The sequence below is a fragment of the Erithacus rubecula genome, assembly GCF_903797595.1.
Source record: "Erithacus rubecula genome assembly, chromosome: 2".
NCBI classification, from domain to species: domain Eukaryota; kingdom Metazoa; phylum Chordata; class Aves; order Passeriformes; family Muscicapidae; genus Erithacus; species Erithacus rubecula.
The window spans coordinates 55,373,883-55,445,971 of NC_136685.1; the positions used below are offsets into that span (position 1 = coordinate 55,373,883).

General features: G+C 40.1%; 1 protein-coding gene and 2 long non-coding RNA genes across 3 annotated transcripts; all 3 read left to right on the forward strand.

The window, feature by feature from the left end:
- Positions 1-5,559: 5,559 nt before the first annotated feature.
- Positions 5,560-17,864, forward strand: IYD (iodotyrosine deiodinase). The gene is made up of 5 exons (XM_079297572.1): positions 5,560-5,828; positions 11,932-12,126; positions 14,110-14,269; positions 15,479-15,635; positions 17,295-17,864. Exons 1-5 carry the CDS (start codon positions 5,648-5,650, stop codon positions 17,475-17,477), a joined length of 876 nt encoding a protein of 291 aa, XP_079153698.1. The 5' UTR covers positions 5,560-5,647; the 3' UTR covers positions 17,478-17,864.
- A 2,598-nt stretch (positions 17,865-20,462) lies between these two features.
- Positions 20,463-26,593, forward strand: LOC306798907. Its single transcript, XR_013773506.1, has 2 exons — positions 20,463-20,628; positions 26,264-26,593. It is a non-coding gene; the product is annotated as an uncharacterized lncRNA (long non-coding RNA).
- Positions 26,594-52,134: 25,541 nt separating this feature from the next.
- Positions 52,135-69,976, forward strand: LOC306798905. Its single transcript, XR_013773503.1, has 11 exons — positions 52,135-52,447; positions 56,248-56,410; positions 56,509-56,549; positions 57,280-57,459; positions 59,937-60,319; positions 60,904-60,929; positions 64,209-64,390; positions 66,293-66,431; positions 67,206-67,282; positions 67,399-67,544; positions 68,350-69,976. It is a non-coding gene; the product is annotated as an uncharacterized lncRNA (long non-coding RNA).
- Positions 69,977-72,089: the final 2,113 nt, after the last annotated feature.

Below are 72,089 nucleotides of genomic sequence, written 5' to 3' on the forward strand. Positions count from 1 at the left end.
CATGCTGCCATTCAGCTGTCCTGTCATAGCAGTATGGAAGGAAAGACAGTTTTTCCTCTCTGTGAGCATACAAAAAGAAGGATGTATTAATAATTGGAAATAAAAATCCACCTCTAAAAAATAGGGGAGTAATTTTTTTCCTCTTTTGCCTTTTACTTTATATTTTTATTCTATTTTTCTTCTCCCTGTATTTCTTCTCAGCACCAAAAAGACAATAGCAATGTTTCTCTCATCAGCTACAAAGGACATCCAGTTACCATTTCTCTACTGCTGTTACCTCACTTGACATCATGATCTGAAAAGTCTGATCATGTGGGGCATGACTATAAACTTGCTATGAGAACTTGTTCTCCTGCACTGTGAGCTGGCAGGGAAGAGAGATAGATCTGGGATGATGCCTGTGCTGCAGTCAGCAGCCCAGGCAGGGCAGGCATGGGCCCTGTGACCCTGGGGATGGAGCTGGGGAGCTGCAGCTGCAGGAGTGTCAGAGTCTTTGTCCAGGCTCTGGGTAAGCCTTTGGCATGGTGATAACTGTGCTGGCTCTGATAATGGAGCTGGTTTAGATCTACCTATGCACGTACTTCAGCCCCCACCTTGGGCAGTGTGGTCATACAGAATCTGCCTTTTGGATCTCTGCCTCTGCATTCTGCCCCTCTTTGGCCCAATATGCAGAAAATGTATGCTGAGATCTGAAAGAGGCTATTCCCAGCCTGCTGGCCATTTGGAGGAGAACATTGCTACCCCCCCTCCTGTACCCTAAATACTGTTCTGAAGAGGTATTAACAGTCTCTATTAGGCTGTGTGTTCCCATGGGGCTATTCAGAAATGGTCTTTACTTTTCCCCACCAGCTGGTATCAAAGGTAACTCGCAGAATAAAACAGATTTAAACATAGCCTATTATGAGTCTGTGCCTAAAAGGGATTGTGGAAAAATAATATTTTGTCTTTATTATTCCCCAATTTGGGGCAAATATCTTTCAAGGTCTGTGTTATCTGCAGTTATCTGTGTTATCCATGGTGATTTCCATTTAAGTTCAGTGATGTTTTTGGGATCTTTGTTTAGAGTTTTAGTGAGTTTCTGAAAACTCAGCCATGCAGCTTTACTTCAGTGAGTAGCATTACTAATGTCCACCACATTCCTGCTGTGTGGAAATTCACTCTTACAGCTTCATGGTGGTAACATTGGTACAGCAACAGCAAATTCCTCATTCTGCTATGAATCTGGGGGCAAATTAGTCTCTGGGTTAAATTTAAGTAATTTTCTGAAATCAGAAATATTTTGGGGAGCATTAATTGTCCTGTTGAGCACAACTGATGGTTCATCTGATAAGACAGATCCTAATAAATGGATTGTTCTATTTAGAAAGATGCTAGTGAGTCGTGTCTATGGTAAGGTGATTGCTTCTGCCTGTAATACATAAACACAGGGAGTTTGCAAGTGAAGGGCCCTATACTGGGGACAAATGGAAAGAATTGCTCTGTTGCATTGTGCTCTGTTTTCTTGTGCCTTTGTTGCTATGGGATGTAATTCTATTACCCACTGTACTGTTAGATTTCAAAAGGGTAGTTCATAAGCACTAATAACATTTGTGGCAATCTGAGCTAAGTTAATGAAAAAGATAATCAAATCTAATGCTCCAGGGCAAGATATATGATATCTCCAGGGGTCATAAAGAGATCATACAGTGTCTGGGGGCAAGGGGTGTTGTATGTGTGAGTGCAAGAAGAGGCAAGAGGCAGCAGAAAAGTGAGGGTCACCTTGCTCAGAAGCACTGTGTGCTGGTCACTGACAGGAGGGGATTGCTAGATATGCCACAGAGATGGAGACACTTATTAAGCTAATTATATTTTTAGTAATGCCAATACCTAACAGATAAGTTTCAGCTGATCCCAGATATTTGTCTCAATGTGTTGATTGGGAAATTGGATTAAGTAGTTCATGCATGGTTCTGCCTTGCCCACAGCAGGCATATACTGAGCTGGGAGCTGACAAGGATGGCATTAAAACAGCTTTTGGAATTTCTTTTTGGTAAACACAAGCTTCATTGTGAAACTCACTTCTGAAACAAATGTAGTATTTGTCCTGGGTGTTACTCTATACCATGCACTTCATGGGAGAGGCAGAAGTAAGGGATTCTCACATCCAAGGAGAATGATGTAGCTTATTGATGATGGCAATGTGCTTTTCTCCACTCCTCTGGCAGCAGAGTGCAGGCCTCAGTTTGCTTTCACCTGGAGGGGTGTGCAGTACACCTGGAATTGACCTGGAATTGACAGTCCCACCATCTGCCATGGACTGATCCAGGCTGCACTGGAAAAGGGTGAGGCTCCAGAACACCTGCAGTTCTTTGGTGACACCACCATATGGGGCAACATGGCAGGAGAAGTTTTTGAGAAAGGGGAGAAGATAACCCAGATCCTCCTGAAGGCCAATTCTGCATAAAACAGAGTAAGATTAAAGGACCTGCCTGGGAAATCCAGGTTTTTGGAGTAAAATGGCAAGATGAATGTTGTCACATTCTCATGGACACAGTCAAAACTACCAGCAAAATACCAAAGGTGTTCCCACTGACAGGCAAGAATGAAACACAGTTTTCTTATCTCGTTGCTGTTTCCAGTAAATTTTTCTTATCTCAGCTAAGGATATCTACCCTTTGTTTCACTGGAGACAGAAATTTATTCTGTAGAACAGAATAAATAATTGTAATAAATTTTCTTGAATTTGTCATGATAATATTAATTACAATTCTATAAAGTTTGGATTGAAAAAAAAAAGCTTACAGAAAACCTGACTGAAATCTACTGTACAAAAATTAACTGCTTCCACCCACCCTTTCCCAGAATTCCTCAAGACATCACCATGTTTCTGTTCTAAATATCTCCAGTATAGAATTATTTAAACTGATTCAGGTTTTAATTAAACAAGGTAGGCTGGGGTTTCTGTGAGGTTGAAGTTCAACTGCACAATTTACAATATGTAACACCAAATAGATTTAACCTAATATAATACCAAAGGGACTTTTATTTAACTTTCTTCCTTTCTCTGTTCTACAAAATAAAAATTAATATCACCTCCAAGGAAGTCAAAGTTATTCTGGAGCATTTAGCTATTACAAAGTTTCCAGCATTACAAATAGAGGTAGTTATTTTAAACAACATCATTCACCCTTCTATATTGCTTCTCTCTTTCAGTACAGACCTGTCTCTTCATGGGATAGATTCTCAGCTGCAAAGCATCCAGATTTTAATTTATGGTGTATGTGAATAATCAAGGTTAACATATTCCCTGTGGGAGAAACAGTCAGTGCCATTCAGACCACAATCTGTTTTCCTCCCTTGCCACAGAGTAGGCTGTTGAAAATGTGTCTGATAAAACTGCAGGATCTTTCTCTAGTCTCATGAATTAATTTAATGTTTCTAATTGGGATTAGGTAAAGTACCTCTTCCCAAGGCTGGACAGCCAGCAGGTGGGAACAAATGAGTTTAAATATGTACTGTAAATCAAGGAGGGAGAGGATACATTTATCTATTTTCTTTTTTCCCCCCATGAGATAGTTGTTTCTATTCCTATAGAGTGTACAGGTTTGGGATTTTTATACATGCAACCCAAATCAATGATCTAAGCACATGTCCCAGGTCACAAATTGACTGGAGAGTAGGAAAGACAAGATCCATGGATTGGATTTTCAAGCAAATTATCCTCTTAGTCAGAGGTAGGTGGAAGTTTATTTCCAACTTTACTGGATTAGATTAGATTAGGAATTTAAACACAACTTTTGCATGTCCTCTTTATTACATCTTAGGTGGATTTGTGCAGTCCTTTGGCTGGCTCTGGGGCCATCCTTCTTACACAGATCCCAAATATTGCCTATAAGGACTGCTACCTACAGGAACTGAGGGCCTTTGTGTTGGAGTAGGATGCAGTGTAACAGAAGTAAAGTATTCATTCTGTATCTGAGCTGGGCAGCTGAGAAAGCCCAGCCTGGGTAAAGCTTTGAGGCAGTTTCATTTGTCTCTATGCATGTTTGGACAATATGTGCACAGCTGTGCAACACGCTTGACCTTGCCCTTTTAACACAAGATGCTTGTATTAAAAGAGGATACACGTCTGGACTGTCAGCCAGATTTCCATTGTGTGTGGCCAACCAGTGTGGGCACACATTCCTCTTCTTGCCTGGCCATTAACCTGTGCTTCCCAACACACAGACCAATCCTCAAGCCACTAACTGCTGGAGCACTGGAAGGTGGGGAGCCCTTGGAGTGACAGTCAAAAGGGACCAGTAATGGTGTGCCCAGTGCTGCAAAACTGGTGGGGTGAGAGGCATGAGTGGCAGAGTATGGACTGACAACCTGTCAGGATGGAACCTGTGAAAGCTCCAACTTCCCTCTCCCCTGTGTGTTCTGGTTTTCATGTTGAGGAAACCAGGGGTGCCCTAGGCAGGGAATGCCATGAGCCCCTGCAGCTGCCAGCTGAAATGCTGATGTGCCTTGGGACTTACTCACCATCTCCTGGTATGGTTACACTCACAACTCTCACTTATCCTGGGGGGAGGGACTTATCGAAAATGCAGGTTATCTTGCCATGGATGCCAGGACATCAGAAATGGCCCAGTATGGCACAAGACAAGGCTTGGCAAGGTTGGTGTTCAGCAGGTGCTAAGAAGAGCTGATGGGCACTGGTGACTGCATGCAGAGAGCTCCTGCACCCTGCTCTCCAGCACAGCCCTCAGCACCCTCTGCCACCTGACATTTCATTATCAGTGTGTCCAACAGCCCCAGATAAAGACAGCAAATCAGTGCTGCTGTGTCAGTTCAGTCCCCAGGCAGCTGGCTGAGGTAAAATGGGTTAAGTATTTAGACATTGACCATTATTGCATTATACCAGGATCCTATCAGTTTGATAAGATGCTGAAACATGGCTTTAAAATTCACTGCAGCCCTCACGAGTCCTTGATTGATTCCTTGAATTCTTCTTGTCAGTTCACCCAGAATGACCAAGATGAATACAGGGCTCTGTGAATTGCCTCACTCATGCTTTACACAGAGGCAATGCTGCCCCTTTACTTATCTGTTCTATTGACCTGTTGACATAGCTGAAGGTGGTGCTGCAAACTGATTTGCTATTGGTGATATTCTGAATAATGAAATGCTACTTTTATGAGTTGAACATTGAAGAGATACCATTAGTTTTTAAAAGTCATATTCCCACTTGGCTCTTCTCATAACCACTATTACAAGAAAGATTACTGAGATAACCATAACAATTAAAACTAGAAGGGAGAAGTCTTTTGCCTGAGTCTGGAGTTTGAAAAAAACCTTGGGGTTTTAAAATTTATTTTGCACTGGATAGCATTTATGTGCATGCTCAATGCCTCTGCTTGCTGTTTATAAGATGTTTCTACTCAGAAAATATATACTCCTTGGTCTGGAGTTTTTTTTAACTGCAGGAGCTGTTCATTAACAGCAGGAGCCCATCACAGAGGAGATTGTGAGGGCGGTGTCTGAAAAGTAGAAGCAAGATAGGGTGGAGGACTGAACCTTGAGTCCACCCCTTTTTGCTTACTGCTTTGCTGCTCTTTGCCCTTCAGCCTCTCCTTTTCATGAGAAACTACTGAACTTGGAAGAAAGGCTCCACATTTCCACAGTCATGGCACTCTTCTCTTCCCTCACACCAGTATTTATAGCTATTATATGTGTTCTGATTGGGGTAATAATGAAGAAGACGAATGGAGAGAAGGAAAAACGTGACACTAAAAGCAAGCATCCATCTCGCCCATGGGTGGATGAAGACTTAAAAGATGGCACTGACCATCCCTTAGAAGAAGAAGGTAAGAAAAATCTTATTCCAAACTTCTGTTGTTTGAATTTTATCTGCTGATACAGTAAAGGAGGTGCAATCTTTTGGACTTCACCACAGTACAACAGTGCTCAGCACAATACTGCTGCTGTGCCCTGAGCTTGTCAGCTCCATGGAAGGAGGCAGTCCTCATGTCATATCTCTTTTGGTGTAAATCTCTGTTCCCTCCAGACCCTACAGATCAGAGTGAAAAAAAAAATAATTATATATATATATATATATATATATATATATATATATAATACATACATATTATGTATATTATATATTATTATATATACACACACACACATATATATATATTTATTTTCCTCCTCTCATCAGATCCCAGATCTATGGGGGACTCTATGAGAGTAAGGAAAGAGAGGAGATCCTGCTGAATTCCCCACAGTCTCCTCCCATGCCTTATTAGGGAAGGCAAGACCTGAGCAGAGTGTTTCTATCTGCAAGTCATCCCACTTTATCACTCAGTGCCACATATTCGGTCTCAGCACAGTTAAAAAAGTTGGAAATGTGTTTATTACTGTTTTGACAGAGGTCTTCCATTTTTGCTTCTGAGAATGTCAATGACAGCTTTATTGGGAGCTGTGTTGATCAAATATTTAAGAACAAAATGTGGTGGTGGTGATAAACTGTTCACTCAGCTGCATATTTGAACCCATACAGAATTCCCTTTATTTTCATTAGCGTTTTCTGAATCACAGCTTGGACAAAAGTCTAAGCACAAAATGTACTCTTCCTTTTTCTTACTTCCTAACTATCCTCCATAAACTCACTTTATTTCTTTGTGAAATAAAAACTCTACCAAGTTCTGTTCCTATCAATTTTTTAAAGTTGTAGTTAATGCAGATCTTTTAATTTTCTTTTTTTCTCCCTCAAGCTGGTTTCAAAGGCTTTTTGAGGGTCAGTCTGGGTTATTTTTTCCCCATAATGACATGTTCCCTCAGTCTGCTTGTAGGAATCTTAAACCTTACAGTGTTCTTCTGCACATAGACTTAAGAACCACTCTTTTTTTCAATGTTCAGTGTTTTTTGTTTTAGTGTTGTTTATCAGTTTCTGAAAATAGTTGATACCAGGAAAGGTTTAAACTCTGTTGACTATTTTCCAAATTGATACAATTTCTTTACAAATCAGTTCATGTGTAGTATCCTCCTTGGTTCAATGCAAAATAGATTCTGTATAAAATTATCCCATAATTTCTTTGTTACTAATGGCTTGCTAGTTCAGTTAAATTGCTGTAAATTAGAATTCCTGTGGGTAGTTCAAATTATAAGCTATGAATTATCATCTTGGACTATAGCTGTTTCTGTAAGTTAAAAAATTTAGATCCTCTGCATAAACAAACCTATTAGCTCTTATCAAGAAGCCTCACTGCCACAGCTCTACCTAAAAAATTTTAGTCTTTTATGTGTTAGTTGCTTTCCCTGTAATTCAGTGCTAAATTCAAAGCTGTACTAGTCTAAAATTACTTGCAAATTTTTTTGACAGATAGACATGTTGGTACTGTTGCTAAGTTTTATTTGCTTTTAAGTAAAACCCTTCTCAATATACCATGTCATCCAATATTATGTTTTCCTGCTATTTTGCTTTTAGTAACAAATAATGATCTTTCCCTTAATGCTGTGTGATTGAAGCTAATTTATTTGTAAATCATTAGTGTCTTTTATCTCTAGAAATGTTAAAATATTTTCGTCATTCATAGGGAAATTTTTCTCCAGTAGTGAAAAGCCCAGCCTAGGTGAAAAGAGTAGCAATGAGAAGAGTTAGTAAGGATCTGCTACTTTGCTAAAGCCTTGATTAAGGATCAAAACATGTTAACCTTCTTGTCAGTGTTAAAATTTTCACTGATGGCACTAGATGCTGAAATGGAAATACGGATGTAAAAAGAGATTTTTTAATAGTAACAAATATTTTACCTGCTGTGTAAATTCTGCTATTTTATTAATGTATCTTACTTTATTAGACAAGCTCCGTTGTACTTTAATGTCTCAGGCTGGCTTGTGCTTAAAGATTAAGTTCCTCTGAAGAGAATTTGAGTTAGGTAAAATGAAACATTCTGAAGGCCTTGTCCAAAGGTAGAATCTAGGGCTACCCCATGTGAACAAGCTGAATTTTCAGCACCCCTCTGAAGGGGAAGCTGAAGACCAAGCACTTTGATTCATGTCCCTTACCAAAGCAAGGTCTATTTGCTGAGAGAGTGAAGCACTCTACTAGAAAAACAGAAAAGCACCAACCTTACTTGTACCCCCACAAACCTTCCCTGAAGTGGAGCCCCCAGGGATGCTTCCCATGAGAAGGACACTCCTTTGAGCAGCAGAGCTTTCAGTGTAAGTAGCTGAACTGCTTGGGCAGGCTCAGTAGGGTCACTTATTGGCATTGAAGGGTAGAACTGTGAGGGCCAAGTGCTCCTTGAGCTCCTAGAGCTTGTCTGTGTTGTGCTTTCCATAGTTGAAGAGATGGATGGCTCTTGCAGCAGCCAGAAACCCCGGGTCTTTTGTTAAGTGCAAAGCATTCAGTCCATTTGTTTAATGCTTTAATTGGCAGTACTTCAGATTTGTTTGCATGCCCATCTATCCTGTAACATTTTTCTTAATTTACAAGATCCAGAATGAGAGATTGTTGTGCTGTGGATTGGCAAGGACACTGATGATGCACTCCACTTAAGGACTACAAAGCAATGCAAAAAGTCCCAAATGTTCCATGTCTTCTGAAAATGCACTGCTGGTTGCTTGTGATACTCCTTATAATAGACCTGTTCCACTTAAAAGCATTTCTCCTCTCCCCAGTTTTAAAGACTTCCCATACCTCAATAATGCTACTACTGACATGGATGAGACAGTTGTAATTTAAACTTCCTTTTCAATGACAGTTCATGTTTTGCATCACTTAGGACTACAGGACTTAGATGGACCCAATGCATTACCATGTGTGTATCTTCCTGCTGCTGCAAGTACATCCAGCCTTTGTCATCACCTGAATGAACATGAAAGCTGGACTTTTGTGACCCTTTTTCTCTAATCTTGCTGAAAGGCTTGTCCAGAATTTCTTACTATGGGTTAAAAACCCTCCTCTACCTTTCTGCCTGCCCAAACTTATTTAATACTACTGTATATGTATTTAATCTGTTCCATCCTCTTGATTTTAAAGGATTCTCTTCCAGCCCTAGTGTATATCCTCCTGTGGTAACTAGATTATTTCTCAGCTTTCCTTATAGTAGGTTTTTCCTATAGAAACAGCTCCTCTATTTCTTTTAAGATCATAAGAAACCTCCCGCAACTATATTCCAGTTGAGGTAATTTTCACAATATTTTCATGCTGAGGTCTTTCTTCCAGGGCCTGTGCCTCCCCAACTTGCCACTTCTTTTGCTTAAGATCCCTGACCCACTCTTGAGGTTTCCAGGATCAGCCTGCTAACCACTATTTATAACCCAGTAGCAGGGTAATCCATCTCTTTTAGTTCCCCATTAGTCACACTCAGTTCAGGGCTGGATTCACTACTGGGATTCCTGTCGTGGCCCATTTTGCAGCAGCCTGCCATTAATCAGACAAAGAACTCACAGGATAGGTCACCCAGCATTTAAGACCAAAGATGTTCTTTACATACATTGAATTTTTTTCCTATGTGTCATGTCTTTACACTGTAAAAGAGAATTAGAGAGTAACTGTAAGCTTAAGAAGCAATTCCCTAGAGAAGAAACTTGTTTGGAAAGCAAATGCAGTAATCTTGACTGGGATTTCTCAAGGAGCAGTCTCTATTGGTAATACTATCTCCTGGTCTTTGCATAAAACCAAGGAGCGTAAAAGTGAAATATCGTAATGACATACAAATGGAGGCCAGCAAGACAGAGAAGTGTCAGTGTAGGTAAAATAAGTGGCCAACAGAAGTGAAATGACAACTTATTGCTTCCAGTATGAGTATTTAATTAAGAACTCTTGCTTCAAACTGAGGCAAAATTTGTTACATGATTTGCAGGCTGATTATAACCTCCCATATGGACTGCTGGGAAGAACATAGTCTGTATCCTGAGAGGCATTTCTGATAGAGATAGACATATAGTACTTTAAAAATGAGATTCCATTTGGGATGTCTGAGCCAAACCATTCCAAATTTACTTAAAAAGCAGGAAGCTTGATGACTGCTGTAAAAGAGCAACAGAATTGATGGCAATCCTGAGAATGTGGCTAACAAAGTAATAGACTTGCTAGCAGGATGTCTGTTGTCCATCAAGAGGTGGAGTACAAAGAGAGATAAACAAGACACTTGGTGGTATTGTTTAACGTGACTGTACAAACAGGAGTACGTCTAAACACAGCAATTAGAGATATAGAGAGAGCATGCACTAAACAGATGGTGCTGATAATGATTTAAAGTCAGCATATGGATAATGTTAACTGCTAAGAAAGAATGGTAGACACATGGTGGAAGAGAATATATAATAAATTAATTTATTTAAAAAAAATAAATTTGCCAGGAGAGTTTTGGTTTTGTGTGTCAGTTCCTGCACTTCTAGGTTTTTCTGCTTCAGCTGGTATTCCTGTGTTAAGTATATTGAGATTTTCTATTCTCATTACCCATCTCACCTTTGTCTCATGTTCAAAGTCTTTGAAAGTACATTTATTTTTTTCACCTCATTATTAAGTTGAATTATCTTGACCAAACAGCAGCTTCACTTCTACTTACACAGGAAAACCTCTCCACAACACAAAACAAGCAAGCACTCATCACTATTTTACTGAGTGGAGACCATAAAGGGAACCTTATCAAGAGGCACCCTTTAACTTTTTGAGCAAGATGTTCACAAAAAAATTTTTACAAGGGCTCACTGCTTTCATTAACCTGGAGCCAGGTCCTTGCAGACTGTGACCAAGAGTGCTTAACATGAAATGCTAAACAAAACAAATTCTCAGGGTGAATTCTTTGTACACAAAATGAAATGTGTGCTGTTTGGGGACCAGAACCATTCCGTTTAGATTCAGTTTATGAAACTGGATTTATATCACCCCTTCACACAGGCTGAGCCACACTTGAATATTTCACTGCTTTTAAAATGAACAAAAAGCCAGCCTGGTCTCTAAGGCAACGGCATACTACTAAAACACAGAAGTAATTGCTGTTTGAATTTGTGCTGGAGATTGCTATGATTCAGGAATAATAGCCTAATAGCGACAGAAAAAGAACTGGAATATTTTTTCCTGACTCAGCTCTCTGTAGCAGATTGCTCAATACTATTGACTAGTCAAAATGTAGCATTTAAATGGCTTTAACTTCCACATTATAGCTGCAAAAAAATGCTATCCATGCTGATTCTAGGAATATGGGGGAGAAAGAGGCCTCAGAGACAACAAAAGATTCATTTTGTGATATAAACAGACAGATTTCAGTGAAATGGAGAATCATTTAGAGTTTTTAAATTAAAGCCAAGAAACACAATATCCTACATTTGATATGTTGTTATCCTAAGTATAGATGTCTGACATCCATTTCCTCTTATGCTGAAAGTATTGGGAAACCAAAGAGCTTTACCACAAAGTCACATTTCTGCAGAGCCAAAGCTTGCAATGCTTCTGCCTTGAAACATGAATATGGAAGAAGTTGACATTCAGCTCTTCAGAGGAGATTTTACACATATTGGTAGTTAAGATCTCTTCTTAACTTCAGTAATTTAATTGATTTTTTTTTCCTTATTAAACAGCTCAAGAAGGAACACACATGTTCACATTTATTTGCTGAGAAAAGTGGGCTGGAAGTCTGTCCACTTTTTTGGTGCTGTTTCAGTTTGTAACCCATTTATACAGGCAGGCTTGCAGGCAATGACTTCCTTGTGGATCACATTTGCTAGAGCCAGCCAGGACCCCCCTGCCTCTTGGTATTTGAACAAGGTGTTTATTCAGTAGCTGGAGCTGGGGATCAATGAGTTGTGTCAACTGTAACCTCAGACTTCACCTCACCAGTGGTGTAGAAGTGCAGGACAAGGTGTATTACTGTGTGAATGCCAAGGATATCTACAGCATTCTCCAGAAAAAAAAAAAATAAAATAAAAAAAAAATCCCTAACCACCTGTATTTTCTTGCAGAGGGTGAGGAAGAGTGGCAAGGACTTGAAGAAAATGTTGCCCATGTCCCCTTCACTGGCGAGCGCTACTCTGAGGCTGAAATGATCGAGAGGTCACGGATGTTCTATGAGCTGCTGAATAAGAGGAGGTCTGTCAGGTTTCTCAGTGATGAGCCAGTCCCCAGGGAGGTGATCGATAATGTCATCAGAACAGCAGGTAGGCACTGAGTGCTTCAAGGTCTGGGGAGAAAAAAAGGATCAGCATTGCTGTTCAACTGTCTAACTGTGAAAAGGTGGTGTGGAAAAGCCAAGGGAACTGGAATTTTGCTTATGGTTTTCCTAGATTCACCTGTAGCTGGAATTAATTAGCACAATTGATTGATTAGAAATTACTCGGCTTGAACAACTGCTGTCGGAGACTGGTCTGGAGTTCTCCCAGTTCCTTTGTATTTGCACTTTACCCATAAGGGAAGAGCATTTCAACAGCATGAAACAAACTTCATTTTCAACCTCTAAAAGATGTTACTGAAAATTAAATCTATGTATGCTTTATCAAGGCATCTTTTAAATAGAAATATTGAAGATTTTTCTCAAAAATGTCAAGCCATGTGTACTTTACATGCTTTGAAATTTAATGCATTATAAAGATAATTATCATGTGTGGGCTTTGTTTTTTGGGGTCCCCCCACAAACAAATAGATTAAGTTTTCTCAGCCATGCAAAATATTTCAGTTGACATAAATGGTTGGTGGTTGATAAAGGGAAAGAATTTCAGTCTAGAACAGAAAAATGTTTCCAGTTCTTCCAATGGTAGTGTCAGACCCCTGTTGCATATGACTGAAGTGTTATGCTGAGGACCCTAATAGAGGTTATTTGACTGAATCTCAGAAATTGATTATTTTTGTTGTTGTTGTGAGAATTTATGTGTTTCAAATCATTACTCTCATGTCCTGGCCTGATCTCATCTCTTCTTTAGTAACATTGACTTCAGCCAGGAGTGGTTTTTACCCTCATTATTTCTCTTATTCTATGAGCCAGCTGCTGCTACTATAGAAAATATTCCCAAGCTGCCTTAGAGAAAAGTTCAGTAGCCTTTAACAGGGTTAATAATCTAAAGAATCTCCACATTTGAGGTGCATTATTTTCCCTTTAAAAACTGCAAGCAGCTTTGTTACTGCACTGCAACGAGTCTCCATCTCCCTCTAATTAACTAGGAGTCATTAAAACACTGAGCATGTTTTGGCAAATGCAGCAAAGCAAACAAGCCTGGCGTGCAGATGAAGTACTTAGTAACCCTGAAAGCTTTGGGCTATGAAGAGGAAAATAAAACAAAAGGAATCACAAATGCCATCAGTTTTTACCCAAACCTGAGGGAAGGCAAGGTTCACAATATAAAAACACTTTCATATATCAAAATAATTCAAACTGCTTATTTAGTGTTTCTTGAACTAGTATTGAACTTAGTATTGTTTGCATTCAAGTTCTTTAAATATTTTAAATGTATATGAGATATCAGAGAGATCTAAGCAGTCTTCTTAACCTATGTATCTGTGAACCTCCGTGCAAATACATATTCTTCACCTTGTGGCTTTTAACCTCTAGGCCATTAAAATATTTCTCCAGTGGTGTGAGCAAGTACAGATTTGATGTGTGCACAGCTATAAACACCAGCTGTCTTTGGGACAACAAATTCAAACCTGTACACTCTATGGCAGATATTTGTGCTGTACAGCTCCTTATCTTTGTCAGTGACAGGTTCCTGCAGGTGGTCACTTAACCTTGTTTTCCTGAAAGCCACTATTTTCACCCTTTAGCTAAAACCAGTGTCAGAGTTGGCTGTGTATTCAGACAGAGCTCTGCTTTTGGTACAACACTTTGTAATAACCTTATTGCATTCATATTATTGCACCATATCACTGCCTATAAAACCACCAAAAAAGGAATTTTTTACAAACTCTTACACTGGCTTCCTGTAAGATGGCAGTATGAAAGGACCAACCTCTGTTCTTCAATGGGACTTGACATTCTTTGAGAAGAAATGGACAGGATTGTCTGCCAGAACTTAGTGCTTTTCTTCCCATCTCATCCACTTGCTTTCCCATTGCTCAGTTGGTCTGCTGAAAGCTCTCAACGAAGAGCTGATACCTCTCACTGCCCACACTCCTTCCTGGGTTTTTACTTTTCCCTGTTTTGTATGAAGGTACTTCACCTAGTGGAGCACACACTGAGCCCTGGACCTTTGTGGTAGTGCAAGATCCGGATTTAAAACATAAGATTCGTGAAATTGTAGAAGAAGAAGAGGAAATCAACTACAAAAAAAGGATGGGAGACAGATGGGTTAATGACCTGAAAAGATTGAGGTATGAAAAGTCAATTACCTAAGAGGTGGGAAGAGAGATGTTGTTTCAGTGTAGGAAAGACTTCAATAATTTTCTATTTCTTCCTCCAGCTCACTTTTAAAATTCTTCTAAAATCCATGTTTGGAAACAAAAACTTATATGTGTAGAATTATGGCTTGGTAGCTGGTTCATAAAATTGCTTCCAGTAAAAGGGATTACAGGCTCTCTACTTTGAAAGTTTTCCAAGCACTTGGCTCCAAATTATTTTTTTTCCTATGTAACCTCTGTGGCTGAAACTCTTGTCCCAGATTTTTTTCTGTTGTTTGCCAAACAGTCAAGCTCCCAAAGTCACTGGAAGCTTTGCTACCAACTGAGGAAACCCCAAGGTCTGTCCCTATCCAAGTGCTGAATTATGCAGTATTTAATTGTTCCAAATGCCCCCGAAGTCTGACTGACTTGCTTAACTTCACACAATGGCAAGATGTCTGTTGAGTCTTGGCTTGTCAAATGGAGCATGTGCACAAAGCTTTGTAAGGTTCACTTGCCCTGCTTGTTTGATAACATTACTATTTTTCGGGTGCTTAGGTGCTATGGAAATTTATGTGCTATGCAAACAACTAAATGCCAGAGGTTCATGTGTTTTGAGTCAGAACAGTGGAAAGCACTCATTTTCTTGTCTAAATCCTGCTTCATGATTGTCATTTAAGAAATTGGGAACCAAATGAATTGTAACATTGAAATACCCAGGAACAGAAAAGCAATTTTTCCCATTGGAATATATTTAGGTTTAGACTTTAGACAAAAAAAAAAAAAGTTTAGAACTTTTCTGACAGCAGTCTTCCCTGCAATGGCAAAAAAAGTTGGCACTGCTGGTAACAGGCAAATCTGCAAAATTCCAGGAATTAAATAATCTCAAGGGCAAATGCACATGAGGTCAATTCATAGATAAGAGGTCAAGAACTATCTCTTATTTGTATGCAATTCAACTCTTCAGAGTGAGCACATCAATTCCTCAGCCAAATCTGTTAAAATAGAGAACTCTATTCAACCTCTTTTCCTGAAATGTTTCTATTTAAGCTGATAATACTTAATCCTTTGCAGTAAATGTTCTAAGGTTTAGTCTATTGCTATAATTGTCATGTACCTTTAGTGCCCCTTTGAAGACAGCAAATGTAATTTACAGGAAAGTGAAAAGGTTGCAAAATAAATGTCTTAAACATTCTTTCCCAGAACAAATTGGATCAAAGAGTACTTGGACACTGCTCCGTATTTGATCCTCATTTTCAAGCAGGTATATGGGCAGCTTCCAAACGGCAAAAAGAAGACCCACTACTACAATGAAATCAGTGTTTCCATTGCCTGTGGTATCCTGCTTGCTGCACTGCAGGTATGTTGACAGAACCAACATACTGTGAGTCAATGTATTAGTTTGGATTATGTACCAAGACTGTTCTGCCCAAATGAGGGTGGAACCCAGCTCAGATTTTAACATTTTCAGTCTCCTGGATTACTCCAATTCCTGGCAATATGTCTTAGTTTTGAATTCTACTCAGGTCTGCATCTGAAAAGGTGATTCCTATTCTCAGTACTGGTTAATAGAAAGAAAAATATAATGCAGCTTCCAGAGTTGTCACTCTTCTCTCGGCACAGGCTTCAGCCCCTGTGGTTTCTGCCTTATGCTAACAGGGCTGACAGGCTCTTCAGACCCAAGCACGACTATGTGGTGCCATACTGGCCCCTTCTTTTCAGTAATCCCTACAAAACAGCTTGACACCAAACCACTTTTAGTATACAATGCTGAAAAAAAAAATCAGGGACATATTCAACAGAACAGGCACTATTTCAATCAGTCCTTCTGAGGCATTTCTGAAAGTGAACTGATCTCTAAAGCTCAGCATGTTTGACACCAGCCAGTTAGATTTTCTCAGTGGTTTCTCAGTGCTCAGTTCTGCTTCTTCTATCTCTGATGCACTCACACAAGTGTTAAATAGAGAAGCTATTTTGATAGTTAACCTAGCCTGCCAGCAAGATAACAGCAAGGTGCCTCCTCTTATATCAGGACAATTTCCTACCAGGCACTGCCATTTCTCCTCCATTCTGTTTTGAATGACACTTTCTTTCGTGCATTGCTGCACCATTCAGCACCATCACTATTAGCTCTTCTCTGGAGCAAAGATTGTAGAGATTACTTGACATGACAGGTGCATTTCCTGGGCACCTCTCCCTGGCTGACTTGTATCTCAAAGCCTCCCAAAATGCTTGCATTGCATAGACAGAGAGACTGAAATGCACATGTGCAGCTCTCAGGAAGCGACTCAGCTGTGTGATCATACCTTGGATGATGTCAGCTCTTTATTGTTTGCCCAGATTTTTTAGGGTTTTGGTGAGATTTTGAATGACAGGAAGAGTGATGAATAGACTTATTTTGGGATTCTGATGTAATCCATAACAATGGCCACTGTGAGAGTTGCCAACAGAGTCCTGTGACAACTTTTGAGGCAAAGCCTGTGCCCCCTGTCTCTGAGAGGTACAGCTCTTGAGAAGGAGTACACAGAGCTGTAAGGAATCTTCCTGAAACAGTTCTCTATACAGCTAGATCATAGAACCATGGAATAGTTTGGTTTGGAATGGATGTTTCAAGGTTATCTAGTCCAACCACCAGCACCATGGGATGGCATTCCAATCATATCCCCACAACTGCCTCTCAACTTCCCTGTGGCCACAGATTGCCCATCACAGTGAGCAGAGCAGGCAGGCTGTGGCTCTCCAGACACACAGACAAGGCAGGAAAATGTGCTGTTGCTGTGCTGGAGAAATGCTCTACTGAGGTTGTCAGTAAATCAGGGGCTCTAAAGCCTGCAGCAGGTCTAACAAGGCAGCATTTCTGGACTGAAGGACGTGTGCAGTGTGGTGGGAAGAGCTGCTGCAGAGAAGGAGCACAGCCGTCTGTCTCACTGTGTCTGTCTGTCTCTCTGTGTCTATTTGTCTCACTGTGTCTGTCTCGCTGTGTCTGTCTGTCTCACTGTGTCTGTCTGTCTCGCTGCAGAACGCGGGGCTGTACACGGTGACCTCCACACCCCTGAACTGCGGCCCCCAGCTCCGGGTGCTGCTCCGGCGCCCAGCCAACGAGAAGCTCCTGCTGCTGCTCCCCGTGGGATATCCCAAGAAAGATGCCACCGTGCCCGCGCTGACCCGGAAACCGCTGGAAGACATCATGGTGCTCATGTGAGCCCAGTGCAGGGCGAAGGAGAGCATCCCTGCCGACAGCTGAAGCTGTCACTGCTGTTTCTGTGCATGGTGCCCCTATGCTGCCGTTGCTCTGGCTGTTTACACCTGTTTTTCTTTTAGTGCTGGTAATCTACAAACAGCAGTGAGCAGTCAAGCACTGTGCCTTGGACAGCTGCTGTTACCTATCTGACCAGGGCAGTGTTCCAGAGGATATGTACAGTGGCACTTAAATGACCTCATCACTTGATTTTTCTCATGCATTGTGGGGACGAATCTCTTCTTGAACTGGAATATGTATTTTCCTTATACTTTTGTGATTGCACTTTCACAGTTATTTTAACTTAAGAATTTCAATGAAGGATGTATTAAAAGACACAAAGTGGTCAAACTGAGCTGTCCTGTCTCGGTCAGTATGTGCTGTTTCAATGCCCCTTCCCCTTTACTGTGTTCAGCTGTGTGCTATTTTCCTCCTATATGGTAGGATTTCTCTACTTGATTGAGCTCAAAATCTTTCTCGATACCAGGCTTTCTTACACTATTTCAGCGCTGGAAGCGCTGGATGCCCGGGCGGGCAGAGCCCCCTCGTGGGGCCGCGGGTTCAGCAGCGAGAGGGGAAACGCTGGGAGAGACACGTCCTTCCTGCAGGGCCCTGCCTGGGAAACACTGCCCAGCCTCACCTCTGCTGCTTCCCGCGTCAGGCACATGCAGCCAAATGGCTTCAGCCGTCCTTCAGGGGTGAGAGGCTGGAGAGCAGTGCCATGGAAAGGGACCTGTGTAACCTGGTCCATAGCAAGCTGAACACGAGTCAGCAGTGCCCTGGAGCCAGGAGGGCCATCCCTGTCCTGGGGGATTCAGGGACAGCATCACAGCCAGGCAAGGGAGGGGATTGTCCTGCTCTGCTCTGAGCTGGGGCAGCCTCACCTCCACTGCTGGGGCAGGTTTGGGTAAAGCTGTTAGAGAGCGTCCAAAGGAGGATCAATGAAGATAGTGAAAGAAGGACCAAGGGAATGGTCTGAAGTTGTGTCAAGCAGGTTTAGGTTGGTATTAAAAAAGGGTTCTTCGTCCAGAGGGTGGCTGGGCACTGGAACAGGCTCCCCAGGGAAGTGGTCACAGCACCAAGCCTCCAAGAGTTCAGGAAGCATTTGGACAATGGTCTGGGACACTTGGTGTGACTCTTGGAGCTGGTGCTGTGCAGAGCAGAAGCAGGACTTGGTGTTCTTGGGGCTGCCTTCTAACTCAGGATATTCTGTGGTTGTGAGTTAACTTACTCCTTATATGAAGTCCAACTGGTCTAGTAGAAGGCTCAGCAAGGAGAATTGAAACTACAGGATCTTTAAGGTTCCCTCCAGTCCAAATCATCCTATGGTTCTACAAGTCAAATCCCATTTACCATCACTTGTCAGCTGAGCGAGTGGAGGGCAGAATGCTTTGCAGATGTACAGATTTTGGTTGCATCAATGCCTCTGTCACCCAGTGGGAAAATCTGTTTTCCTCTCTGACAGACCATTTTGCTGGTACAGCAGATATGGCAATGCCTTCATTTGTTGTACTAGCCTGTTTCACATTGTTAATGGTACAGCTATGGCAAGAAGCTTCTTATGCAGGCCTAGTATGAGACCAGCATTTGTAAGTATAAATAAAATCTAAAAAAAAAAAAAAAAGTCCTGGATCTACACACTTTAGAGGTCTTAAAACTAGGGATGAGCTGAACCAAGCCAAGAAGCCAAGGCTGATCAGCTGCAGGTGCCCAGTAATCAGGAATACATATTAAAGTCACTGTGGCAAGTTTTCTTCCTGTGTAGATGCTGCTCTGCCCCATCACGTCCCTTCACTTTGCACCTGCTGGTAGTACTATGTTTTAATTCAGAGTTCACATCAACAAAGGGAGGACTGAATAATTCCTGTCACATTGCAATCTTTCCTATGGAAATAAACTCTCAGCTACAGAAATAAATTGCTTCTGCCTGGTCTCAGTCTGCAAAATAGATAACACTCAGAGAAACTTTACTAAATAAATTCAGTTTCAAACAGCAGGAGCTTGCATATATAAGGTTATTTCTGGTGTGGTTTTGTAACTAAAAAACAAAGAACTGAAGCAGTTTTAAAAATACACAAAATTTTGTCACAATAACAAGCATTGCCATATACCAATATATCTCTTCACAACAAAGAAGATTAATGGTCTGTGTTTATTCTGGACATGAAGATATACATAGTAGTTTAAAAACTCAAGCCCTCACACCTACTAGATGGGAAAGATTCTACCCAAAAAACACTTCTGGAATCATGAAATGATTCCCTTAAAAAGGTTTATTCAAATCGAAATACTTCAGTAGTATTATTACTGATGATGATACTGCAGAGTCTCTTGTAAACCATGTTTGTACTCCTGTTGTGACAAGCCTACTTCGAATTGCCATGATTCTCTAATAAGCACACTGTCTTTACTTAAAACACAATTAAATAATAATTCATTTTGCCTTTCTATGCAGCACACTTGAATAAAACAAAGGTTAGCATTTAAATTATTTTACATTTAACCAGGGATACCTGAATGGCATTTGGTCAATTTTAAGTTTAAAAAATGTTTTTTCTGCTATCTATATGACTTTCCCATGTTTTCACTAGTGTCCATTGCCTGTTGGCCTGGTAGCACCCATCTCCAAGAGGTCTGACTTCATCTTCCCTGTATCTTTCCATCAGGTAGCTGCAGACAGCAACTGTCTCTCTCCATTTCAGGGATCCTTTTTCCTTGAACTGTGTTGACAAATTTGTGTGTATTCAGGGACTCTCACTGTCTGAAATTAGCCAGAAATCAGGTGCAACAGGGTGGGTTGCATTTTGCTCTTGAAATCAGGTGCAACAGGGTGGGTTGCATGACAATCCAGGTAATTAAAGGAATAAGTATTGCATTAATTGGAACCACAGCCACCTGCCCATCTTCTCCCACTGCATTGCTGACTGATCTGGCCTTGGTTTCAGTCTGCCCTTGAACACAGAGCTGGAAGATATTGCAGCTGGTGTTCCTTAGCAAGTCAGCTGGCCATGCCATGAGGCAGGGAAGCATTACTCCTGGAGCAGCACCACCTCACCCATTCCATCTTCTTCCTTTCAAGACAGGTGAGCCAGAGCCCAAATGATACTGCTAGAAAGTATTTTTTTTAATCTTAATGATTCAGAGTGTAAGGTCTGATGACTCTGTTATGTTACTCTCTGTACCCATCTCTTCCACAGCTATGTGATCAAGTTCAAGATTGCCATAAGTGAGCTGGGCTGTTGTAACCATCTCAGTGCTCTCTGCTTGATGGAAATAGCAGGGTGTCAGTATTTAGCTCCTTTTCAAGTAGTTTAAAGCTAAGTGCTGCTATCTTGAATTTGACAGAAATAACTATTCCCAGGCACAGTTACTGGGTCTGAGCTGGTCCACAGGACTGACTGTAATTTCTGACCTGTGTGTTTGAGCACTTCTTATCATACAAATTCACACTAGTACAATAAAACTAAAACAACTTCTGGGTGTGAGGAAGTATCCACTTGGTGCTGTGAACCCCAGATGAACAAAAAGCACACAAGCCCCTACCTCAGGTTGTGTTTTGCTCTGATTAAGGTGCAGCACTTCAAAGACATTTAAGCAAGTAGATGTGCAGTCAGCATCTGATTGATTTATTTCTTTAATTGCTACATAGATCTAATGGGCCCATGAAAAATCAATCTTGAGAAATAATCCAGCTTGCACTCCCAAGGCAGGATCAGCTATACTTGAATGCCAGGTACTGACAAAACATGAATCCACAGCACTAATAAACTGCTCCCAGCAAAAGACTTGAAAGTAATAAAAATGCAAATGTTAATTCTGCCAGCACATGCAAGTCCTAAGAAGTCTTTTTTCCAGAAAGGCTCAGCCTTGGCATCATGTATCACTGATGAGACCTCCATGGAGATCATTAGGAAGAGGTTGGGCTACTGTATTGTTTTTGAAGATTTCCACCCACCTGAGTTTAGGCAAAGAACAGACATTGTACTGGTGACTTAGAACTCTCAAGAAATTTAATTATCTTTTTGGCTAACATATATCAGGCATCTATGAGAGCCAAGCCTTTGCTCAGATAGCTAGAACTCTCCTGTGCTTGTGGAGTGTAAATAATGAGAACACTTAATTGCATGAGAGCTGGGCAGCAGTACCATTCAAATTTAAGATGGAAGAGAGTCACTGGAGCTTGAATCAGTGAAGCAGCAAGTTACCAGTTAAATAGCAGATCCTGTTCCAGTTTGTATATGTGTAATAATTTATCTGCAAGATTGGAACTGAGTTGAAGTAGTTCTGATAGAAACAACAAAGGCATTCCAAGACCCAGGTGACACAGTGTAAAACCCGGAAAAACAGTGCTGATAAGCAAGATGGATAATGACCATGACCCCAAGGCATCAGCTACCGAGTTTTTGAGACATAGGTTTGAGAGATTAAATATTTGAAGGATTTTTAAGAGAACTCTTGAGGTTTTTTTATGAGGAGCTTCCCTGTGCATGAGGGTAATTTCTTGTCTATTACTTGGGGATAGGATCTTGTAACTGAGATCACAAGTGACTCAGCTTGAAAGGGTGAGACCAGAGTCCAGCAGTTCTGCCCTACAATGTGACAGCATTGGTGAAGTTATCCTGAGGAGCACCTCTTGCAAATACCAAGTTCAAAGTGGGAATATTGGGAGTCAGACAGACAAAAGCACAGCTGTGGTGACCCACAACAGATATGATTCAAAGAGAGGATTTGCTTTAACAGGCTGCCTTTTATTTTTCAATGTATATGCAGTAGGGGCATGGGTCTGTAGATTAAGCACTAGATTTTAATGAAGCTTTTGTGTCATTGTTTTTGTAGTGCAAATGGTCCAAATGTTGGAAGGCTTTTAGCATCTTCAAACTATTCCTTTAGCTCACTCATAGGATAGCAATTATTCATTCAGCTTGCAGAAGGCTGTCACAGCCAGTTCTCTGTGGGACTAATGCCAAGGTACCACTCTTGGGTAAAAAGAAATGTGTTCCTAGAAGCTTGCTGTGAAAGATATCTCTATGCAAGTAGCAATATCAAGTGGAAGGGTTAATACCAACTTGCTGTTTTTACCTTCCTGGGGCAAATAAATATGAGATGTGATATAAATCCCCTCTTTTTCAGTCTGAAGATCTTAGTTTGCTTTCAGTACTAGTGTACCAGCAAACTTGTTATTTGTGATTTATGAAAAAAGAAAAAAGAAACAGAGCAAGACAAGCCACAATTACCAGGCAATGCTAAGTGTCCACACAAAGGGGTCAAAGAGCTGAGGAGAAAAAGAGCTTTCCTACACTGGCCATTCTGATTTTTCCTGCTTGTGAACTGGTATGCATTAAATTTAGATCTGACTAAATTTCAGAAGACTAAGTGACCCTTGAAAAATCTGTGTCACTCTTGGAATTGAGTGTTAAAAGCTACTAATGAGCAATGACTTAGCTGCTGTCAAGCAGGAGAGTTGTGGCACCACTCCTCTTTGGTTCAGGGCCTTTATTTCTCAGGGTACCTTTTAGACTTAATACAATACAGCACCTCATTCTTTAATACTGGTCTCAATTTCCCTTTTTCCTGGAAAATGGAGATGAGGAACATAACGGAGAAGAAAAATTTTAATATCAGTGAAATATATATATTGGCCAAAGCAAAAAGGGGGTTTAATCAATAAACAAAGTGATGGACATTCTATGTAGCTTTATAATTTATATGTTAAGTAATCACATATTTTACAGTTTTGCAAAATCGTATGAAGTAAGAACACCCAACTTTAAAGTAGGGTGAATTATCAATTAGCTGTAGTACTAGCAGCTGGTCCTCCAAAGGGAAGAAAAACTTCAAAATGAATACTTGAAATATTTATAAATAAGTTATCTCTTTAGAAATCAAAAGCTACTGAAAATACTGATTCACTTTCATTAATTTCCAAGAAGCATGAAAAGAACTGTGATTATTTTCTTTCACTGCTTTGGAGACCAAAGCAGCATATACAAGTATAATCACTTGAAAGAGATTTAGGATCTGTTTCATGCTGAACTGTATTTCAGACTGCTCTTGGAATGAGAAATTGTATTTCCAGAGTGTCTACAAACCAGGATGTCAAGGCAGCAACTGACAATCTCTAGGTAGGATTCCAGATTGCATTTCAGTAAGGCTGCACTGAACAGGGCATGGTGGCTCAGTGAGATCTGAGACAAATGTGATGCACAAACCTTGTGCCTCAAATGTCTCTGTTTGCTACAACAGCCTCGTAAATCAGATCTGGTTGATGGATGGTGCCTGACAGGCACTATTCTTGTTATGACCACTAACTCTGGTGTGTGCAAGTGTGTGTGAATGTCTGTGTACATATGTATATGTGTACATATAAAGCACAGATAAGGACTGTGGCACAGCAGAGCTGTTCTTGCCTCATGGGACACAGATTGGTGCTTCCTAACTGGCTGCAGTTTTAGCACTTTCCCAGGAAGGCAATCTTAGGCAAACACCAAATATTGCTCGTTTTGGAAGAAACAGAATTGAATCTTGAAAAAAAGCTCCAAGGCCAGAAAGACTCTTAAAAAGTGTCTTGGTTCTTAGCAGAAGATAGGAATGTTTTGTACAGGGTAACCTCTAACTGCTGCTTTTCCCTGATACCTGGTACAATTTGAGTGTATTCATGATGAATGAACAGCAGCAAAATATATGCTTCTTGTTTATCTATTTTTTAATGGTTTTGATCTCACTTTCTTTTCTGCCCTTCATTTCACATGTCACATCACAGTATATTTTTGTTATAGATACTTTTTGAGCTTTGAGCATGGTGATCCTGTTCTTTAATAGAACAAGCATGGGTACTATGCAAAGTGTGTTGAACTGGCAGAAGGGTCAGGAAAACAGCAAGCACAGGTCGATAGCAAGATCTCAATCTTTCTCTGCTTATTTTTACTGTGATTTTTTAAATCTATGTGGGTATAGTACCTGAACTCCATTAGATATGGAGCAAAAAGTGATTCTGACTCCAAAGATTGTCTTTCTTTTAGCTGGATTTGTTGTACTATCTGTTTATAATTAGATGGCAAATCACAAGTATGAATGAGGTAATAAACAAAGGCTAGAGCAAACTCCTATCAACTGTTGTCTGTTTTAGCTGCCAGGACAAATCTGGCAGGCACCTCCTTTCCTGCAAATCAAAGTGAATAAACACAATCTTTGAATATTAGCTTCCCATTTAATTTAGTAAATTATTGATGAACAAATTGCAAAGTTCAAGAATGTAATTATTTGGGATTAGTAGAGAATTTCTTTACCACGTAATTGATACTCTGTGGATCATTTGATTAGCAGCTGAAAATGGTTTGTAATTGATGCTGTAATTAGCCAGCACAGTGCTCCCTCCATATGAGACTGCAGTGTTATAAATTTGGGTAGATCCAGAGTACAGAGCAACACAGCTTGATTGCTAAATAACTTACAGTGAACAAATGTTTTGTAGGAGACTACATTTTCACCTGCAGAAATTGAATACAGAAGATTTGCAACCAGGTCTGCATCAAAAATTGCCTCAGAACTCACTTACCTTTAATTCTGTGCTGATGTCAGCTGTCTGTGGGTTCCCACTTTGTGGTTTTTTTTATCTCATTGCTGGTTCAGGGCAGATTGGGCTAAGTGTAACTGATTTCTGAAAATCTACATGGAGAGCAGCCAGGGATGGTGATGGATCCTCTGCATGAATGTCTACTATCTATGGGGTGTTCCCTCAGAGCATGAGAGCCACTCTTGACTGGAGGCTGTGTATTTTCACATACATAATCATGCAGCAGACTTGTATAGTGGGAGGAACATGTTTCCTTTCTGTCTCTTAGATGCAGGAGAGTTCTTCTGTGAGCAACTAAATGGGGAAATACTATTTTCTGTATGTATTATTCAGAGCCAACGGATGTAATAGGAAACAGTGTTGCCTGCAGGCCAATATTAAAATATCTTTTGTAAGAAAAACGTAAATTATGTTTTAAATAATCTTCCTCTCTCTTTTTTTTTTTTTTTTTCTTTTTTTTCTCCAGTTTGTTAATGAACTGCATAACTAACTTTGTGCTCCTGTTCTGCTCTCTAAGGGCTGGACACGTAAATGTAATTCTATTGTATTCATATGGAAGGAGCTTTGCCATGACCTTTTGTAGAAACAATCTTTTATTTATTCCCAGCTGCTCCTAGTTGGCAAGACAATATAGGAAGTGCTCCTTTACATTTGCTATCATTGCCTTTGTACCACTAGATGGCACGAGAACACCGTTTAGGAATAGACGACCTTAGCCTGGAAATAAGTCCTCTTATTCTGGCTGCCTTTTGCCACAGTCTATTACCCAAATCATAGATATAGGAATATGCATCTGAGAGATAAAAGCTGGATTTTTATCTGTGATCAAAAAAGGACTGCACACAAAGATTGAATTTGTTGTGTACTTCAATAGCTTAAGAGCTGACTGTAAATGCAGAGGGTGAAACTCATTTCATCCAAGCTCTGACAGGCTGCTATAGGTGAAGTTCTTTGCTGTAGAAAGGACCCAGTTTTATCCATTTACCTTGTCACATATTGACATATGCTTTGCAGTGATACAGATGCAAAGTTTCCCATTAATCATACAGAAGACTGTCAAGTTCACAGGTGTCTTTAAATAAGAATATAGTCACTAATTTTCAGCCACTTCCTTTAATTGATTTAATTCCCCATGTATTTCCCTTCCTCCCCTGTTGGTCTTCATGTTCTTCTCCAGACCTCTGCAATCCTGGCTGGCAGCTCTAAGGCATGACACACAGACACTTGTCTCTTGAGAAGCAGATCCAACTCCAGTCTGCCCAAAGGCTCTTGCTCATGAGAAACACAAGGCATGGCTGTCCTCTGAGTAAAGAGTGTAGACTTTTTTAGTTTCTGCTGTTTGCCTGAGAGAAAAAGGAGATCCTCCCTTCTTTCTTTCCCTTCAGATATGGATAAGTCATGAGGGAATTATGTAACCTAAGAATGAGAAAGCTGTGGAGAAAAAGCTTTCCCTCCCTCTTCTCCCATCTTATCTCTGAAATCAATCTTCATTTACTCTCTATTTAAAGGATTTTGGAACAAGCTGTGTATGAAAACTAGAACGCTATTTCCATGAGTGGTGGGAAAACTAAGCCTGGGATTTCAGATAACTTGCTAAGAGAGCAAAAGTCACCTTTTAATTCAGTGTGGTGACCTTAGAAGCCTAATGGGAGCAAGGAAGGGCAAAAAGGTCTGTGAGAAGAACACAGGTTTGAAGGCATGTCTGTAAGGCTGTGTTCAGGCTAGATCTGTTGTGTTACAACAAAAATTGTGTCCTGGAGAAAGGTAGGCTTGGATTTGCCTGCAGGTATAGAGGAAATACTGCCCAAGCAGTGAGCCAGTAGGATGCCAATATCAAGTGAAGGAACATTCTCCTTATGGAATATTCAGTCAAGTAGCTAAGACACAAGACTGGAACTCCTGTCCATGTAACACTGGATAAATCCCTTCCCATATTTTGTCTGTCACTGCATGAATGGTGGGATTTGTGCTAATAATATACAAAGGAAATTAAGGGGAAAATTATTAGAGCAGCCCATGATAATCTTGGTCTGATAATCTCAAATTTGCTGCTTACATCAGCTTTCCAGATTTCATATTCATCTTATCTGTGACTAAACCTTATCTGTACTTGATCATTAATCATAAATGTATTCTTCCTGTAATAGTTGTGGTTGCTGAAAGGGTATCAGGAAAATAGGAGACCAAGACAGATAAACACTGCAGAAATATTTTAACACTGGACAGGCTGGCAGCAATGAGCTCTGTGCACTTGAAGAAGAAAAGATAATATGCTTGAACATAAAATTTGTCTTGGATGCTGCTTTCAGCATTTCAATTACATCTGAGGAGGATTCCAGGTGTCTACTTGAAAATATAAAGTGTTCCCAGGCAGGGGTTTCTGTCTATATTCTGTGCTCCTGTACTCACAAAGAAGAAGAAAATTTCTTACAAGGGCAAGGAACTAGATTCATGCAGTTCAAGAAAGCCTCTTTACTATGTTCATATAATGATGATTTAGATATGACTGAATTTTCTCCAATTAATGTGATTATTTTGTGGTTCCTTGCTGTGTACCCTAATGTACATTGCTTTGCATTTTTTCACTAGAGGCAATACAGAGGTGTTGATGGAGAAACTGACTTTGACAAAATACCTTTAATTTTTACCTTGATAGAGTTGTTAAAAGGAAAAATTGAATCAGAGGGAGCACTGAGAACCAAACAATGAATTATGAATTCATGGCATGTGTGGTAGAAAGTGGTTACTGCTTTGCAGAACTTCACAGCAATTTTACCAGCTATTCTTTGGTGTTTTCATAAATCACAGCAATAGGAAATTATTAGCTGTACATGCCCTTGGCAGCCTCCCTGCATACATCCCCTTACTGACTGCACCTGGAGCTGAGGAGCAAGCCTGCCTTGGGTAGTGTGGTTGTGCCTGATGTGGTTAGAACTAAGGAGCAGAAATGAGAGTGATGCTGAGGACTGCAGAGCTGACCACCACCTTACCCAGACTAGCCCGTGCTCTTGCTGAGCTTGCATGTGCTGGGTACTGGGCTTCTATCAGAGCCTGTGGTGGTGCAAGGCAGAAGGAACAAGTTCTCCCATGTGAAGAAAGAAAAGTGTGTGGCTGAAGGAGGAAATAAAGCACTGATCCCACAGTCTTTAAAGATAAACTCCTATGCAAGACTGAAGCGTTGTTATTATTTTTTAGTGGAGGAGAGCCTAAGGGGAGGGCTTGTCAAAGAGATTAAACCATTGTAAGGAGCAGAGCAGGATTCTCCTGCAGCACTTTCCTTTCCATCACACCTGCATCCTGATGTGAAATAAAAAGCATGTGCATGGTGGGGGGAGGAATGTGGAGGAGGGGAAAGCTGCACTTGGGAGAGCTGAAGTGGTAGCAGTTAGTGATGGAATCATTATTTCCTGTCACCACTTCTACCCTATTAGCTTCTCTTATGCTGATTTCTTTGTGTTAATCCCCTGGACAGCCTCTGAGAATTGTTTATCATCCCAGGGCAAAATGGTTCCAGCCTGCTCTCACCACTCTTTTTTCCTGCACGCAGTGTTGCTGATGTGTTTAAGTATCCAGAAGAGCCTGAGGACAGAGTGGGAGGACATTTTCTCATTTTTGTGTTGTCTCTGGGCCCATGACTTATGCTCAGCACAGTTCTAGCTCCCCCTGCTTCTCTCAGACACCCAGGCTGTGAGAAGCAGTGCTGTTCTGCTGCACAAGGTGCTGCCCAGCTGCTGAGCATTCACCCGTGCTGGGCCAGGTGCTGTCAGACCTTCCCTTTGGGAGCACGTTTGAACACTGTTCAGAGCAGTCTGCTCACAGTGGGATGCCATGGGTGGGGTAATAATCAATGCTGCTCTTTGCCAGCTAGGTTTTACTAATTTCCTGGTTCTGCTGCATGACTTATCTCTCAGACAGAAGGAAAAAATTGCTGGGAGAGTGTGCTTCCCCCAGAGAGAGAAGGTATTTGGGAGGACAGCTGGAGCTTCAGCCAGGTTGTGTAACAACAGAAGCTGGCTTTTTTTATCTGAAGCAAGAGTGTGAATATGTGACGTTCTGAGTCTGGGAATTAAGGTATAATCCCATCTGAGTCTCTCTTCTCTTCTACCTTCCTATCCAATTGTTTAGGTCAGCCTTCTAAAGAAGAGCAACTTTAGGCGGCAGTCCATCACAGAAGACTTTTGTGACTCTTTAGTCCTGGTACCATTCTTTAATTTTGTATTGCCCTACAGATTCTCTGCCTTAGGGTCTTGGAGTTTAGAAGAGGAGGCTTGTACATAAAATAGCACCATGTATTTCCTAATAACTAAACTTTGGAGGACAGGAAACAAAGAAATATACCAGCAGATAATCTGTGTTCTCTTTAGAAGCCTATAAAGCAAAAAAGGAAATCTACTGGGAGTCCCAGCTTTAATTGGAGGGAAGGTGGGACTGAAGGCTGTCTGCTCTCATAATAGTCTTTTTGAATGCTTCAGGAAATGTGCCTCTAAACCTGGTCAGATGATCCCTTCTCCACAGTTCTAACTACTTCTTATATAGGTTAATTTGGGAAGCTCTTGTACCATCACAAGAAAACATTTTAAGGCCTTGTCCTAGAGTATTCCCTCACCCTACTTTATAACCTGAAAGGAGATATGAGACCCCCTCCATAGCCCAGTGATCCTGAGTGTGACAACCCTCTCAGAAATGGTAGGTAAATGGCTGAGCTGTATGACACTGAACTATGTTCTTTCCTACCCAACATAGGCAGCTTGTTTTTCAATTTAAATCCATGTTTTCAATTGCCTTCCACTAATCAAATAAACATTTAAAAGATTCTATATACAATTTCAGGCATTTTCAAATCTGTCACAGATGTCCTTGGGGTTTTGTATGCTCAAGGGAAAGCTTTAGCTTTTAAAGATGGAAGAAACAGGAAGAAGAGGAGAGATGAAAGGGGAGAAGCTGGTTGCTTTCAGAAATACGGGAATTATCAGACTGAGACAGACTTAGACTGCGTAGTCTGGCTTGGATACATGGAGTGCAGAAGGGACTCTAATTATCACTCAGCACACACTGGTGGAGTGCATGTCTTCAGTCATGTAGGCTTCTGGTGTCTGCAGAGCTGAGCTGTCTCTCTTTGGAGCTGGGATCCCTGCAAGCAGAACTAGAACTTAATTACTCTGGCTGCTCCTCCTGGGAAGGGATCCACACACTGGCGCCTGATATCAGGCTGAGCTAAGGGAGGAGCAGGGAAAGAGGAGCTGCTGCCTTACTGTGGAACAGCTGCATTTTGGGCTCTGTGCCAAAAGTGGGGGAGGAAAACTTCCAGAGGCCTGAAGAGATAGAGAAAGGCAAATCCCTCCAGGTCTTAGGCTTCAAGAGACCAACGCCGTGTGTGGGCAGGAGCTGGGACGCTGTGTGGGAAAGATCTGCAGTTTCAGTAGGAGTTCCCTCCCAGCTCTGCATGCAAACCAAGTCCCCTAAATCCCAGGCTTTATCACAGATCTAGCCTAGTACTCTGGGATGGGCTGCAGCGCTACAGCCTCCACCCTTTTCCACCCACTGGCACCAGGTACTGGTAACCTCTGGATTTAAAGATGCACTGCCCTGGCACAGAGGGTCTCAGAGCAGAGACCAGCAGTGTGGCTATCTGAACCCCTCCTCAGCAGCATTAGGCACCACACCATGGGAAGCTTATGCTCAGGGCACAGTCTGTGTAATGTTGCTGCCACAGCCCTCAACCTTGAGTACTTTATGATCTGTTGGGTGCAAGACAAGGGTGTTCCAGCAGGGCAGGCAAATTTAGGGTTCAGTAACACTGGCAGCTGGCTGCTTGCTGCAAAGTGAGAGCACAAAGACCATGCATTGTTCTTATTTTAGGCTGTTTGAGATCAGAAAAGCACTTTGCAACACTGGACACGTGCCTGGGCTTCCAGTGACTTCATTTAGAAGTGTCCAGCCACACCTGGAGGGAGCAATAAAGTGCAAGTTGGGATGACAGCATCTTCTGCAAACAATGGGATTTCCTGGGATTATATTTGAATGGTTGGCCTTCTTGGAGAGGGGGAGGACATATTGATCTTTGACAAGTGATGAGAAGGCTTTCTGTTTTATGTAATTTATAAGGCCACTGGTTACATTAAGCCAAAAACCTGCTTCAAATTGAATGGGTTTAAGGTATCCACATAGAGCTGTTGAATAAATTCAAATCCCATGGGATACAGTTACATTAAAAGCTTTAGTCAGTTTAAACCATGTTTCTGTCATCTCATTTTTGATAAAGTACCCTGTAGTGAGACCAGGTAACTGTGTGTTACTTGCAGGAATGGATTATGTTGCAACAAATCTGAGTGCTTTTTTCAATGTACCACAGCTTTTTGGTATACCCTACATAAAAACTTTATTTTTCACTTTTTGTATTTAAAATCTATCCTGACTGTCTGATCAGAAAGGATATATACATCTTAATGAACCCTATTATGAATACTAAGCTACTCTGGCAAACCAATTTAATTTTCTGAATCTCATTGTTAGATTTTAAAAAAATAAGTGAGTCCTCTTTGAGGGCAGACACTTCCTTTGAAATTAAAGCAATATTTTGTGACCATAATGCTTAGCTCTAGTTAAGTGGCAGTGGCCACTATGCTGCTTGATGGTATATATAAGCTCCCTAATGTACACTTTAAATATAAATAAGGTGTGTAGCTTCAAAACAAGCTTTGGCAAGCAATCAGTCTGGCAGCATTTGACTGGGCTTTCAGTGAAGCAGAAACAGGAAATACACCATTTAAATTTGCTCTGTCTCTTGGTGGAAATAGTTCTTGTGGTATTTGTCCAGTCATGTTACTGAATCCAATCACTGCAGCCACTTACAGGCATTTTCATTAGCTGGGACCACTGGATGTAATTTCTGAAATTCTGAGCAGTAGTTTTAATAAAAATGCTTTTTAAAGAATCAGTCTCACTTGCTGAAGTGGTTGTGGCTTCAGTGCATTGAGTGTGGCTGCTATCAGCATCAGGCCGTGCTGACAAGCATCAGGAGCTAGGAGATAACCAGGATCTGTAACACTGCCCAAAATATTTTTGGAAATCTGTCCTCCCTAGCAAATGCACTGTCCCATTCTAAGAGAGGCTGTCAGTTTTGATCATCTGAGGTTTTGCTGCTTCTAAAGTGAAGGGACGGAAGTGTGCCATGGATGCAGCTCAAGTGGTTCTTTGTTTTAAGCAGTCATTGGATCTCTGCAAACATCAGAGAATTTTGGGGTACCAGACATGGCCTTTGTTATCTGAGCAGTATCTTTTCTGTCATAGAATTGTAGACATAAAATCTTCTTTTCCAGTATAGTGAAAGGAATGTATTTTGGTTAAGGTTGGTATTGTCAGGAGATAACATTTACTTGAAAATTAAGGTGTATGTTCTAGCACAATATATTGCAATTAAATAATTCCAATGCAATTTCTTCTGTGGTTCCAGTCTGTAAACTAAACCAAAAACTGACATTTTAGCTGGTACATTCAGTTTCAAAGCACTGAATACAGTACATAATGTAAATAAGAATTCTCATTTTCTTACTTCTGTAGTTTTCATAAGTAGTGGTGCTACCTCTTCTCCATCTGAATAATCTCTCTGACTTTTTTTCCTTCATCACTCTGGAAAAATACTGTAAATATTGTCATGTTCAATATACTGTCTCAGTTTACCTGGTTTCAGTTTGCCAGACAGATGAATGAGTTAGAATTTGTCTTCTGAAGCAGACACTGCTTGAGGGAACTTGAAGCTCACTGCTTTGCTCTTTACCTAGATATTTATTGAAGGTGTAGTTTCTTCCTTGAAAGCATCTTGTTTAGCTGTATCAAATTAATCTTTGTCAGTTTTGCCTTAAGGGTTATGCTCTTCCTCACTGTAGGTTTAAACTTGAGTGTGGGGACATGATAGCAGAGTTCTATGAATCTGAGCATGGAAATGTGCAGAAGGAGGCCTCTGAACACGGGCTTGATGTGAGCAGAGAATATGCTGCTCAGGATGCAGAGAACTCCCCAAATCCCTCTTTTACTCTTGCTTGGGAGCCTGCGGCAGAGAAATGGACTGCCTGTCTCCCTCTGTTCAGGTGAGATTACTGCCACTCAGTCCTGCCTTCCTGCCATGGGAACATGGAGGCCAAATTCTCTTTCAGCCTATGGAAATCATGATTCTGCTTGTTTGCCTCTCTGGGTAGATTTTTCTTTCAGCCCCATCTGCTCTCCTTTCACCTTGTCCACTGTCTTTTCCAATGTGTCATTTGTTCTCAGTGCCACCTGATTTGGATCTGGTGATTCATGTATATGCTTCTCTGCTGAATAACCAGCACAAGGCAGGAAAGTCTACCTGCTGACTGTGACTGCTTCTTTCCTACTTTGCCTTTTTCAGAGAAGATTAAAGTCCAGCTTTTAATGGAGAGAAAGGAGAGGAGTTATGAAGTGCCATCTTCACTCAGCTTTTGTGCAGGCTTTAAACAGTGCTGGAAAATAATATGAGGAGAGAGAACTTATCATGTTTAGATCATATATAGAGGTTTTTGTTTAGATCTTAGTATCACTATTATAGTCCACATTAACAAACTACATCATAACTTGTACATCAAAACATCTGCTTGTTTTTTAAACCAAGGTTTAGCAGTGTTTTGTTTGCTTCCTGTGGTGACATTTGGGGGATTTCCACATACGCTGTACCATCTGAAAAAGATGCCAAACCTAGAATGGGTCTCGTGTCACAAAGTCCACAGGAGTCTGTGTAATGTGGATTTCTCCACATCACTGTTCTGCTCAGTCCATGGCATAATGGATTTTCCTAGTAATTGTTGTGTGATGGTACAGGCCAGGGATAAACCAATTGGAAGACTGGGGAGTGATTCCCAAGTCTTGTGTAAGGAGCTCTGGTCAAGCTCTGTTTTGACTCCATTAATGAGCAAGCTTCCACCTCTTTCTCTCCATGCTCAGGCTTTCAAGCTTCTAGAATAAGCTCAAGCGCATGAGCCTGAATGGGGTTTCACCATGTTGCAGTCAGGCAGTTATGAAATCAAAACTAAAGAACATGCCAAGTGAAGCACCCGTCCCACACACTAGATGGGGAAGCTATGTGTTATTTCTTTGCAAGAGGAGTTATCCCTTCAAGTAATTCTTTACTCCAAAAAAAAGAAACCTCAAGTCCTTTCTGAATGGCATCCACCAGTGTTTGGGCAGGGGCAAAAGGTGGGAGCTGCTGTGCCTTCGGGAGGGGGTGGCTGTGACTTCCAGGCATACTCTGCTCCTGAAAGATGGAAATTCCTGTTGTGCACAGAGGTAATGTACAGCTTTGAGCATATGGCAGGTGGGAGCTTCTTGCCTCTTTGAGAAGCAGTACGTGATTTATCTCTAGTTCAGCAGGGAAAAGATTCTGGCGTGCCTTTCTGGAAAGGTTGCTGGGTCCTGACCTCCTTTGACCTGATTTAATTGAGGATTTTGCCAATCTTATTATATGGGATATTCTTTGGCTGCACTGAGTGGACAAAGCAGGCTGATCACAAATTATCATTTAAACGTGCACAGAACAAAACACAAAAATAGCTCTTAAAAAAAAAATTTCCTTTTCACTGACATATAATAACCTTCCTTTAGTAACCTGTCACAGACCTCAAGACCAGTACGACAAAACATCTCAGCTTCCTCAATTTTATATCTTCCCAGACACATTACTAACACAATGCTAAAAAATGGAAAAAAAAAAAAAAAAAAAGCATATCTCATTTTTTAATTTTTTTTTTTAAGCTACATTATTGGTTCCACAGATTAACCCATTTGTGTCTGCCGACCAGCAATGTCAGCCAATATTTACTGATGGATCTGCTTTATCTTTTGCAATATTCCCACAAATTAAATACATGGGACACACTAACATATTCCCTCATATTTCAGGAAAAAAATGGCCATTGTATATATAAAGCATTTCCTTCTGAAGTATGAAACCTGAGGTTGTTGACCTGACAGCTACTTGCAGGACAGTGCATTTTGTGACATGAATGAGTGTGACAACAGGATAGATCAAAAAGGAATTACAGATGAAATTACTTTTCCTTACTGTTTGTAGGCAATATCATTTTTTTCAGAAAGTGAATTTTTTTTCATTAAGTGAAAAGTGGTTCCACACTCTAAGAAGTAATATTTCAAATATCTAAATGAAAATTAAAATCACATTACAAGGTAACTGGCCATGGTTTTTATTTGAAGAAGCGGTCTAGAAATTCTTCTGATGTAACTCATCTGCTGTAACCTTGACAATGGGTATGCTTCTGGGCTTGGGACAGTCAGTAAGAAAGCAAGTGACAGCAATTTTTGCTGTCTCCATAACAATTAAAAACTGATAAAGCCTCACAATGACTCCCCTATTAGGAGTTTTTCCATGTTTGAAAGCCAACAAGACTAGAGATTTTCACCATTATGAAATGGTGTGAGCTACAAGACTGAATAATTTGCCAAATCTGTGGAACAAAAACAAACCACTGGTGACTTAACAGCTCTTAAGGTTCATTGCAGGATTGGCTTTAATTTTCTTATTTAGGAGGTGTCTACATCTGGCCTAAGGTAACTGCATACTGCATGTTGACAACACTAGCATTTTTAAGTGTCAAGAAAGGAGAATAAACTATAATTAATTGTCTGACAAAATTGCTAAGGACTCATCTGTAAGCTGGTTATTTTCCCTTTACTTTCTTTTTTTTTTGCTACCTCTTGTTTACTCTTCGGCTGTTTCATGTTTATATTATAGAAGGAAACAGGTAAAGAATCACTTATTTGGGATCAACGTAGGACTCAAAAGAGATACAGAAATGGAAAAACTTGAGTATGTATTGCTTATTGATGTATTGCTTATGTATTGCCCATCAAGCTCTGCAATTTCACCAATAAATTCTGAATTTCAAGCAAGTTCAGCAGAAGCGGAAACTTCTAAAATGATAAGTCTGTAAAAAAATATCATGAAAATTTATTGTGAGGAAGAAAACAAAAGAAAAGTTTGACTTCAGTCCTTATCTTACTTCTGTGATGTGCAAGTGTTGCTGTCAGCACTAAGTGCTCTAAATCAGCAATGACTCGTGCTGCCTCCTGCCCAGTCAAACAGGAACATTGTGGGTAGGGGAAATAGAAGTGTTGTGAGAATCAGGGCTAGAGCATGGAATATGGGATGATGAGAACTAGGATCATTACTACAGAAGAGACTCTGGGGATATAAAAGCAATCTGATGGTGCAGTGGGAACTTTGATTAGTATCATGGGAAAATCAAAGTCTTTAGTGACCATTTGGATGTGCAGAAGACAAGTGCTGTCTGGATAGCAGCTTGGATCTGTAATACTTTTTTTACATGTTTGCCCCTTTAGTCACCCTATTCCCTTATCTTTTTTTCTCCCTCCTCTGCTTGACAAGCTTCCTCACTTACGTCACAGCCAAGGTAGTCATAAGTCAGCTGAGAAATGAGGAATGAATGATTTCCTTCCCCTTGGGGCACTAGCACGTCACTGCCGTGAAGCACTTAGGTCACCTGTCCTCCCAGCGAGAGCACAGCAAGGACACTGTGTAACCCAACAACTTCAAGTGCCTCCTCCCTTTGGGAAAAGCCAGCAGTGACTACAAGGTCGAGGGGTTTACAGTCATTTGTGAGTTCAGTTAGCTTTTACCTGCAAGATTTTTTTTTCAAGTCAAATTTTCTCACAAACTTCACGTTTTCAGATACCTCTGTAGAACCCTATGGTTTTTTTCTAAAACACAGCAGCCCTTCTGGGCTGATAATTGCATAAACATTAGCTGTCAACAGCTCTAAAACTATGTGAATTTTTAGACAAAACAAAGTAAAATACACAATCATTGAGGAGTTTTAAAGCCAAGTGAAAGGAGAGTTCTGAAGAGAACACAAGATCACAGTGAGGCTGGTAAATGTAGGAAATGTGAGTTGCATAGCAAGCATGGCCTTGAGATTGCATGACCCATCTTGAAGATGTCAGTTGTCATTCAGTTATCACCTAGTTAGGAAAGAGGTTAGCACTCCTAACTTCTCATGTCATTTGGAAATGCAATGTTGCTGATTCATTTAGCTTATCTTTTCGAAGCATTTTGTGATGCACAGCTAGAAGGCAACTGTAGAAATATAAATGACTGCTTGGGAATTAGTACAGTTCAGTATAGTTCTGTTGCTATCTATTCAGCTCCTCGGAGACTGCACTGAATTCTCTAAGAAAAAATGGAGTTTGTGTCAGCAATTAGATGAAACAAGAAAGAAGATAATGGCAAAGATGGATGAGGAGAAAGGGAAGTATGTATGGTGTAAAGAAAAATATTTGTGAGTGACATCTGCCTGAAAAAAAGAAATTGGAGGTGATGGAGTAAGGGCAGCACAAAGGCAAGGGGTGTGTTCCCACCCAGCAAGTACTGCTCTTTCTGGAATGCAAATGTGAAATTGTGTCTGAATGCAGAGATGTGCCAGTCCTTGTCAGAGACAGGAGGGAGAGGAGGCTTCAAGTTTATCAGCTACTGGCACCCTGGTGTGCTCCATGGCTGGCATGCAGCTCATGTGCCCTGAAATAAGAAAACTGCTTTACAGCCTTAGGCTGCTCCTCTAACACACTGAACTTGACAAAATCTGTTCCAGCGTGACCAAGCTGGAGGAAGTAAGCAACAGCACTTGTTTTCCTGCCTCTGTAAACTCATCCTGCTTTCTCTCTCTGACTTACCCAGTAAAAACAAGATAGTTAAAAATGGCCATAAACTGTAGCCCTTGAGATTCATGACAGACCTTAAGAGAATTTCCTCAGTGTAAGCTGAGGTGATTTAGAGAGATTGCCTTTCCTTAGCTGAAAATGTTTTAAGAATGTGTTAACAGAATATAAATTAAAAAGGGATTGAAGGCTGGAGCTTTAACACCAATGCCACAGGAGGACAAGTCAGTGCAAGATCAAGCAATTGTGGAAATAAAATCAAAGGGATGTCAGACCGATTAAGAATAAACCGCATGAGAAGTGCAGCTGGTAAGAGCCTTAATCATTCAGAGTCAAATCAAGCAGGGACTATGGTATTACTTAACACCACTTCTTGGAGAGATTTTTCTGACCAGATTCAGGATGCAAGAAAATGCAGTACAATAGGCTGTGGTCCACAGATGAAAGATGAAGACTGAACTTATCTGGGCTAAATGGGGGCATATATGGGATGTCTAGTGGCTGATATAATGCAGTTCACATATAGCATATGCTCTCTCTTTTTTAAAATTTATTATGTAATTTTATTTCTCCTTTGCAGGAGAAGGATCTTAACTGCAGCAGTGAACTAGCTTGTATTTGTATTTTTCCAGTTTCATTCTATTCCATAGAGGGCTGTGTTGTCAAGGAGCTCTAAAACTTGTGCTCCACATTTTTCAGTATGGAGATCACTTCTCTACTTCTCTTTGCTAGGCTGGCAGCTGCTGTGTAAGCTTTTCAGTCCTTTTTAATCACTCTGCCTCCCATAGCAAGCTACTGTGAATTAGTTCTTGGGGCTCATTATCCAGACTCCTTTACCACCCTTGAGAAGGAACAAGAGGTACTGAGGAAAGCCCAAGGGGATATCCTCTGCTTAATGAATCTCTGCTGTGCCTGTAGAGCCACAGTGCCAAGAGCAGGATAGAAGGGTCATGGCTGGGATGTATCGTGTTCTGGATGATAGTGCATGAGAATGGATCAGAGCAGCCATGAAACTGCTTTGCAGGACACTGGAATTCAAACTGGCTCTGAAGGATGCCAGGAAACAGAAGGATAAGGACACCATGTCCTTAGTTACTTACTCACTGAACTGACAACTGAACGATTGGTAACTGGAAAGAGGAAGGAAAAAGTAAAATATCCCTGCTTTTTCTTGGTGTTTTCCCTGATTCCAGAGAATCTGACCTTAAGCAGCACACCAAGGCAGGAAGGCAGGGTTCTTCACAAGCAGCAGTCACCCTAATTGACAGAAAGGAATGTGATTATATGCCCTTGTACTTCCGTTGATGGATCTTACTTACCCAGATGCTGCAGATTTAGAGTTAAGAGCTATTAATTGAGATTTCAAATGAGGGTGTTTACCCCTCTTGCTCGGCAGATGTGAGAGCAACAAAGATCCTCACTTCTACAACAGAAAAAAGAATTCCCTGTTCTGAATGGTATTTTCTGCATGCTGATTGGAAACCTTCTGAGATAAAGTTTTGCAGTAAGTCTCTTCTCCCTCATTAACTAAATCATCTCAGGTTCAGGAGATAATAGGAAACAAAGCAATTACAATAAATGCTGAGGCTTCAAACTCAACACAAACCTCTCTGTAGACTGGAGGTGCATGCTACTATTCCAGGATTTTGCTTCATTAAAACTCCAGGGATTTTGACTCATTAAACTTGCTAATCCCAGGATTACTTTTTAATTGCAGTTTTTAAATCATCTGTTGTGCTGCCTGTTTTTCCATCAAAGTTGTTCTCTACAAGGAAAAGCATGAGAAAAGGAACAAGGGGAAATTTGTTTCTGTGGTCAGCCACTGCCTGGAGCTCTCTCACTGGTTTTTCAGTATCTTCTGAAAGCAGGACTGAAATTGAGACTGAAACAGTTATATCTGAATAGATTAGGCTGTGAGCATCTTTATGAAGATAGGGAGGTTCTGTTACAGGTACAGTGTGTTCTTGCAGCTAGCTGCATCAATATGAAGCATGCAGAGAGGCACACACCAGCTGTGCACAACTGTACCACATTCAGCAGCAGAGTGTTTGAATATGAGCAAGGCTCTCATTTTGGTCTCAGTTCTTTCCTTCTCTCCCTGTTGAATGAATAAATCTGCTTTGTTCCTGTTTATGTGACACAAGTGGGTGAGAATTAGCAGTTTGGAATTACTGGTTAGGGTTATTAACTTGGGTTCATGAATAAACAGAATGATGGCTGCCAGGGAATCATGCATTAATTATCCTTGAGCTATGCTGTTGGAAGAGTGATAGAGAACCAGCAAATATTTTACAAGCTTTTGACTGTTTTATTATTATTAGCATTTCTAAAAGGAGAAAACTGGAAAAAACTGCTTTTCCTGTCTGCCTCTGAACTGTGCAGGGGCCTGCAATTCAGGCACCTCCTCTAGAACATGGATGACAGATGTGTTGTAGTTATTAGTTTTTGTTGTGATCATTACTAGCCAGTCAGGAAAAGAACAGATTCCATTCTGATATCTCTTGTCCTGGACATCCACTTGGCTTCTAACTGTGGCTGTTCATCTTGGTGCCAACTCTGGTAATGAAGTAGTTAAGTGAGACCTGCAGAAAACCCCAGAGAAATGCACTGATTAAACACTTTAGTTTTATCTTCTACTGTTCTTCTTGCCTGGTCTTTTTCACCTTCTTCCGGCCTTGGCAGTGCGTGCTCTTGTGTTTTTTTGAAAAAGCTGGATGGGAAGTTATTTGGTTCAACATATGTTAAGGAAGTGGAAACAGCTGGGGGCCAAAGGCAGAATGTGGCTGGCAAGGCAAGTTGTTATTTTTATACAGAGCTGTTCAGTTAGGTCTCTTTGTGTAGAGACGTCATTCTACTTGGCCCAATTTTACCTCGATGCCTCCTATAAATCCTCTTGCCTTTGAGCATTTTGTCTTAGAAGTTTACACACCTGCATGTTTATGCATTGTGATCCATTGCAGCTTCTCCTTATCTCTCCCTTTCCTCAGCACTTTTCTCTTCCTTTTCCTCTCCTACAGCAGCTGCCACTCCTACAGATACCAGGGGCAATGGGAGGGGTCTGGCCCAGTTTTGTCTGTCACCTTCCCAGCCCTTCCTCTTCCCAAGGCCAAGAGAGCCTAGGGTGAAAGCTGGTCTGAAGGAAAAGAGCCAGCCAACTTCTGCCAAGTTAGAAGAGACAGACCAAGGATGAGTTGAGAAGGAAATTATTAGGCAAGGGAGAGGATGGGATTTCCATTGTGCCCAGGGAAATGGTCTAATTTAAGTAATTTGCATGAAGTCATAATGAGACAGGACTTAAAACTTCAATCATATGGGTGTTATTTTCTACTCTGTGTTGTTATGTATAATTATACGTATGTGTTGCATTATTATATATTCTAGGGTGATAGGTGATAGAGCAGGAACTCATAACCACATATTTTGGGGCAGGAGAAAGGATTCAGTTATTCCATTGGGAATACAGAGATGTTACACTCTTAGAAGAGAAAAATGTAAAGTAGTAAGTGATGCTGTGTCAAGGCAAAGAATAAAATGGTTTTGAATTTTCCTAACATTTCCCTTTATGTTTAAAAAATTCCCCTTCAAGTCTATTGCCACTTATTTCCAGTAATGAATTCAGCCAAGCAGACTGGCACATTTTGGCCTGTCACATGGAGATCTTGCATAATGTGGGTGAAGCAAACAGATATACTTGGTCCTTGATTATACCAAGGCCACTTTATATGACCACAGGGATCAGTTTTGGTGTTTTTATTCAAACATCAAAGACCAAGGCCATTTATTTCTTCCTGGTTTGCTAAGGAAAGTGATTTAGTTGTAGAGCTCTTACTGCTGTTTTGTTACAAACCCTTATGCATTCCTTATACAAACTCTTATTCACAGCCAGCATGGCAAGACTTAACTTTTTTTTTTGTATCATTGACTCTGAAACAGGAGTATGGCAGCCTTATGCAGAGAGGATAAACGAGGGTCAGAGCCACCTCACTGACTCCTGCCACAGGAGTCTTTAAAGCAGCCCTAATTCTGACAACCACCCTGACATAATTTCAAGCTGTTCTATGAAGTGTGTTACTAACAGTATTTCTCAGAATCCATCTTTATGTCTTCTAATAGTTTGTTTGTTGAAATATATTTAGTACCTTTTGAAGCTCAGTAAAAAAAGTTGCTATTTTAATGTATTTTATGTGCAATACAGGGTAACCTTTTGGTTATGCAGTGCCATTAAGTCAATAAAGGAACATTAAGCTTAATAGACATGGCAGTTGCTTTACCTGATTTTTTTTATTAACGCTTTTGAAGTGTTTACTTGTTGTGTGTTTATCATATGCAATAAAATATCCAAGGGCAAAGAGCACATGGGTTAAGCCAGTGTAATAAGTGAAACTAGTATCAATTAGCTTGCCATTGCTTTTTCCCATTAAGCTGACATTGATCTTAGGGCTGGCTGCTTCTCTTCTCTCTTTTCTCTTCTCTTCTCTCTTCTCTTCTCTTCTCTTCTCTTCTCTTCCTCTTCTCTTCTCTCTCTTCTCTTCTCTCTTCTCTTCTCTTCTCTTCTCTTCTCTCTTCTCTCTTCTCTCTTCTCTCTTCTCTCCTCTCTCCTCTTCTCTCTCTCTCTCCTCTCTCCTCTCTCCTCTCTCCTCTCTCCTCTCTTCCTCTCTCCTCTCTCCTCTCTCTCCTCTCCTCCCTCTCCTCTCTCCTCTCTCCTCTCTCCGCTCTCTCCTCTCTCCTCTCTCCTCTCTCCTCTCCTCTCTCTCTCCTCTCTCCTCTCTCCTCTCTCCTCTCTCCTCTCTCCTCCTCTCTCTCCATCCTCTCTCCTCTCTCCTCTCTCCTCCTATGCTTTTGTCAGTGATGATAAGCCGTTGATATTGGCGCCACCTTCTTGCTTCATTTCTACAATCAGATGTTTTCCATTTTAGAATCCTTTGATTTTCTATCAGTCAGATGGTAAAAAAGAAGAGAGAGGTTCTGCAATAAAACTTTCAAAGAACAAGTAAAATAAAATCTGTTTAGAGTCTAATAATATAATTATTGCCTTCTTTCTAGTTCAAAGGGACAAATTACCAGCAGTTTCTGAAAAACCAGAACATGTACAAGACTTCATTATAGCCAACGATTTCAGGAAATATTGACAGATCTAGTTCTGAGGCAGAATTTCCTGCTTCCTGCCTTGATGGATAAAATACTGACACACACAGATTCATCTGTTCATTTTGAATATGTGCTGACAGAAGCAGTCTGACTTTCAGAGCAGTGTACACTCCAGGTGTACACACTCGGGATGTCCCTGACTACAGAAAGCAAGACTCTTGCATCCTGTTTGACATCCCAGGGGATTTACAAGAGGAAAACATCAGCTGTCATGGACTCGTGATGGCAGAGCTATGAAGGTGACACCCAGTGTGCCTGCAGGAGAAGGAGCATTGTCTCCTGTCAGGCTTCAGCACATTTTTGTCTCCATGAAGAGAAGCTAGCTAAATTTGAATAGCAGTAGTGCAAAATAGTTTCTGTCACTTTCTTCACATTTCTGTTCATTTGTTGCTGTCTCCATCCTTTTAGTCTTCTTTCTGGAGAGACCACATTTCCTTTTTAAAGGAAAAAATTGAAACCTGACTTGGCTGTGGTAGCATAATACACCTAAATTTTTTTTTCCTTTATTGTTTTCCTGATGTTACTGAAACTAAAAATATCAGTCAACTTTTTAATACTAGAAGATTTTGGATTTTGCAATAATTTGGAGCCAGTAGCATTGGTCACACTTACAAGACTGTCTCACCCCAAGCTGCCACAACTTGCAGCATTTACTACATGCTGGAATGATGGACCCGTTGGTGGAAATCAATGGTTAGAGCTGAAGTGAACAAGCAAGGAGATGAATCTCTCAGGAATATTTTCTGTCTGTAGGCCTTTAGAAAAACTTGATTTATAGGAAGTAATACATTGGCATTTAAGCTGTCTAAACATAGGTGCCTACTTTGAATTAATTTTGATGGGAGTTATGCCCAGGAGTGTTTTCTAAGTGCCAAAATGCCATAAAAATTACACTATGGTTATCTTTGGGAGCCATTAAAATAGTTTGTTCAGATATTGTGCTGACAAAAACAGTATTAAAAAAACAACCTGGAGAGACTTTGATAAAGTAATATACAGCAAATGTAGTTGCATACATTAGGGAATTTCATGCTAGAGGAATATGGTTCTAGTCATGACCATGGTGGGTGAAAACTTTTGTGAGAAGATAACATTAAAGAAACAGCAGAAGTTTGGGGTATGGCCGTGGTTGTTGGCACTTAACACACATCTAAGCTGTGCATCTGAAAGCCATTCAAAAGGCCTAACTTGCATAAGAGTGCCAGGAAACACTACTTTATTTGTAGACATCCTGGGCAGCTGTTGTCAGACTACAGAGAAAAAGCAGAGAAGTCACAGAAAGGAATGTAATGTATCTTTTGGACTGAGCAATTTCTCCTCTTCTTCTGAAACACTAAAAGTTTAAGGAGACTTCAAATAGCTAAAAAGCTGTAATTAGAGCCATCTTCTGAAACATGCATTTGTTTCCCTGACATTATGCAGGAGAGTTCCTGTTTTCCTGTTGTTTCCTGTGGTATAAACATTTATTTTAAATTTCTTTTGTCATCTGGAGAAATGCTGTCTGGGGAAGACGTGCTTTCACGTGACATTCTTCCTTCCTGCTGATGTTTTTGTGGCCTCAAAGGCAAATGCAGGATATTCCTCTTCCAGTTCCTTCAGTGCCTTTGCTTATTCCAGTATCTCTGATCAATTAATTTGCAGTGTTGTCAGCATTTCCAAAGAGCTGATATAATTGAAAGGAAAGGAAAGGAATGTAGAACAGACTGATATTGGATTTCCTAGAAAAGGCTGAAACATTCTTCAAGCTTGTATAGATTACAGAGGATTTGAACAATAACATAAGTATTTCAAGTACTGTAATATAAGCAAGATTCAGTTGATACTAAAATGACCTGAGGATGAAATCAGATTAGCATAATTTATTTAGACCCCTTGGGGTCAAGAACAAGTTTGGCAAGACCCTCAGAAGACTTTTTACTAACCCAGATGAAATCGATCCTATCTCTCAAGTCCCTTCCTTGCTGTACTTCTGTGACAACTATATGACTCAAGTTGCTTAGCAGATGATAGTCTCTATGAGCACTAAGAATTAGAAAGCTAGGAGGACTTCAATTAGCTGCTGGTGCACACTGATAACCATATTTAAGGTTTGCATTGCCTTCTGCGCATCATTTCTCTATGGCTACACAGCAGTGATCTGCACTGTTCTGTCCAGTGCATAAGCTGTGCTAACAAAGCATTAATAGGAAAAGTCTCATAGGTTTGTAAACTGGGAACTGCAGAGAACCCACTTTAAAATTAGCACACAGGTGTGTTCCTGCAAGAAGTCCTTGGCCTGATTTACTGCATGACCTAATGACTCATGACCACATGGTTAAACACTGCTGGATAATCTAGCTTAACTTTTTAGTAGTTGCAGTAAATCATTTAAGTAAACCTTCAGAAATGCAGGTGTGAAGGAAGGAGTTTCTTGGTTGAGACCCTTGTAACCTCAAGAAACAGAATAGTGACATGAGGAATCCGACGTCTTTTGAGATGACATGTAAAGTCCACTTTATTTAAGGTGCTTTCTGAATGCTTTTCTGAATGTAACTGATGAAAGCACAGAAGTTTCTGTTCATCAGGACAGAAAATGGGAGGCACGTGTTTGTGTGTGCTTTACTCTGAAGAAATGGGCAGGAATTATACTTAAGGATAATGTGGGTTTATCTCCTACTAGGAATTCCATGGCACTAGTTGACCTCAGCCTTTATTCAGTAATGCTCTTTCTCCTGTAATGCTATAAATGACTCTAAAATTGGTTTGCTTCAGCATCACGTGATGGAGAAAAGGTAGAAAGGAAATATGAATAGTCAAGTCATTTGTGAAGCAGAAGATATGTAGGACAGGTTTTAGACAGATGTGCCCATGATCAACTGAAAAGGATATGATAGGAGGGCTAGTGATCTAGTGATTTGTTACAAATTAATTAACTCCTATGGGTAATTAACTTCTTTGTACAAAGATCTATATTTCAATAGAAAGATATGTAGTCTGAAGAACAGTGGATTTTATTTGAGATACCTATGAAATGTTGGTTATTTTAGAAATCTTGTTTCTCCTCTCCTCAAGCAGCCTTCACCATATTCCCTTTCTCCTTCTGACTAGAGCATTTTCAGCATGTTAGCCTGCCATCCTAACAATGGAAATTTTCTTTGTGTCTCTCCCCATAAACCAGACCTTCTGTTCAGGACAGCTGATGATCACATCCCAACCATAAATGTCATTGTCCATAAAGATATTTTCTTAGGCCCCGACATTCCTATAGTGTTTGTAGCAATTGGCAGGGTAATTTCAGTAGGGTCTGTTTTGGGGGAGGGTGTGGACACCAGGCTCTGGCAGAGGAGAGAAGGGAGTTGGGGGTGAGTGTGAGCAGAGGTGAGGAAAGGATTGCCTGCTGGTCTGCAGGTTGGTGCTACAGCTCAAGGAGAAGAGGCAAAGGAAGCTGAAGTGGTTTTGGTGGTTGGGATGTCAGTGAGCTGTTTGACCAGGCAATGCCACTTCATCTTCAAGAAAGCCCCTTCAGTTGGACTAGGCCTGAGTATTGATGTGTGAAGACATAAATACAGTGTGGGTGTCACTGCTCCTTGGTACCTGCCTGGGTATGCATTCTTACTGCATGATACATTTTATCTCTGTTTCAGTGATGATTCACTCTCCCTGAAGGATAATGTACGTTGTGTTTACTACAGAGAAGTGGCATGTAAATAAGCAATTAAAGCAAAGTAGCTGGCACAAATGTACTGCTACTTCCAACCTGAAAAACGTAACTTCAGGTGACTTAGGGTATTTTTCATATTCTTACTCTTCTAGTTGAAAAGTGTCTCTTCCCTTCCTTATGAGGCTTCTTTATGAGAAGCAGCAGGGTGTGGTTTTGCAGTGTGAAAGATGGATGTGGGAGGAGGCTTAAATTAGATGTTGATAAAATTCAGAGTAGGAAGGAAAAAGTCATTATGAAAGAGTTTATCACTGTTGCTTCCATTACCAAAGCAGGTGAGTGTGCCATGAAACCAACAGGTGCCAGGTTCAAAACAAACAGGAGATAACAGGCTGCTTCACAGGCTACTGCACGCTGAAGTTATGCAATCCTTGGCTGCAGTATGGCTTGGGGTCCAGAAGTTCTCAGAGCTTCAGAAATTGGCTTTGAAGGTTCATGGATGAAAGATGGCTTGAGACTAAACAAGCCCAAATATACCTACCATGGATTAAAGTGCCCATTATACACAAATCCCTGGAAACCAAATATGAAATTTTGCAGAATGTTGGTCTGAGATTTCCATGCTAATTTATTCCTCCCTGATACCCACTGCTGGCCAGTGTCAAGCACAGTATGTTGTGCTAGATGCCATTTTTGATCCAGCATGAATTTTTTCATGTTCTTAACTGCGCTGTTAGAGGGCTCATTTGTACCAGTACTACTACATCTGTACTTGGAGAAGGCAAGGATATCTTGCACTGCATTAACTATTGTCACAAGGATCTTGTCTTTTGTGTGGATAAAGCAAAAGGTATTTCAGTAACAGCACGTGGGCTGAACCAATGGTTTATCCTAAACTCTGAAGACAGGAATGCAGTAGAAAATATTTTTTAATACAATCTTTAACAAGAAAATAAAAGATGGATGTTTAAATTCCATATGACAAAGAATACCTTTTAGGCAGAATTGCCTTTTTGACAGTTCAGTGACTTGTTTTGAGTATAGAAAAACACTGGATTTTTAAAATAGGAGGGAAAACAGAGACATTCAAATTTGTTATAAGGAAATTTTTATTAGTCTGTGTATACCTGCTAAGTTAATTTAACTGGGACTTCATATCCTGTTTTCCCAGTTGTGTGATTAGGAATATTACGCTGCTGTTTATAAAGACTGACTGGAAATTTATAATTTTGGCAGGAGATCCTAATGGTTTGCACACTGCAGACACCAGGCTAGAAGAAACTTGGGTGAAGTTTCTTGCAGAGGGAGAAGAGGAGGCTTTCCTCTTTTTCAGCAAACTTGTACCCAGTATCTTGGTCTCCTTTGTCTTAACAGCTTCTCTAAATGGCTTCAAGGCCCCTTAGGGCCAAGATCCTGGAATGTGGTGTCCTGGGAACAGCTTCTAACCACAAGAAGGAGCCTCCCTATCTCAGGCCAGTGCTGTCATTGGTGCCTCTCTGTAATAGGATGGTAGAAATAAGGTTCTAACTTTTTTACCTTCATGGGCAGCAGAGACAAACAGCTGTCTCTGAAGGATGGTGGCCTACTCAGCAGTGGTAGCTGAGTTGGAGAGTTCAAGTGTCTTATTAGATTGGGAGTGCCATAGGAAGGTGAAGACTGCAGCATGGTCTGTTCAGCCCCAAGTCTTAGAGGCAGCAGCCTTGTTTGAGACCTGAACCTATTTGCTCCTGTGCAACACTCACCTTGGTTTAGTGTCCTACCCATGACTCTGCTACTGCTCCTGTTGTTCCCAAAGCTCTGGATGCAAGAACCAGGAACACTGGGGACAGGACACTCTTGAAGGCTGCCAGTTTAGGGAATTGTGAGAGCAAGGGAAAGGAGCATGAGCAGGAAGAAGTGACTTGTTCTCAGCTTTCCTACCTGCAAGGTTGCTAACATAGCCCTGGTGCTAATGCAGTGATGATGTTCTCAAACCTTTTTCTGCCTCTCTCTAGCTCAGTACCTGGGTAGTTTGAGCATACAAGTATCTGCATGAACCTTGGCTTGGACAATACGCTTCGAGCTGTAGAGTGAATTGGTGGTAAAGTAAGACAACAGAAAGCAGCAATTTCTGGTCTGGAGGCCACCCACAATTGGGAAGGGACTTGTGTGACATCCATTGTGATTCAGAGGAATCCTGACTGGAAATGTGCAGGTTTGGTAAACAAGCCAATAGCACTGAGAAAACACCTAGCTATGTGTCACCAGTTTTGGCTCCCAAGGGAAAATTATTTCCAAAACATCATCATTCAGCTCAACTCTTAGAGACTCAACTCTTGCAGGTTTTGATCTGTAAACATTGCCTTACTTAACAAAGGCTATTACTAGTGAAGAAAGAAAAGGCCAGGTATATAGTTGCTGTGAAGTAAAAGCCTGCAGGCAGAATAGCTGACATTCACTTAAAACACTATAATTCTGCTGGTGAAGAAAAGAAAATGCTCTCAACTGGCAGATGAAATGTACTCTTTCCCTTGTCTTCATGTAAAAGGTCAAACAGAAAAAAAAATCAGGAGGTCAGAAATAAATCAGAAACAGTAAAAATAGTCCTTAAGACACTGCAATGTTAACAGTCCTTTTCTTCCTGTAGCCTGATCTTGCTACAGAAAAAAAAAACCTGGAGAACCTGCCAAAGCATTAAAAGCAGTACAATTGCATTCTGAAAGGCAATAAAAGCAGACTGTGTGGGTAAAGGGCTGTGCCGTTCACCTTTCATCTCTCTGATGCTCACCCAAGGATATCCTTTGTGATTATAAAGGGTGCCATTTTAAGACCATTTATGTTGTTTGGGAGAGTTATTTGAACTGTATCTATCCATTGCTGAGGTAACTTTAATTGGGTTACTATTTAGGTGATGCAATTAAACTGTTGACCTTCTGATAGCAAAATATCCAAATGAAATAGTCTTGTTTGGGTAGGGGCTGTTAAAATGTATGGTGGTTTATTGACATACTTCAGGTTTATTGACCTAACCTTCTGAAGCTACCTTATGTAATGCAGAAAAGCTCCTCTGTGGCTTGCATTCATTTTGAAGACTTTTCCCCCACCCCAATTTGTCAGGGGCAAGAGCTTAGAGCGTCCTTTACTTCCTGTTTAGTGATCTTCCTGGAATTGTGCATCTGCAAAGAAATCCAGTTCTTGAGTTGAACTGTGCCATAGGATTTGAGTTTTAGCTTGCAGAGGAACCTTTCAGCCATCCCTTCTAGGAGGAAACCAAGGTCAGACACAGGACATTTGATTCTCAGTTTTATGTGAAGAGTTAACAACATCTGTGGTTTTTCTACGTATTAGACACGCATAATTTGAAGAGCTTCTCATGTCACCTTGCTAGTTTATGAACACAGGAGAATTTGTGCATTTATATTGGATACTCTGATCAGACATAGATTATTTTGTAATAGTTTTTTGTTTGGAGCTGATCTCCAGGAAGGAGGGATAAGGCTGAGACCTGGAATGAGACATCAGTGTGAAGAGGGTCGATTCATAGCTGTAACTGGCATAGGTTGGACAAACTAAATTAACTGACCTTTTCTTCCCTGATATCTAAGGGCTACTTCTCTGAATTTTAAATAGGTTTTTTTCATCACCACCCTGAAGATGATGTCTGTGTCTCTGAAAAACACTACACAATCTAGTCTGCTTTCAACATCTACCTGCACTTAATTAGCCATGGGTTGTACCTGTTAACAATCTGATGGAGAGACTTCTTGAGGTCTTCTGTCTGCCAGAGCAGTTTATTCTCTGTGGTTTAACTATTTTCCTTTTTCATATCCTTGGGTTTTACTTTTGGGGGAAAAAAAAAAATAATTGCAGTGACAGTTGGCAGTGGTTTTCCATACTTCCGATACTGATCATTTCTCTTGACCTGACCAACCAGTTTATTTCTTACCCTGTTTTCCCTGACCCTACCTAAAACAACTTTTTTTGATAATTCAGGTTGCTTTCTGACTTCTGGAGCATGCTTACTCCTTTTCCAGTGGGGCAATGAAAGCTGCTCCTGCCTGGTTGCTGTGAGTTGTCAGAACATAATTTCAAGTTCTACTCTGAAGATCTCAGTTATGGGAGCTATTTTTCTTTTTCCTTCTCCACCCCCAAGATTGAGCATAAGCCAAAGGGGAAATTAATCTGATGGCTCTTAGAAACAAATTTGTAAACTTTTATATCATACTTTTGCCACAACATAGTTTCAAATCCTGATTTTATTAAATCCATGGAAATTTCCAGTGGGTCCAAGTCTGAGGTGGGTGTCTGTTAAGTCAGAAAAAAAATGTGGTATGAGTTAGAAACAGAGATCATATTAACTGTTTTCTTTCCGGTTTCCTCTCAACAGGAAGTTCTGTTGTCCCACGTGATATTTCTTCTATGGCTGTTTCCCTGGAGAAAGTCTGGATGGGCAGTAGGTTAGCAGTTACTCTGCCCCATAAGTTCATGTTTTGTCAAATCATTACCTGTGAATGAGGTAAAAAAGGTGCATTTTTACAACTCTAGTTTCCTGCCAAACTACCTGGGCTCAAGGCACCTCTTCACAGTGACATGTTAAGAGGCCAAAAGTCCCCATAGTAGAAGACTCAACTGGGAGACTCTGGACCATGAGATTAAAAGTTTTTTGGCTTTAGTAGCATGCCTAGTTTTCACTAAAAAGCTAAACAAGCTTGTTAGGATTATTCAACTTTTATGTGGTCATTTTTTTGCTTAATCTATGAAAGTCATTACAGGCTGGAATACGTACAATTTATACAATATGGTATTGGGACTCCAGGGAAAGGTACTACTGTTCAAAGAAGAAAGGGAAAGTGGGACATCTGGAAAAAATCAGATGAGGGAAACCAGAACACAAGTTGGTGGAATTGCCGCAAAAGCTTTATTTCGCTAAAATTCCTGGGGTGAGTTTGAGGCATTATTCATTTTACATGCCAATTATCCTTGCCTTTGCATCTATTTATAGTTGCCCTCCTATGGAGGCCCAGACTGAGACCCATAGTTTTGAACTCCTTCCGCACTCTGGTTGCACAAACCCGGTCCATGCTATTTTGAGGCCAGGCACCTGTGGCCAGAGCAGTGGAGACGAGCAGCCTGTCAGAAAGGAGCTAAAAACATTTCTGTACAACATTTTGTAATACTTTGACCATTGCCAAAATGGGATTAATCAATTTTTAGTTTCCCTGAAGAAACCACGTGCCTGGTGCCCGACCAGTTTAACCACAGAAACTCACCCGTGCAGGGGGAAGGCCGGGTGTTGCCATCCAGAATCAGAAAAGCGGCTCTGGCTGCAAAACTCCAGCTGGTCCAGGGCAGGTGTAGGGAGTGTATCCTGCAGATAACCGGGCCCAGAGGTCTGGCCATCCATCCGAGGGGTCCCAGCTGTGCTGCCAGCCCTGGTTGAGCCCCTGCCCTGGCTGAGCCCCTGCCCTGGGCCCACACGGCCCCGCCGCCTTGCTCCCAGAACAGGGGCTCATGTGCGCTCGGGGAGCCCGGAGGCTGTTTGGCACTGGCAGCAAACTAATGCAAAACAGAGTCGGAGCGCTTTCATGTGAGCTCCTGAGGGGAGGCCGGGCGGCTCTGAAGGATACGCACGGCCTCGGGTTTGTTTACGAGCAGAGAGAAAGGGCTGCTGTGGGAAATGGCCGCGTCACTGCTCCGTGTGGTGTGCTCTGTGCTGTTTATACAATCGTGCCAAACGCACTCATGACAGAGCACCTCAGGAACTGCAGAGCCTCCTTTTGATCTTCCTCAAAACCCAAAAAGGGAGAGAGAGGGTTGTTTAAATTTGTACTACTGTCACTGCTGCTCAGCTGCTTGAAACTTTTTTCCACCCACTTATGTTTACTTGTCTCTGCACAAGTGAGTTTCTAGAGCGCATTAGAAACATCGCTGCCGATGCCAAAGTTTGAAATTGAGGTCACTAGTTCAGCCTGGAGGAGACAGCAGGAGATCTTGTGGTGGTCTGCAGCTTCCTCATGAGGGGAAGTGGAGATGCAGACACCATTCTCTCCTCTCTGGTGAGCAGTGACCTGCGGGAATGGCATGAAGCTCTTTGGGGGGAGTTACATGGGATATTACAAAAAAGTTCTTCTCCCAAAGGGTGGTCAGATACAGGAACAGGCTCCCCAGGGAGGTCACCACAGCACCAAGCCTGCCAAAAAGTGTTTGGACAATACTCTCAGGTACATGATGTGACTTCAGGCTTTCCCATACAGGGCCAGGAGTTGGGATTTGCTGATCCTTGATCCCTTCCAGCTCAGGATGTATTGCGATACTGTGAAATCCATGCTTGTCTCTTTGGATGTTTTATAACAGTGAAAATCTGCGTAGTGTGATCATTTGTAGCAACCTCTGTTGTCTGCAACTTTCCCTCTTTTGCTGACATGTTCATAAGTACTATTGCAGACTCAAATAAAAAATATTTCTGTTATTGTTTCATAAGACCTTAGCAAGGTTGGTACATTGTGTGAGTCCAGGAGTATAAGAACTCCTGGCTTTTCTGTCCGGACTTTGTGAATTTAATTTACGTTTTCAGATTAGTTTTATTCCCTGTAGGTATGTCCTGGACTCCTCTGTAGTAATTATTTTTGATGATTCCACTAACGCCTACTTCTGAAGACAGAGATGATCTATTTCAGACTCCTCCGCTGAATGAAGTTAGCCAACAATCCACTCATTGCTCTGGCAGATGTTTTCACTTTCTTTCTTTCTTTCCTTCAGGCCACTAAAAACTTTATAAATCTTATCTCCACCATTCCAGAAATGTGAGAGATTCCCCCTTGACACCTGAAACATCTCACTGACCTTGTCTTCATACAGTAGAACACTGCAGACATCTTAGTTTAAATAAACAAAATCCAAATATTTAGTCTTATAAAGGCTTCATCCAGATTAGACTAGTATCCACAAAACTAGGTATTTCTTAAGGATACTTACTCCTGGGGCTCAAATACTCACAATTCAACAGCTGTCAACTTGATTACCTATGGTAGCAAGTCAAAACGTTTATGTTGGTTGCCCCCATTGTTTATATAATAACATTGTGTATCCCCTCCTAGCATGCACACCAGTAGCCATGAAGTTAATGGACTATTTCCATTGATCTCAGGAAATGTTAGCCAAAGATCTGTAGAAAATGCATGAGATCCTGCTCCAAGTCAAGCCTAAGCCAAGCTCATGACAATCTTTCCTTTGTCTCCATTTTGAGGTGCTAACTCATTGTTCTGCTCTCTGTTGGAGAAGACCTGAGAGTTCAAAGGAGCTACTTCAGACCCTCTTTCCATGTGCCCTTTGTGGCTTGTCCTGTTTCGTTGGAACTGGAAAGCATTTGGATATGTTGATTATTTCCAGGGAAAGAGTGAGGTGAACTAATTGTTTTAGTCCATCTAGGGGACACATTATTTTTTGAAACTAAGTTTTGCTAAGAAACCAAAGATTAATTGGTTATGGAGACTAAATTATCCTTTCACTTTATAATTTATTAGAAAGCTTCATGGCGTTGTAACCAGAGGCTGTTAGAAGCCTTCATGATGATGAATAATTATGACATGATGAGACATGTCTGAGGAGGAATTTTTTAAATCACTCTAATGTGAATAAATAAAATAGAGATTACTATTCCAGGGAAAATACATAAACTCACAAAACTGCAAATGAAGATTAGCATACACTTTGTGGTTTAGTTTTTTGGGTCTTTTTGATTATATAGTTGCTGGAATTTTTCCAAAGTAATAGCATAAGAGGTAATATTTTGTATCCTATTAACTATGTGCTAATTGCAGCTTATTTACAGCCACTTTAAAAGAAAATTCCCATCAGGGCATTACTCTATTTCAGTTTTCTTCGTAAAGGAGTGATATGGGGATCTCTCCCTTGTCATTCCTCTCTCAGTGCCATTCTTTTTCATCTGATTCTCAATGAGCCTGCCAGTTGTCTATGTCGAATTTGCAATATTTGACTATGAAAATTTGTGTTGTACTCCCTGGACATCTTGGTATCTCACACCTACCTGGGTATTTTCTGCTTTCTCTGCAACTGCAAATCCCAAATGCTTGCATCAGTTAAAAGTTAGTGTTAGTGGATCTATGGGATGAACTCACTCAGATTCTGTGCTATTTTGAGGAACAGCCATTAGTGTAAAACTCACAGAAACGAGAATGAGAAGCCACAACAGTTAAGTGGTAATAAAATGATTTTTTTTTTCTTCCATTAGTGCAAAACTCACAGGAATGAGATAAAATTATGAACACTCTATCCAAAAACCCCACCACCCCACAAAAAAAGTAAGAATAACTAGGTTAGGACAACTATAAAATTCTCCCTTCTGTCCAGCCACAACAGTTAAGTGATAATAAAAATGAAATTTTTTTTCTTCCTTTTATCCTTTTACCCTCTCCAAAGGAAAACATTTAGACCTGTGGCTTTCTGTAGGATTTACTGATAATTCACAAAAGCCAAGGTCTGGGATCTGACTTCTAGATGTAGTGAGTACCTGTAACTCAGCTTCTAATTTGTAACAGGTATGGGAAATGCCTGCTCCTGCACAGGAGGCAGTGAAAGTCAGGAACTGCTTTGTAAAACCAGTGCTATTGTCCTGGTGGTGATGGCAGTAGTAGTAATTTAGAGGCCAGCTGTAATGAGAGTGCCATTTGCTTATAAAATACCAAAAGGTGGGAATAACCATTACTCACTTGCAAAGAGGACTGCAATGGCGTGAGATAAGTGTGTGTGGTTATTACCCTTAAGCATCTATTTTATTAACAATATTGCTGTGAACATTGCGTTTAAGCTGTCAATCCTCTATTAAGCCTGAGAGTAGGCAGCCAAATTATGAGGGTCTTTCATATCTTCAGAGACATGTTTTGCAGGACAGTATGCCCACTGGGGGACACCTGAGAAGCTGACAACCTTCAAATTGTCCACTTTAGGTCACCTAACCATGTGCCATGACTGCCTTAACTCACCTCTTCAACAATAGCCTGACTACTTCCACCTGTAGTGGGTTTTCCTAGGACAAACCTGCTGAATTTGAGAAATTTGATCCCATCTTGGCTTAATGGAAAGTTTTATCTCCGACACCCACAAGACAGGGTTGAAGTTTTGATGATGTGTGAGAAACAACAACCTAACTGTATTGTCCATCTTTCTGGAATGGTCACCTAGAGAGGGCACAGGAATTCTTGGTGAAGAGAGCAAGTACTCCATGAGAAAAAGTGCTGGTTCTTTGCATCTACTTTGCTGAGAGCACTCCTCTAACAATTTCAGACAGCAGAGATAAGTCCAAACCATAATAGCTGTTCAGATTTTAGGCTGAATGTCTGGGGATCTCCTAAGCCTCTACAAGTGTTTTCCGTGTCTGTCTGGCATAAGAAGCAAGTAGTATTCGAACATTAATACTGTTACTGTAATCCTGTATTATTTGTCCATATTTTACACAGCATTGTTCTGCTCCCTAAGGAGTAGACTTTGGCCCGTGTTGCATTCTCATCAGTGAGGGATGGCTTGTGCATCTGGGTTTTACATCAGAAACACACTCTCTTGTTTGTGTGGAACTCATTCAGAAAAGTGACTGGTCTGTTTTTCAAAAGTGGGATGCTGTAGTCCTGTACCAATGGAGTGCCAAAAGACTTAGGTTTATGTGCCCTTGTTTCTGGTTGAAGGAAAAGACATTAATACAGAGCACATATGAAATTTTGCCTGTCTAATGAAGAATATTCTTTGACTACACTGTTTCCAGTGCAAACTGCTGAACTTACAAACACAAGTAGCATGGAGGTAAGCCAAGGTGATGAAGTCCAAGCAAGATGAGGAAGCACAGAGACTGTAAACACATTATCTTCTATTAAAGGAAACATGTGTTGTAAAGATATAAGGTCTTGTCTTTTATTTTGGTAATAATAAGTTGTTTTTTTATGATACAGGTGGCAAATTTACCAAGGAAAACATCCGCCAGGGAGAAGAGGTAGGCCAGAACACCTAACAAAAGCTTCACTATCTGTTGTTCTGTAAAGCAGAAGACTGAATGCTGGTCTCCTGAAGTTACTGGCAAAACTAGCTTATTAAATGGCCCAGGAGTTTATCCCAGGTGTTTTGCTACCATAGTGACCATAGGTTTTGCTACCATATGTTATAAATGTTTTGCTTTCACATGTGTAGAGAGCAGTTGGTTTAAATTAAGAACTGCTTGTATCAGGGTGCAGATTTTGGAACCAAATGACAGTTACAGTTAAATGAACTAAATGCAAGTATTATGAAAAATATTTCCCAGTACACCTTTTAGATGTGGACTAATACTTGGCAAGATACTGCAGGTGTCACTGCAATGATAATAGACCACAGTAAATACTGCAGAAGAAGCAGGAAAATTTTACTTTCAGACACTTCTGTCATCTAAGCCCATATAGCTCACTAAGAGGAGCCAAAATGGATGTATAAACTCACTTACTTATTCCAACTAGTGTAGGGCAAATGCTGAATAAATATACTCCTAGAACAGTCCTTTTGTTATAAAACTATGCCAGATATCATCCACAGCAAATGTCCCTCTAGATTCCTTCATGAAGAGATTGCATACAAAACAAAATTGTTTTGACCTCATATTGTGGGAGAATAGCCTAAGTTCTTATTTCTTTGTGTGCTGGTTCAACAGCTACTAGTGATCTTCATTGATGTTTTTCTTTACTGCTTTTCAGAATAAGGAAATCCTGAACTAATTTATACTCTTCATTTGAAACACTGGTGGCTGGTATTGAGAGTAAGGCAAGGAAGCTGTGAAAATTAGGAGGCTACTGGTACCTTTGATGTATTTCTAGCAATGGCTTTCATGAGAATTTTAGTTCTTTGTGAATTCAAAAATAGAGGGAATAAGCCAGGTAAGTGTAATGAAAACTTGATATAAAATGAAAAGTTTAATTTAGAGATGATAATTTAGACTAATGTATTTTCAGTTATTGTATTATTTCAGATTTATTGTAATGTCTAGCTCTTATTAATTATGCATGATTCTGAGATCCTACAGCATGACCATCAACTTGTAAAGCCTATGGAAATTGAAATTTGCACTGATGCTGTTCAATTCAGCAAGCTACAGATGATGCCAAAATGAATTTTTAAGGCATCACAGATACATCCCAGAATCATAGAATGTTCTGATTTGGAAAGGACCCACAAGGATCATAGAGTCCAACTCCTAAGAGAATGGTCCATGTGGGGATTGAACCCAAAACCTTGGTGTTATTAGCACCATGCTCCCACCAACTGAGATAATCATGTTGTCATCACCTTTATTTTATTATTATGGTCACAGGTATAAACTGGGCAATTATTTTTTAGAGGTGCAGTTTTTGTGAAGCAAATTAGTGTTATTGACAGATTTAGTTCAGATGTTGATCTGACAGATGATTTAGATTCACAGTGAATTTGCAGATGCCACTTGTGACTTTCCATTGCAGTTACTGGGAACTGATTTTTAATTCTTTGTTGCTGTTTGAGACAGTTTCATTTGTTTCAATTTTTAAATAAATCTGAGGTGTTTATATCTTTGAATATGTTTACTGCATCAGCTATGAAGTCATTTAAATGGCAACAGTGCTAGCGAGCATACTGGAGTACTAAAAACAATAAATATTTTTATAGATAGATCAATAGAGTTTTTTAAGCTCTATTTGATTCAAATCACATAATGTGTGACTGTGATATCATTAAAACAAATATCCCAAATGAGCCATCCCTCACCCTTCATATCAAAGGGGTGACATCATTTCTACATACTGTATTGGTAGTTTTTGTCGATCAGTACAGAGGTCACACAAGTAAGCTGGGAAAGCAAGTTGTGTTCCAAAAGACCACACCAAGTCCCAGCACGAGCTTTTTATCTTCTTTGAATGTAAGATCATAAGAAATTAACTTGTATTCTGTTTTGTCCACCTGTGTTTACTGTAGCTAGGGGAGTTACTGCTTTTCTATTTGGATTCTATTTATTTTAAAGCAAAATGGGAACAGAAGAGTATATGGGAGAACTCCTAATAAGGCCAATTAGGCAAAAGGAGTCTGTACATTGCCACCCCACACAGTGGCAGCTTTGGAGCAGACTGCTGATTGTTTGCCTGGCTAATTTTATACTGTGCTTCCTACTTTAGGGCACGGCTCCTACTGCACCAGTCTCATTCTTTAGATGTTATGGAAAATGGCATTTGCATTGAAGCCAGTGATAGCTGAGTGCATACACTGAAGAAAATAAACACAAACATCGCTTTCATTGTCTCTTCCTTCCTCTATTATGTATGCTAAACTTTTGCTATTGTTGTTTTTTTGCTTACAGAGATACCAGGAATACCACTGGAAATTGTGTCTTCCAGTTCCTTCCTTGAAGGAAGGACGAGGAATCAGTTTTTTTATTTTTATGTTTTTAATAGTGGAAGAGTACCAAGTCCCAACTCTGAAACTTGTTCTACTATGAAAATAGTCCTGCTGAGAACATAGCATGGCTTTGTTTTGCTACTCCATAGAAAAAAATCAAGAAGCTGATGAGCAAATAGAAAAGTATGTTTTTTTAAAAAAAAGGACTTTTTTCTCATAAAAGTTTGCACATGTTTATCCTTAGAAACATTTGCAAAAAGAAGATGTCTTTTGTTATGTCCTAAAACAACCTGTTCACTGAACAATACATAACAGTTGAGCTAAATGTTGCTTGCTTTTATCATAGTAGCAGCAGAATGGATGTGACAGTGCCTATATTACTGTTTGCAAAGAAATGTATGCCAATTCAGGCTGATACTGTTTGCCAGACACAGCATATTCTCTGTATGGAGAGAGAAATTTCCATTTTAATGCAAATTTTCCTGCTTATTGCCTACAGAGTTCTTCTGTCATATTTGGAAGTATTGCATGTTAAGCACTGGAGAGGGTTTGCATTATTTCCAGAAATCCCACTGAGATATGAAGGGATATGTGGAGCAGCCAGAGAGGCAAATTAATGCTATTTCTCTTTGCCTTCTCTCTATTTCATCATTGATTGAAGCAACAATGTGAGAAAAGAGATTTTGGCATCTCTAGTTGAAATAATGCATTTTTCAGACCACTGTTATTCATATAGCTTTGTGTGTAAATGTATTCATTGTTGTGTTGAGAAGACACAAAAACCTCAGCAGAGCCATCTCAGATTGCACTGTGTGGTACAGACTGCGAGAAAATGATGAAGTAAAGTTGCTGTGTTCAACATAGATTGAGTTCTTCACTGTTGGAACATTTTATTTTTGGAAATGGTAGAAGAGAGACGAGGAAAATAGGGCAGAGATAGAAAGTGTGGCTTTGAAAAGTCTATCAGAAGGATTTCCTGTTTATCTTGCAGCTCATCTGTCGGAACACTGTCCTGGAATGCGAGTTTATGTTTCCTCTCCTAATGAAGTAATTCTCCTCAGAGATGCCATCCCCTCCTAATTTTTCAGAGACGAGTCCTTCTCAGGCTGTGCAGGTTCCTACCTACTGGAACTGCCCCATCAGTGCCCAGCAAGTGGGACCTCAGCTTTTGCCTGCTCCCCTGAGAAGCAGAACTGTCAGGTTCCATGTTGCATGTCCTACTTTGGATGAAGTATAGTCCAGAAATTCAGATAACTGTGCTATGTAAACCTGTGGTCTGGGCCCTCTCTTGAAGTTTAGAAATACATGTTCAAGTTGTCTCAAGCAGAGGAAGGAGCTAAACTGAGATTTCTAGTACCCAGGAGACATCCTCAGGTCAGTGGGAAGAAATGTGCAGTAATATGGTCCCACAATATTCCCTGGCTACCCTGCAGCCACGTAAGCTTTAAATGGGAGACCTGGAGTGGAAATCTAGAGCAATTTTTTCCTGTGTGACTTTTCCATGTGAAATCAATTATTGCTTATCATACCTCTAGTTTAATAAAGCTTGTGCATTTATAATAATCATGGAGACTTCCTAGCCTATGTTCATCTTGGACTGAAATGTTTCTATAGCCCCCCAAATATTTGGGAGTGGGAAATATGATAATGTATGCCTGGTTTTCTGAAAAAAAAAAACAAAAACAAGAACTCTTTCTTCTACCTCTTCTATTTTTGTTGCTGTAACTCTCTCATTATTTTTAACAAGCCTTGAGCACTTTTGGGGTGAAGTGGACATGGGGAAGGTATTTGTTTGTCTCTACTGCCCACAGAACCTTTTAAAAAGCTTCTTTTTTACTTTTAGAAGATATTTATAAGTTGTCCATATAGTATGGGAACTCATGAATAGCATCACAAGATGACTATTTCAGTACAATACAGAATTCCTCAGCTTTATTTGCATCTTCTTTTTTTGGCAGGTTTCCAACAAATGCATGACACTTAGGTATGTAATTAATGAAATTTAGATCTCCACTGTATTTTTGTGGAATCTTTTTTTTATCCCTTGACTATTATTAGTGAATAAACAAATTTTGCTTTCTTAAACAAGATCTACGACAACACAATTTTAAGATAATTTCTATTGATGAAAACTCCTTAGGTGATTGGCAGACTGTACTAGAAACCACTCATCAGTAATGTCCCTTTGCTAAATGTCTTTGGATTTCACTAGAGGTGCTTTATGGAGACTGCTTCAATGGCATCAGGCATTTTCATTTCTAAAAAATTTGAATGTTGGAAGATTTATAGTATGTATAACATTAATTCTAAATGATATAACACACAAATAATGAAAATGTTACATTAGAGCTTATAATTCTGTGCACTATATTTTTGTTCCTACAATCTTTCTTAATTAAGATTTAGTAAGTATATTTTTAATCCCTCTAAAATTTCATATTGTTGCTTTTCTAAATTTGATCTGAATATAAAAATAGGTATAGAAATCATCCACCAGATGGTTACTTTATATAAAGCTAGATTTTTTTTAATGTCTTGGTGTTTGGCAAAAAGTGTGGTCCACTTTACTCCTTATTGGCCACCTTCTTATTGACAAAATTGCCATGAATTCCATTTTCCTGCAAATTCAAATTATGATTTCCCCTGACTGTATTTATTGGGGGGTTTTTTGCTTTTTTTTTTTTTTTTTTTTTTTTTTTTTTTTTGGATTGGTTTGGTTTTTTCTGTTGGTTGGTTGTATGGTTTCCTGGTAGGTTGAGCTTTGCATGCTGGAGTAGAGATGGCAGACTGTCCACCATTCCACAGAAACTGTCTCAGCATATGTGGGAGATCTTAGGGTTCATGTCCTCATTACATGTTGTCACTTCTGAATTATTTTCTATTTATCACTGAAATCTATTTTTTCATTGGCTTTTATCTCATTAATACCATAAAAAGGTCAAACTGAACTCGTCCAGTTTTAGTTTTGTTTTTTTGTTTGAAGGCTTTTTGTGATGTCAAAATTAGGCAAAAAGAATTTGTTTATCCTTAACTGAAAACTTCTTTTTAATATCTACACTAATGACACTGGGATGAAAAAATAGCTTGGAGAGAGTTTTAATCCTTAAAATGCATTATCAAGTAAAATCAGCACAGTGAAATATGAAAATAAACAGAAAAGCAAGAGGAGTTTCTTGTCAATAGTTTCTGGTAACTGGAAAATTGTCAGAGCCCAGAAAGGCCATAAAGACTTCATTGTGTCTTTCAATCAAGTTTTAAAGCCAGATAGTTACAAGGCAAATTCATTCTCAATATACAGCCTCTGGAACGATCACCATAGCATTCAATTAATGAGATGTGACCAAAATGCCAAGATCCTCATAAAGAAATCTTTCACTTATCTGGGTTATCACATGAAGAGATTTTTTTTTAAGTCTGATAAATATAGGGCATGGAAGGCATGGACTTATTTATAGTTTCTTCTTGTTTCATAGTGACAGTGCTTGCCATCTCTCCCATAGAGCTGCAGAGCTCCTTAGATAGGAAAGACATAGAACTGAGTAATCATAATTGCTACTAAGAAGGAGAAACACAGAAGGGTTGGATTCAAAACAAGACCCAAACCCAGCTCTGGTGCTCTGCACTCTCTGTTACCATTGCTTGTTTTAAATGCAGTGTTGAAGCCTATTTGAGCTCAGATGTTGTCACTGGAAACTCATAAAAACACCAGTTTAAGCAGTCCCATGCTGGTTGAGCATCCCATTAGCATGTCTCGGACCATGGCCAGCACCAACAACTCAGGGGAAAGAGCTTAAGAAATACAACAATGATCTGTTCCTCTTTCCTTTCTTCTAGTGATCAGTGCTGCAGGCATTTCCTCCTCTTGATATCACATTAGGGCCATTGTTTAGTTATCCTCGATGGACCTTTCTCCAATTGACTTGCCTAATGCCATTTTCAACCTGCTAATATTTTTCACATCCAAACTTAATTTAGCAGTGAGTCATACAGCTCTTGTTGTGTGGAAAATTGTTCTCTTTGGTTTTTTACTGTTTTTAAACCTGTCATTGGATAAATTATTTTGTTTATATGGCAAGGAATAATGAACAATTGTTCCTTATTCATCTTCTCTGTCCTAGTTATGATTTTATAAACCTCCTCTCCCCCCGCCACAAGATATCCTGAGCTGGAGAAAGATGGCCTGCTTTGCTTGAGCAGATGCTGAGACATCCTGGCAGCCACCCTTGTCCCCCTTCAGAACACTCCAAATTCTACTGTATCCTTTCAAAGGGAGCGTCATCAGCATTATGCCAACACACTTGCCAGATGTGAAAAATGTGCAACTGTGGAAGTACTCCAGGACATAAAATAATAGGATTTGTGGCTTGTCTATAGATTTAATGAGTAACTGGTTTGGGGGTTGGGTTGGTTTTATCTTGAATAGAAGAGTGATTTTTTTTTATCTCTCTTTCCAAATGAGTTCAAGCTGCTTTGCATTTGGACTAAGTAAACTAGAATTTGCCCCAGAATAGGAATGTTCACTCATAGAGGCAATCTGAGGCAGCTATCCATTTAAAAATTTCTCCCCATTCTGTTTTACATCAATTTTCATCCATCAACAAACTCTCAGTCTCTGAGCTTTCTGTATTTATTTCACAGGAGCACTGTAGATTAATTAATCCACACTGTTGGTTGAAACTAATTAGTGGCAAAATTTAATTATCTTCAACACCAGTTGACTGTTATCCACACTATGCAAGCTATAATTTCCCATTCCTCTGGGATACATTTCTCATATGGGCTGCACATGTTTCATAAATTGAAATGTTTTGGAGGTTCTCCTTATTCTGGGGAATTTGTGTGGTCTGCAAACCACAGACACAAGCAAAAGTTCAGATGGCTTCAGTAGAATACAGTCTGCTCTAGCACATTTTTAATGTGTCTAGATACACAGGTCGATAAACATCCAAGTAGTGCACCTAAGTTGATAACAACTATTGTGTGTGCTGTTTAGAGCTGAGAGATTAATTGCCTTCTAGTCTCACTCTGTTGAGGTATGAATATTGTCCACAGTTCTAACTCAGAAGACAACAACTATTGTCCATTCATGAATCTGTAATGAAACTGTTAAATGGCAAATCCCACAGGTATTTCTAGCAATCGATACTTATGAGAAAACACTATGTCTTTTGAATCAAAATAGTCATTGAAAGAAAACTCTTTCTTAAGCCCAATATCTAGAATGTATTTTAAGTTCATTTGAATGGGTTTTTTTTTTCTGCAGCTTGATGGAGTTGACTCTTGACCAATAACAGTTAAAAGACTCTACAATATGCGATAGTGAATCTCTTACTGGGTTCAAGGCATTGAGAAAACAAGAGAAATCTACATGAAAATGAGCCAGGATGGCCTCAAGGGACATGGACTTGAGTCCTGATATTGCTGATGACCTGTACTATAGACATGGTAATTTTTAATTTCTGATTTTATCTGTTTTGTTCAGCTGTAATGTATTTGTGGAAGACAGTTTTTGCTACATATTTGTAGCAAAACAAATGCTACCAAAAAATGCTTCTTCTCTCTTGGATGTCTGCTAGTCAGATTCCCTTCTGTGGACCTAATAACACAGGGATTTCCTAAATTTTCCTTCAGACTATCTTTATGCACTTTGTAATTTCATGAAATTAGTAAGAATTAGTTAGCTGAAGGGTCATCAAGAAGGGTGTTTTTTTTAGCAGAGGAGGTGAGTCCTTACTTCTGAGTTTTGTCATTTTGTTGCTTACTGAGCAGTGGTTCCTTGCACAGCTGCTCAACCTAATGATTCCAAGATACAACTCTTATTCTTGCCCATGCATGTGCCATCCTGTCCATTGCTATTGATTCATTTCCAGACTGAGGGCAGTCTAAGTCACTGGCCCAGCAGGATAAATTACTCAGCAGAAGAGCTGGGCGGTCTTCTAGTTTAGGGTAGCATCCAGAGGAGTGCAAATGCCAAGTCTGTAGTGTAGGAGCAGGGCAGGTGAGAAGAGAGGCCAGGTGAGGCTCTTTGTTAGCCATAGGACACCAGGTTTGCTCAGTCGTCCATGGAGCCACAGCTTAATAAACAAATTATCTCCAGTTGTGTATTGGAGACCTAGAAGATTCTAAAACTCTAGGCTGGCCCAATTTCTTTCTTAAGTCATACAGTATGATCACTTACTTCATTTACCAGAGGCTTCAATTCAAATGCTGTGTCCCCAGTACATCTTCGTTAACAATGACACAGATTAGTAAACATACTTCACTGTTGGAGCAATGGCTGTCTTCCATAGGGAGGGAGCAGTCTGTTTTGGCATTCTAGGATACTGTTTCATTTCATCAACAGACTTTGTTTTGCATAGCTGCATAACATGAGACAAAGTTGAACTAATGGTCAGGTTTAAGGTTTCTACTGAGGATTTCAAATTCTCAGCTACAGGGGAAAAGGTCTTACATTTTTTTCATCACAATCTCTGTCAAAAATGTTTGAATCTGCCTAGAAATAATTACTGTTTCCTAACCCAGTAAGATCTTCCAACAAATACAAAGAGCTGCCTGGAGTTCTGACACCATGCAGATCTGTTTTGTTGTTTATTTATCTTGGTAAAGCAGGAGTTTTGTTACAATAGGATGCGTATTTTGGCTTTTGAAATGCAGCAAGGAGCACAGGAAATTATATGTGCTGACAAATGGATTCTGAACTTTTGTTAGGAGGAAACAAATTCAGAGCCTCCACTAGGAAAACTCCACCCATCTTGTTATATGGTGTTTTAACCACTGGCTGTTTAATAACTTACGTGTTATGAAGGATATGCATGTTTTCTCTTAGAATAGATTCTTATACTCAACCCTGCTTGTACACAAAATTTCGTGGATTTCACAAAACAAAAATCACTTTGGTAAATGTTTTGGAAAAAAACACTACTGTATTTAACTGTTGAGTTCTGTGTTCTTTCAACATAAAAACTCTTCTCCCACTATGTAACAGAAACACTGCTATTAACTGAAGCTTCAATGCAATGATGATGATTTCTGTAATATATAGCATGTGGGTCTCTCCCTGTAGCATCTTGTAATAAGGAAAGGGTCTTTAACAAACAGGCTTAACATATGTTCTTACTATCTGTTTTTCTTGAAGTAATTTAAAGATGAAGGACAAGGCACTGCCAAGCATGGTGGAACAGAAGATTTTCTCTCGTGGGTGAGGGATAGTCAGGAAGGTCGATGTCTCAGGGCTGGGATTTCCCATCCATGCTACATACACTTGGCTGGGCCACTGACCATTGTTTCAAGTGATATGCTGTGCTGGCTCCCATACAAGGTGATTTTTTTTCTATGTCACAATTACAGAACAACCTCTTCTCACAATATCTGGGATACCAGCTCATTGTGGCTTCTGTGAACATGGGGGAAATTCCTGGCATATTCCAGGACCAAGACATTTGAAGGTCCCTTGGTGACTGAAAATGGGACTGAACCTTTCTTGAAGGTACATGAACTATGAATCTGAGAGTAAAATTTACTTTCCACTCTGGGGAAAAAGTAGTGCTGTCTTCGCCTTCCACATGATCTTTTCTTTAGGGCAATGTATATTGAATGCATTTTTGTCATCATACAGTAAAAGTGATAGTGTCTGACATGGAGCTGTTGTTCCTTCAAGTTTTCCTTATTCTAGAGTTCCTGATCTATTAAGGAAGCTGTACTTATCAGGGCACCCCTTTTAACATTAGACTGTGAAAAAAAAAGAAAGAGGAATGTAAAAAATGTTTTGGGACTGAGGTTTCTAGGAAGAAGTATTAACTTCATTTAGCCAATCTTCTTCTATTACACTATTGACTTTGTCTCTTTGACTTTGGTGTATATATATTCTTTGCTATATTCCAAGGAGAGAAACCTGTATGACAGCAATGAAGAAAACAATAGAATAACAGATAAATAGTCTAAAACTTTTGGCTTTAGAACACCATGGCTTATTTAATGTCCCCTCTAACTATCTGTGCTCTCTCTCTTCTCACATGTCTGATAAACTCTAGGGGTCACATATGACATCTGTTTTTGGGGTGCTAATCTCCTTGGACAAGGAGGTCAAATATATAAACTATAACACACTGATCAATATAATGGTTGGCTAGTGAAGTTCAGTTAATTAAAAATTATTAAAACTAGAATTACTGTCTGTTTTGTAAGAATGTCACATACATGGAACATAGACGACTCCTTATATAAAGGTGGGGCTGCCTCTTGACTTGTTTCCTACTTCCAGATTTCCTTTTTAACCATGGCAGGAAGACTGGGATTGTGACAAGAGGAAGGGGAAACACAGAAGAACAGTTAGTAGCAGTAAGTTTTCTCATGTTTAGAAATAGCCTCTCTGTGTGAAAACAATTGTCAGCAGCTTTCAGCAATCTCAGTGATGGGTTTTGTTTTCTCAGACCTGACCACCCCCTGTTCATCAGTCTTTTCACAAGCATCATTCATGAGTCTGAGTCTCTCAGCATACCCATGCTGAGCTGTCATTAATCAGTCTGCACTTTGGAAACTGCTTATGAGTCTGCTTATGGCACAGTTTAGGCAGCAGGGACCAGCTCTATTTCAGCTTATTGTAAATACAGTAAAGCTTTTCACTGTCCATATAAGAGGAAAGATAGAAATGTATGTTCTCCCAGACCATTGGGAGAACCAATGGCAAGCTGCTGTCAACCATTCCAGAGCAATAAGTAACAGAGGGTCAAGTCTGATGTACACTCACTAGGAGTGGTGTGTATAGTCTTACCTGGTGTCTGAAGTTAGATGCAACTTTTAAATTATTTTCACGACACATAAAATTAATATAAGCTACTATGCAAGCTCACCAGTGAGGAACAGCACAGTTCTGGTGTGAAAACACATAGCTAAGATTTGAGACCAGTGCTCAAATTCCAGCCTCATTACACCATGAAACTCTAAGTTACAATTTTCTGTCATTAAACCTCTTCTATGGGTGGTGAAAGCTGAGCAGCAGTGAAGACTGAAACCATTGTGTCACATAGTGAACTATGCTACGCCAGGATAAAGTCAAACAATGGAATAGTAAACACATCCAAATCCCATCTGTGTTACAGTGCCCACCAGTGGGACTGCAACTGCACCATGGGATCCTGAAGTCCTTTTATTTGAGGGCAAGGGACACACAGCCTAAAGAACAGTATAATTTTATCACTTAGTTTATTATATCAGTCCAAAATGCTGTAGTAAGTGTCTTGATCAGCTATGCTTTTTCATAATTGCCATGTTTTTTATAGGGCAGTGCTAAAAAATCTAGTACTTTGATTTATTACATCCACATCATAATGACCTACACCCTTCTCAATTTGGGTACATAAATGTAATTGTAGGTGTCTGTTCATATCTTTTATGTTTCTTTGCAGAAGAATGGTTCTACTCTGCACAGTTCTGTTCTGCATGAGAAACCATCAACGATTAGGTTGTGGTTATTACATATGAAAATGGAAGAAAACAACAGCTTCTTTCACACTCAGATGTAAAGTAGAGGTGAAAGGAAAGGTACAATTGCAGTAATCTTCGCTGCTTCAGCTCTCTGCACTAATGAGGGGTAAAGTGTTGACTGCAACTGCTTTTGCTTTTGAAGAGGGTGCCTCATCCTGTCTCCCTTCGGTGCTGGGGGCTGCGTGGAAGGTTTGCTTTATCTGCAGAGAGTATGTCTGCATTCACCTGTAATCAAAAGACTGCTGTACCCCACCCAGGCCCTGATGAGACCTGTCTTCCTTCAGTGCAGCAGACCCCTGGGAGGTGTGGATGGAGCTCCTGAGCATCAGGTGGGAGAGAGGTGAGAGAAGTTATACCCAGCCTACCCTGATCTGTTACAAAGTTTTGGGCATGCTCTGACTTTGATTAATGAACTGTTCTGCCCCAAATATTTCTTGGATGTCTACATTACCATTTTCAATTGTGCTAACTCAAACAAACCAGCAATCAATTAACTAGAATTACAAAACTCTAGGCTAAACAAAGCCATCGTGAAGAAACTGGCTTTCAGCCCAGTATCTGCTGATGATGGGATATGAAACAGCCTATTGATTCTGGAGCTCTTGAATTCTTGTACAAAAGTAAAAACAATGCTATTAGCCTTTTCAATAGGGAGAGGGAAAAAAAATCCCATTTTATTGAGTGCCTCCACTTAGAAAGGGCAAACTACATTACTGAGCCAATTTTTAGAAGGTTGTACAGAAAGAAGTACTTTCAGCACATTAAAAAAACTTCAGTTTAGAGTTAGTCATACAAAATCTAGAAGAAAGGCAAGAACACTAAATTTTAAATTAGATTTATATGTCCACCTGTCAAAAATGCTGTGTAAACTTTTTGAGGTATTTTTATCTTTCATCAAGAATGCAATTTGAGAAGACAAAACAGCTCTTTCAAGTGCTGGTGACTGTCAAGTTTATTGCTAATACTATGATATTTAGTGCTTTTCATCTGGCCTCAGATGACAGAACCCTAAAGCATATGAAGATCTCAGCTTCTAGTATTCATGCTTTGGGGAAAAAACTTGGAAACTTGAAACAAACACACACAAATGGCTTAAATAAGAACAACTGAAAAGATCAGTTTCCTAAACCTCTTCTTTTTAATTAATCCTCTGCTCTGGAGGAGAAGTTTTGAGGTTTTTCAATATGTGAGGATTGCCAATGCAAAAAGCATGTGGTCATTGTAAAAGCAGTAACCAGTCCAGCTGCATTCCCTGTGCAGAAACTGAGAGGGACAACAAGCCATAAATAGTGGTGTCACTGCCACTCTTTGCCTCAGTTAAGGAGTATTATTATTCTAAACACAAAACAAACTATTGCTCAGGCTCCAACTGAAAGTTTCAAAGCCTCATAAATCTGCCAGGTCAAAGCCAATTTTCATTGGAATTTTGGAAGGGAACTTCTTGAGAGAAATATCCAGTGCTAATTTTAATTTCCTTTTACTACTTGTTTTAACAGCCTTGTCCAAACCCAAAGTGTTCTTCAAATGGAAGAATACAAATTTTCTTCTGATTCATCTCATTCTATGTTGCCTGTAGCTCACCACTAGTCTACTACAGTAAATGCAAGCACAATACCTACAGTGAGTATATATTTTCCTTTAACATGAAGCTGCTGAGATCTGTCTTTAGGCAGAGATTGATGTGATAAGTGCATGTTAATTACTGGGCTTTAGGTAGAATACTGCTGCCTAAGTTGTTGTCTCCAAGGTCTCAGTTGAGGCAGGTGCTTTGTCTTCGGTGCAAACCTTTTTTCGGTTTGTTCAATAAAAGGTTTGGAAACTGCTGCCAATCAGAAGAGTTGCTGGCTCCAAAACATGAAGAGGAAGGTTTTGATTATTTCTTTTAATAAAAGGGAAAAATCCTTCCATGAGAGCTCAACAGACATCTGAGGCAATTTTCAGAAAAGTTTACTCAAAAGGAAGGATGTGTGTATGTGCTCGTTCTCTGATTGCCCTTCCAAGAATAATTTTTTTCCACTACTTTTTCTGCTTTGGATAATCTTCCCAGGTGGAGAGGCCAGCCCTCCCAGCCTTCCTGAAAGGGAAAGAGGGCAGGTCAGAAATGATGGTGTTTTTCCTCCCTTTTCTTAACAAATTTCTTTTCTATCACTACCCTCTTGCTATAACACTTAATTGTCCCCATGCATTGTATTCTACACAGAAAACCTGCTTGCAGCACAGTGTTTTCTAGACTCAAAACTTTATTTTTATAATATATGGCATTACATGATTGCTAATATGCAAAAGAAACAATATGAGCAATATAAGATAAAATCTGAGGTCTCCTTTTCTTTCTAATGATGTTTATTCCATTTTCATGGCTATGAAATTATGTTCTCCTTCTATGCAGAAAAAAATTGGCTCTGAATGTCAATGAATGCAGTGTTAGAATAGACATGATTAGTACAAGATCCCCACAAAAAATCTTAAAAAAATGAGAAAAATGGCAAAAGGGTAGGTTGCAGAGTGAGAGGGATTGATCAAGATATTTGGTATTGTGAGAAAATTCTTTTTTTCCCCACTTGCTAAATCTTTTGCCCGAGACAGGAACAACTGATTATAACAAACATTTGGCTTTTTTTTTTTTTTTTTTTTGAAGCCTATAATAGGCCCATACCATACACTCAGCCAGTCAAAACACATGGTCTTGGGCCTAAAGAAAGGCAGCATAAGCAGTGGGGTTTTTTTCAATTAAAAGAAAGAAAGTAGTAAAAAAGACTACTCTACATAGTTGAAGTGATTAGGGTAGAACAGAAAAGTATTCTAATATGAATTCAAATAAAGATATTTCTAAATTTTTCTAAATTTTTAAATAAAGATATCTCTTTGACTACTGTCAAAAGAGACCTCATTCTGGGAAACATGCTGAGAAAAGTTTTTCTTTGTATAATATGTATATCAACTGCCTGGTAGACAAAGAAAGATTCTTTGTGACTCTTGTTTTTATATACAAAAGCAAATACCAGTGTCTGCATCTATAGGTATTGCTTTCCAGTGAAAGAGTTTTATGTTATAACTGTCCATAAGATTCAGAAAAATAACTGTACTATTGTTGGCCATAATAACATGTTGTGATTAAACAGATCCTCAGTCTGCAGGTCAAAACCAAATATACAGTCTTGTGAGCCTTTTTTAGCTTTTCGCTTCTTTATTTTTCTTCTCTGTTTTGCCCCAGATTGACTTTTGGACTTGTTTCTCTACCAGGATATCTCTCAACCTCATTAACAGAGGCTCTTACTAAAGGGAGCTCTGTGCAGCATTGTGCAACACTGACATGGTTGTCTTATGGAAAGCACAGCTGTGAGGACCTTCCTCCAAGAATGGCAAAACAAATAGTTACTGACTATCAAAGCAAATTTAGGCTTCAGACACAAGCACTTCTTGGTTGTTTTTTTTTTTTGTGCCTTGGTATTGTGCAAGTTAGAGTGGTGTTTTGTAGGTGAAAAGAAATATGCAGCTGGAAGGTGTCAGAGCTTTTTCTAGCAGTACCCTTGTCAATAAAACAGCCTGAAACTTTGTTTATAGCATTGGCAAAGCCATCACAGGCTGAATTAGTCACAGCAGTGAAGCTATCTGCTCACCAGTAGGGAATCTTCATATTACACACTTTTTGTATAAACCT

What these genes read in the sequence shown, in the direction of transcription:
- IYD (XM_079297572.1), top strand. Translation starts at nt 5,648, where the DNA reads ATGGCACTCTTCTCTTCCCTCACACCAGTATTTATAGCTATTATATGT. An exon ending in CCATCCCTTAGAAGAAGAAG is followed by an intron (nt 5,829 to 11,931) that starts GTAAGAAAAATC and finishes ATTTTCTTGCAG; the next exon opens with AGGGTGAGGAAGAGTGGCAA. An exon ending in TCCTGCTTGCTGCACTGCAG is followed by an intron (nt 15,636 to 17,294) that starts GTATGTTGACAG and finishes GTCTCGCTGCAG; the next exon opens with AACGCGGGGCTGTACACGGT.